Source organism: Mchenga conophoros, linkage group LG14 (genome assembly GCF_057382185.1).
Source record: "Mchenga conophoros isolate Kocher_MC1m ecotype Shallow Benthic linkage group LG14, M_conophoros_male_GT1.1, whole genome shotgun sequence".
Lineage (NCBI taxonomy): Eukaryota > Metazoa > Chordata > Actinopteri > Cichliformes > Cichlidae > Mchenga > Mchenga conophoros.
The window spans coordinates 19,833,455-19,905,543 of NC_140539.1; the positions used below are offsets into that span (position 1 = coordinate 19,833,455).

Here is a 72,089-nt window from a genome sequence, read left to right on the forward strand (position 1 = left end):
TTGCGACAGAACCGCTCCAACCCCTGAGTCGGACGCGTCGACCTCGACCACAAATGGCTGCGTGAGGTCGGGTTGGATCAGGATGGGGGCTGAGGCGAATCGTTTCTTCAGTTCTTGGAAAGCTGCCTGAGCTTCTTTGTTCAACTGAAAAGGAAGCTTGGGAGAGGTTAGCTGGGTCAGCGGCAAGGCAACTCGGCTGAAGTCCCGAATGAACCGCCGGTAAAAGTTGGCAAATCCAAGGAAACGTTGCAGTTGGTGCCTATTAGGAGGTTCCGGCCACTCAACAACGGCTTTTACCTTCACAGGGTCCGGGCGGAGGTTTCCTTGGTCGATTATGTACCCCAGGAATGCAACGGTGGAGACGTGGAACTCACACTTTTCTCCTTTGATGAACAATCGGTTTTCGAGGAGTCGTTGCAGGACCTGTCTGACATGGGTCTCGTGCTCGGATTGGTTTCTGGAAAAGATCAGGATGTCATCTAGATAGACAAAAACAAAACGGTTAATGAAGTCTCTGAGCACGTCGTTCACCAGGGCTTGGAACACCGCAGGGGCGTTAGTGAGACCAAAGGGCATGACAAGGTACTCGAAGTGGCCGAGGTGGGTGTTGAAGGCGGTCTTCCACTCATCGCCCTCACGGATGCGAACCAGATGGTATGCGTTTCGCAAATCCAGTTTGGTGAAAACAGTAACCCCCTGGAGGAGCTCGAAGGCAGAACTGAGGAGCGGCAGAGGGTATTTATTTTTTACTGTGATGTTGTTTAATCCGCGATAGTCAATGCATGGCCGGAGGGTTTTATCCTTCTTTTCGACAAAGAAGAAGCCTGCCGCGACTGGAGAGGTGGAGGCCCGAATGAGGCCGGCAGCCAGGGATTCCGTGATGTACTTGTCCATAGCGTCTCGTTCTGGAAGTGAGATGCTATATAGCCGACTGGTGGGTAAAGGAGCTCCCGGGAGCAGTTCGATAGCACAGTCATAGGGTGTATGCGGAGGGAGTGACTGGGCGCGGGCCTTTTGAAACACCTCAGCTAGGTCGTGATAAACAGAGGGCACATTAGTTAAATCAGCTGATTCCAATACCCCAGAAGAGGGCGTTTCAACGCTTGGAGGCGAGGCTGCTTTAAGGCAGGTCATGTGGCAGTCCTCCCCCCACCCAGTGACACGCCCCTTTAGCCAATCTATGTGAGGGTTGTGCTGTTGTAGCCAAGGATGGCCGAGAACTAGTGGAGTGCGAGTTGCTTTAAACACCAAAAAACAGATTTCTTCAGAATGATTGCCAGAGAGGGTGAGCTCGACAGGCTCCGTCACCAGAGTGATGTCTGGAAGGCGTTGACCTGACAATGCCGTAACACGTAATGCATGAGGCAGGGGCTCCAATAGTAACCCAAGTTGCCGGGCTAACTGACAGTCAATAAAGTTTTGTTCCGCCCCAGAGTCGATTAACACCGATAGGGAGCGGCTCTTAGAGTGAATGGAAAGCGTGGCCGGTAGTGTTAAACGGGGAGGAGCTTCTTCCTGGCTCAGCTCGCCCACCAGTACTCCTACCATCACTGGCGGGCGCGCCCTTTTGCCCGCGAAGGGCAGGTAGCCACAACATGTCCCCTGTGACCACAATAGAGGCACTCACCGGCGGTAATCCGGCGCTGACGCTCCGCCGCGGTGAGATGGGAGCCGCCCAGCTGCATGGGTTCCTCTCCGTCCCCGCTCTCGTGAGTCCGGGAGGGGCCGGCATCCGCCATGGCGCCGGTGCCAGAGACTCCCGCAGCCTCATGGAAGTTGTAGTTCCGCTGCGACCGGCGAGCCCGTAACCGCTCATCCACCTTAATGCACAGGGACATTAGCTCATTAAAGGAGGCAGGGAGATCACGCATGATTAGCTCGTCCCTTAATTCTTCTCTGACATTGTTCAGCAACGTGCTCCGTAGCGCCTCCTGATTCCACCCTGCCTCTTCTGCCAGAATCCAGAAGTCGATAGCGTAATCAGACATGCTTCTCCTACCTTGTTTGAAGTTGAGGAGACGGAGAGCAGCGGCCTCTGCCCCGGTGCCTGGGTTAAACACATTCTTAAACTTGGAGAGAAAGTCAGCGTAGGTGATGACAGGATCAGAGTTCAACACAACCTGGGCCCACTTTAGTGCACGGCCCCTCAGAAGTTGAACTAAATAAGTGATCTTCGCCCCATCGTTGCCATGAAAACGCTGCAGCTCGCGAAACGTCAGAGACACCTGAGCCAAAAATCCGGCGCATTTGTCAGACTCACCCGAGAATGGTTCCGGTGTGGGTAAAGGTCCGTCAGACGGCGTACCGACCCGCGGTGAGCTACCTGACGCTACGGCGGGCGGTGCCGCCTGGGGAGCCGGGCTGGGCGGCTGGGGATTCCCTGGTTGCGCATTTCCCTCCAGCGGTATTAACTGCGCCACTGCCAGGGTCAATGCGGCGACATCCTGCCGTAGCTGCCCGAGCATTTGTTCATGGCGGACCAGCGCGGCTTCCTGGGTGGCCAGAGCCCGGCCCACGGGGTCCTGTCCTGCTGAGTCCATAATGGCTGGATCGTTCTGTTAGGGGTTCCGAAAGAGACTCAGGCGCAGGCCAGGGTTTCCCTTTAAGCGAAGAACAGTGCGTTTATTCACAGTGAACACAATCACCAAGTGGCTATGTACAACGTGCAGGGGAAAAGGGTCCGGGTCGCCAGGGTCCGTGGGAAACAGGGTTAGGGGAAAAGGTGCTCCACACTTTCTGTACAAAAGCTCCTCCTCAGTCACTCCTCTCAGAATCCGGTTCCAAAAACGATCTAAACACAAAAGGTCGGGTTAGCGGGATAATAACAAAGGGCTTTCAAGATACAGGTTGGCAGATACACAAGTTTGACTGACGCTGATAGTTCAACGATCCAGCGAAGACTAGTGCAGACTCGCCATCTAAGTAGTGCAGTAATCAGCTGGGATCAGCGGCCGGTGTGGTGATGAGCAGGTGTGTGGACCAGCAGCGGGAGCCCGCAGTGAGCATCGCCGTGGCGAGAGAGAGAGAGTGAGAGAGAGAGGGCGAGAGAGCAAACAAACCACAAACATATTGCCCAATAGAGGATTGACCAGCAGGGCACAGGGACCATGACAATAATACTCTCACCTCATCTTTCTCTCTTGACAAGAGAGACAGGTGTTGGTCACCCTTACATGGACAGCATGTCTCAAACCGATGCCAAAAGTGTTCAGTGGGATTGAGGTCAAGACTACAGGCAGCACATTCCATCCACTCCACTCCCAAATTCTGGAGGTAGTCTCCGATAAACCCCACTCTGTGGGGGTGAGCGGTATCAACTTAGATAATAGATGTTAAGTCTAATTGTTGAATGTTGTCATTATGTTCTTAAATTTGAAAAGTCTCAGTTCAATCTATAGGATCTCTGAGCACCTCTCCAGCCACTCTGTGCTGGGGGAGGTTTTATTGCAGATACATCCTATCTGAAAGATCTGTTTCTTGTGATATTGCTTCCTGCTTTTATGATCCTTTTGGTCAGCAGGAGGTCACACAAACGCACCCCCATGACACACACACACACACACACACACACACACACACACACACACACACACACACACACACACACACACACGTTGTTGCACATGCATACAGGTGCTTGCACATACACACAAATAGTGCCCTGTCTTTGTAACCAAGGGGGGTCTTACGAGGGGAGGTGCTTTTGCTGTGAAAAAAAAGCAGCTACCCTATCAGTGCAGCAATCAGCATAGCATTCTCTGTGTGTTCGCCACACTTCCACTCTATGATCCAATGGCAGTAGGCAGAATCTAGACTTACTGTTAAACATAACATTTCCTCCTTCAGATTCCAGTGAACATGTTGCCAGCACCAGTGCAAACTGACCTGATGGTGAAGGACAGTCACAGTCCCTAGTGGAAGACCTCTGATTGGCTGTGTGTAGTCTGTTCAGGATTGTCTGGGGATAGAGCCGTTGACCATATAAAACCTTGACTGCAGACTGCTTACACTTCCTAAGGGTTTACAGGGTTAGGGCTAGGTCTTCTTGTGGTGTTGTCTTCTTGGGATGCCCACTTCACAGCCTGTCTCTGAGACTCCCGATTTTATCAAACATGACCTTTAATTTGAAAATGGCACTAGGCCTAACTAGGAATTATACCCCAACTGGTTTTGCAGAACACCAGCTTAAAGTTGCCCTATAGCACGGGCACTATCCAGTTCAGTCAACAATGGCTTGCTTGGAGCAGACACCATTTAGGATCTAGACTATAGGTGGCTAAAGTGCATTTTCCTTCAAATGTGGCACAATAAAGGGGAAATAAGCAGGCTTTCCAACAGTTAAGATTTACTGTGAGGAACCATTGTTAAAGAAACAAAAAAGAAATCAAAGAAATAACTGACCAAACACAGATTTCCTTACATATTGTCCTAAGTTTAGTTAAATCCAAATGGAATATAAATTGTTAGCCTTAATATCCCGTTTTTCCATTTTCTATAAAACAGCTTTGTTCCATTTGCAGTGCCCCAGTTGCTTCACATTTGGTGTTCACACTCATCCAGTCTAATTGTGGCACAAGAGGAGCTTGGTCTTTTATAGCATAGTAGACTAAGGAAGATGAAACTGGTGATCAAGGAGCCCAAAGAGTTCAATTTGACGACTGAGTTTGTTTCCATGGTACCTGATAAATAGAAAGCTAATGCCATCATTTTGCCAGCGCTTAACATAAAATTACTTTATCTACAGTACGACTTGCTTATACTTATTACAAGCATAACTGTCTTAGTTTCCTGGAAGCATTCAGAGCATGTTATTTCTGCGCAGGAAGCTCTATGTAAAAACCAGGGAGATAATAGGTTTGTGCAAAGTCTACCAAATGTATTTTCTTTGGTTCATGATGAAAAATTTAGTTTGTGACTCACTAGTATTATCAGCAACTCTCTTTCAAATAAACCAGGGAACTAAGAAGGTATTTACTGATATTATTAAAATGTAAAACCAGGATTTGAACTCAGAAATTTATTACAAGACTGACGCTGATAACAGCTTTTACACTCAAATGAGACTTTTGCCAATTACTTCTCAATAAAGCTATGTACTACATTGGTGAGGCCTGGAAGTTTTGGAAGAGAATAATCTTCTTCTTTTTATTTAGCTATAGGAGATATTATTCATTATGACAAACTGCTTTGCCTCTGGCCAGATGAATTAAATTCTTAAGTAACAGAATTGTGAGGTATTTGCCTTTAACTGAAGCTACTTAAGCTCCAGTTTGCTATTTATCTTCACTCAGCTCGCTCAGCCTCTCTCCTGGGCTCTCTGCGGCTGCTGTCAGGTTATACAGTAAATCGTGACTGTAGTTTTAAATCCTCGCAATGGTCCCTGCAGCAAACAGCGGAGTGAAACAAGCAGACTGCAGTGTATGTGGAATCCACATCAACTTCCCCTCAAAACCTGTGTGATGGAGCGGAAGCAGCTTTGTTCAGCAATCGCTACCCTTATCAGAGCAGCAAAATCAACAAAAAGCAATCCGCACTGCACAGAATTACGGTCTCGAATTTTCACGCGGCCACTAGAGGCTGCTTAATGTCAAAATGTAACTGTTGGTTGTAATAGCAGCGTCCACAAATGACAAATCCATCTGTAACTGAAACACATGCCACTGAGCGTTCCTTGTTTGTGTTCTCTTTAAGTGGCTTTGACTCTAGCTGTCCCCATTAAACTGTTATACTGTGTACTAAATGTATGATTAATGGTAATGACTATTCTAGTTATGAGGATTTGGTCTTGTATAACCATAATAAAGTGCTTGTTCAAGCCAAGTCATTCCATTACTGTAGCAGTCAACCCCAGGGCTCAGTCCTCCCACCTAATTCAGAGGTTTTGGAGGCCATATTTAAAATAGAGACCCTTAAAATGTGGCTGAAAAATGCAAGCCCTTCCCTTGAATTTAGAAACAGATGTGTTCTGCAATGACTCCTGTGTTTTGCTACTTGCATTTGTTTTTTTTCCTCTTTCAAGCATCTATGTTTTTTCTTTCTAAATGTGCTGTTAAATTGTTTACGCTGTTTTCTCAGTTCACCCTTGCTTTATCTTTTTATGTGTGCTTTTATAAGGTAAGACTGGAATAGCCTCTCAGGAGCTCATTACTATACTCTCAGGATCCACCAAATTACTATGCACGCGCTGTAGTTCAGACAATGTTTTGATCTTTCGTGTTGTAAAACATCAATCTCTGCAAAATGTTTACCTTCAAGTGGCCACCGGTCACAAGTAAATACTGTAACGATGGTTAAGTGTTATTGTACAGTGACATGTTGGTGATCTCTGCACACTGTTGTTGTTCCTTTAAGATTCATGTTTGGTTGTGGTACAGGAAGGGGAGGGGGGACCTGGTTGTTTTTGTGTGTGTGTGCCAGGCTGGAGAGAGGGGTTGTACGAGGGCGCTCTCCCCGGAGTTAGCAACCCGCTTGCTTATGTGCCGAATAAACGGACAAACTGAGACCCAACCGTCTGGTTCTTGTGAATGTTACATTGGTGTCAGAAGTGAAGAAAGAAAAAAGAACCCCAGAACGCCCGACACCCTGTTGCTGGCGACGCTTGCCGTTACGAGACGAGGATCATTGAAAAAAAAAGTGTAAGTTAAATAACAGAAACCAGCCGTAAACCCTTCTGATTTTTTTGAACGACTTTCCATTAGCTTGGTAAACAATTTGCCCGAGCTGTCTTTCATGTGTGAACAAAGTGGCTGATCTCTTACGTATAGAACTTCCTTGACTTTTAAGCTGATATTTCCAAATTTGTCTGCACTTTGAAAATAACTTCCTGCTAATAAAGTCAGACTTGACAAAGGCCGCAGAAACATGCAGTTTGATTTGGTTTTATCTTAGATGTAAGTCATCCGAGGACAAGGCAGAGGTCTGGCCTTCAGGGGCTCTGAAAGATATTTACACATTACAACGTGACACATAAATATCTGGGTGTTCGGTGAAGAATGAGTAAGAGGTGAAACACGAACGATTCATTATTTAAAAACTCATGGATAATTATAGCTTGTGAAAAACTTGCAGTCATTACTTACATTTTCTCAATATACATGTAGTATTAATGAATACTAGACATCTCCCTGTCTGCTCCGTGGTAAGTCGTCATCAGTTCACATCCTTATTATTTTGGATTTCTTTATTTCGTTGGCATTATTGTGCATGGTACTATGAAGTCTCACCTACTTGTATTCTATCACCTGAATAATGGATTCCCTGAATCTGAATCTGGCTTGAGCAGAGCTGTCAGTGCATATCGAATGAAAAAGAAAATCTTTTACTTTATCTTTATCTCCATACTCTTTCATTTCTAGGTATTTGTACATAGCGTGTCACTGATAAATGCAACTTTTGAACATCACCGTTTTTCAAAGTGTGCAGCAGCAGTCACCTACAGCAGTCCTGGACAGCCGAACGTATGACAAACAACTCTTATTCAAACAGACACAAGAGGAGGTGTCATGCATTTAGAGTTTCTCCTTCGAGGTACAAACTCACAGCCTCTGGATTAATAACACAAACTGCCAAACATGCAGTTTGGCACAAACGGGTGTCTGGTGAGTAAGGAGCGTGTAGCTGCATATACACCCAGACTTACAGTGGCATTTCATCTAGATAACACATGCTTCTGATATACAACATATGGAACATGGGCCTTAGAATTTCAGGGAAACCATAGCAACCACTGATTAAAGAAACTGTGTGCTTAACTGAGCAGCTGTTTTCCTGCAATCCAGTGCCCTGTCAAATATTGAATATGATAAGCCATTGACTTTCCAGCCCAAAAATATGGTAATGTGGCAAAAAATAAATAAATAAATCAAATTAATTAATTAATTTTTCTTACTGGTGTGCCGCCCATCTGCAAGGACATATCTTCAGACTATCTTCCTCCAGACCAAGCTGTTGTGGTATTAAATTAGTTTTATTTTATTTTTCTGCAGTGTTGAATTTATGATCAGATGGGGAGTCCGATTTGATTCATAGATTCGCAAAAAGAAAACAATATAAATTATCTTTGACATGGAGCTTAGATGATATAAATTGTCTTTTATGCAGATGCACAGACAAAACTAAGCATATGTGGCAGGAGAACGGGTTATGGAAATGAATCCAAAGTAATCTAAGCAATGTGGCAGCCTCCCAGCTATGGTTTGAATTGAGTCTATCTGTCATATTTTAAGGACACTCATTGCTAGAAATGCAGATTTATTTAAAGCTTTTATTTTTTGTAAATGACTACATGTGTAGAATATTTAATAAAGTTTTTAAGCTATGAAGTAATTTCAGGATTTCTTCCTAGCAGCGGGTGCAGGCTGTTGGAAGCCATTAAGAAACCACATTAGATCACACAGATTTTTAACAGGCAATCAGGAGTGACAGCGAGGGTGCTGCCCTTAGAGGTGGTGTATTGACATCGTGGCTGTTTTTACTGCTGTTATAGTGGCTTCATATAACTTGAATTCTCTTTTTCTTTCTGCTGTATTTTATGTTATGCAGGAGCATAATGCTTATCATTCACGTTCTTCTTTTTTTCTTGTTTTTTTTTCTATTGTAATTATGTCTTGATCCATGCTCAATCATCCATATGAGGAACTCCAAAAAGTTGATTCTGTCCATCTGGACGCAGATAAACAGAATCAACTTCTTGGGATATTCTATTGATGAATTTTAAACAGCCTACACAAAACTATTCAAGGACCGCAAGACGTAGTTTGGAATATATTATAAGGTGTGCTAAATCACAATACCAACTCAATGCATTTGGTTAGAATGATCAATAAAATCTTAATTTAGATTTTTGTTTCTACAGCTCTGAGATAAGGAAGGATTAAAACAGAAAATATATATAGTTGCTGGTCATTCTGTGGGGACTAATCTCTGTGTTTGTGCCTTCTAAATCTGTCTGTATTGACTAAATACAGGATGTGCTGACAAAGCAATGAATTTTGGCTTTGCTTTCTTGTCTCGGGGAGATGATATCATGGTGATATATGGTAGAAGTAAGATTGAAGCAAACTGCAACCTCTGGCTGTTCACCAGTATTTGTTTTAGGAAGCCAACAAATGAGGATCTCTTTTAAAAAGGCATTTTTAATATGCTTTAATCTTTATGTTAGGTAAACTTTGGAATCTTAGCAGTAATGTTCAGGTGTTTGTGACATTTCACTTAAAGTCAGGTTGTTTGTTATACATAAATAAATGCATAAATAAAGAGCTGTGTAAAATCATAAAACCTGATGTTCTGCATAGTATTAGAAGCATTTGTTTATTACTCATGTTATATATCATTGGTAATTAATTTTATTCCAAATATAAAAAAAGCAGTGCAAATATTTTGGTCTAATAATAGTAATAGTAATAAGAAGAAACATGACTCTACTGTGCAAACTTTGTGTGTGAGATTTTGCTGTCTAGAGAAGCTTACAGCATCTTTTAATTTCTGGATGAAATTGCAAATAATTCACCAGGAATATCGTAGTAAAAGTGCACAATTCTCCTGCGACCTCTTGAGTAATCATGTGGAAAGGAAAGCGCTATAAAATACCCTAGAAAAAAAATGCTCAAAGAGAGATATAGGGGATATTTTTTGTTGAGATAAAATCAGTGTACACGGAGGGTTCCAATTCAGTGGGGAGACGGGACGTGCAGCAGTTCAGAGATGAGTTTTTAAACCCCCAAACTAAAGATGCAGAGCTGCTGCACTGACTACAGAATGAGAGAGACTCTGAAAATTAGTTTTTTTCAAGGTGGAGAAATGTTGCATAAACGCATTTGATGCAACCCCCCACCCCCCCCACACACACACACACACATGCACACAAAAAAAAGAAAAAAACAATTTGAAAATGCACAAAATTGCCCATTTGCTGTTCTATAGCGAAGACACATCATTTACATGAAGTACAATGCAAATGTTGATATACACTTTGACAACCCTATGTTCTGGCAGCTTGTGGGACCTGGTTATTGAAACAAAGTAAACCGTGGTGCACAGCCTTTTTCAGATTTGAAGGATGCTTTGAAGGGGTTTTCTTTTTTTGGTGAGATTAAAATGTTGAATAATTACACATAATGTGTGGGCTACCTTTTCTAATGAAGTCCTACATAATATTAGGGAAAGCAAAATAGCTAATTAGGTATTTTGTGCTGAAGGAAGTGAAACTATGTTCTCATTTAATTACATGCAGGAAGTAAATTATTTTGGTTGCACCAAAACACGTGTGCTTTTTTGAGTACTTGTTGCTTTAATACTTTTCACCACCATCACAGTAGTCACATTGCCTCAGTATGATGTTTAAAAACATCTTGACAGCACAACCACAGAATGGAACGATAATCTGCACACTGGGAGCAATGTACAATGCAAGCGCAGAGTGGTTAAACCATTAAGCTCGGAGGTATGGAAAACAGGGTAGCATGATGTTTTGATACTAACTTAGTCCCAACAGTGATTTCAAATGTGTGCTGAAATATGAAAGTGGCAATTAATGTACTAAATAAATGAAAGCAGAACTCCAGAGATTTTACACATCAGGGTTTGTTTTGATTTTGGGGGAGCGGTACCAATGCATGTGAACACAGCTGCCTAAAGCTGTGTTCACATGCAAAAATTTGCAAAAATTTTGTGTATTTCCAACTGTTTGGTGAATGGTTGCTGTAGGTTACTCACTGTTGCAAAGAAGTTACTGCACCAAATACCTCCTTGTGATTATTTTGGTCACTAGAAGATTGCAGCGGTTGCTTGTAGGTTGCATGGAAGGTGACAATTTGTTTGCAAACACTCGCTAGCTGCACACATGTTACACAAATGGGAAATGTAGAATGTACAGTTTACATTGCATTCTCACAGTTTCACTGTGCAGACAAGTCGTGCCTGGTGTCAATCAACACAAACTTCCTAACTGGTTGCTGAAATCGCATTCTTCAGATGGTTGTCCCCGACTTGACTCTAGGCCAGTATAACCGGGGCCTTAACCAGTACAAGCAAAACACATCATCAACCAAAATTTTAAATGTGTTGCAATATGCAACTTAAAAGGTTTGTAATAAGCTCAAAGTAACCAAAAACAAAGAGCAACCAAACAGATAGACAGGTATATATAGCAAAGTAATAAATAAGCAACTCACTTTTTCTGCTGAAAAGACATCTGTCGCTAAGCTCAAAGTAGATTCCTGGTAGGAATATAAAGTAGTTACATAAACATTTAATCACAGTGAGTATAGATGTCATCGACTCTTTCATCACTGAAAAAAAAGAGCTACAATACTTTTTTTTTGCTATGTATGCATCCAAATGAGGAGTATCTTCAAGGAGTGGTGGGCGATGTCATTTTTCCCTAGTTGAAAGGTGAGATTAAGAAAAGCTTTTTACATATTTAAAGATAATTATAATGAGAAGAGTTACTATGGAGATGTACCTGCTTAAAACAGAACTAGCATTGGGGTTAAGCCTAAAGTTAGTTCACTAACTCATTAATTCTGCCTCGTGAGACTCTTGATGAATGTAATTTTGAAACCTTTACTCTGAGGATCTGCTATAAAAAAGCTAAATAAATATTATTTTAAAAACAATTCAGTCTCTCTTTTTTACATTTATGTTGTCAAGTACATCATGGCAGAATTGCTGTAAGTAAGTAGATTATTATTATGCTTGGAATCAAACCCAAATCCATATTACTCATGATCAGATAACAGTTAGCAGATTCACCTCCTTAGTTGATTACATATTATTACTATGCATTAACACAATACAGTTATACCCATTAGTTATACTGCAGACTGCCTAAATGTCCAGAAGGATAATGCATGAGATTAAAAATAAAAAAGTAGTTTAGATTCATAAACCTAACCAGCAGCATCTGAATTACATCCGTCCACCCATGCATTATCTTGTGTTTATCCATTTCAGCTTTGTGATAGAGCTGGAGCTTAAAGTCCTCACTCAAAACCCAATTTACAAAAATAGAAAACAGAAAATGAACTGCAATTTTTGGAATAAATGCCCAGCAAAATGCTACTACCAACTCCATCGCAGTCAAATGGAGACACTCTCATTAGTTATTCAAACATATCAAAAACATTTAATGTTATGATTAAGGGGTGGCTGTAGCTCAGGTGGCAGAGCAGGTCAGCCACTAATCAGAAGGTCGGTGGTTCGATCCCAGGCTGCATCCTGGCTGCATGCCAAATATCCTTGGGCAAGATACTAACCCCGTGTTTGCCTACTGGTGGTGGTCAGAGGGCCCGGTGGCACCAGTGTCCGGCAGCCTCGCCTCTGTCAGTGCGCCCCAGGGCAGCTGTGGCTACAATGTAGCTTGCTATCGCCAATGGGTGAATGACTGAATGTAGTGTAAAGCGCTTTGGGGTCCTATGGACTAGAAAAGCGCTATACAAATGCAGGCCATGATCATTTAATAATTGGGGCTATAATTCATCACGAACAGCTGCTATTTTTTTTCGCCTTCTTCTTTATGCTAATATTGACAAAGTAGATGTTCTAACGAAATCAGCTTACCAGTCAAATATTTTGTTTGTGTTATGAAGGGGCTTGTTACCCCCCGCCCCAGTCAACACTTCATTTTTAAGTGGGGCGTAACTATGCAGTTAATTGAATGTTTGTGCTGCGGGATTTATCACACCGGACATTTACTTTATGCTCAGCTTCAAAGACAAGATGAATTTTCCCTGGAGTGGCAAACAGATTTTTAATATCACATAGCTGACAATTACATCCTGTGTTTTTTTGTTTGTGTGTGTATTTTGTTCTTCATGTTATCCTTATACTTAAGTTTTGCAGTCTAATTGGTAACACACCCTGAAAGTTAGAAAGCCACATACAAATTATCCAACTGCCAACCAAGGTTGCTAATGTCTACTAGTTGGTAAACGATATATTTCTATACATTTGTATTTATTTTGGTTTTTGTTTTGCTGGCAGTTCTTCTCATTGCCAGAAATCAGCAGTTGTTCAGTTGGGAATACTGAGAAGGTAGTAAAATGTTTTGTGCTGCTTCAGATCAACAAACTCATCTGTCATAGCTAATTGTTTTGACACGTCTCTGCAGATTTCCAGGAAAAACAGGATATTAAATGCAATGTTTTCCTTCCAACTTGTTTTATCTGATCAGCATCTCGAAACATGATGAACAAAATGGAAAAAGAAAATGAGGCAAATCGAAAGACAAAGAACCAAGTGGCTGAAGAGATTTGAGTGAAACAGAAAAGTTTATCTATTTTTTGCAACATGTGTGTGTTTTTTAAACACATTTTTTCATCTTGAAAGATTTTGTCCCTGAATGAAAAGCAATATTGCAGTCTTGGTTCAAACTAAAAATACAAGAACATTTAGTCAAATAAAGACAAACAGCTTCACCAAACTCTGTAATATAAGAGATACAACCCTGCATCATGTTATGATTTATAAATTATACAGAATGCATGTCAGTGCTTCAATTAAAAATGTTCACCCATCCATTATTGTAAGGATCAGACACATAGAAGGCACAGACATCTTTTTTGCCAGTACAATGTAAGTGTAAACAAACAGAGTCTGTGTGCTGACATTTAACAAATGGCCTGACATGAAGTCTTAATGATATTTTTTCATCTGTTCTTGGGTCAGTATGTAAACTCTTCCCTGTACAGACAGCCAGCTAACCAGGCAAACAGACAAACAGCAACTATCAAAGAGACCTAAAGACAACAGAAAGCTTTCAAGGACCATTTGAAGCCAGACCACTTCCAGACCTTTCGATACTACACCAATGCATGGATTTTTTGAACAGGTGAATTATGTGATAAATTGCTTTTTCTTTATGCCACAAGCTGGATATGTAATGAATTGTGAGAATTGAGCAAACTTTATTTAAGTCTTAGATTTTCTTTCTAATGAATATATTCAGCTTGAATCAGTTAAACAGAACATGAGCAGAGAAAAAAAGAAAAGAAAAAAGAAAAGGCGTGGAGGGTGACTTTGCCTCTAAACAGGAAAACGAGTAGGAAAGGGGTTAAAGTAGGGGAACCCTAGAATCAGTTGTAGTGGCTCAAGGTGGGTAAAGAATCATAACTCACAATAATTTTTATTATGAGTGGCACATTTTCTTAATATACATGCAGTGATCTGTGCTGCTATGCTGCTGTGAGGTTTACTGATACTGATTCTGGATTTACCCAACTGAATTCAACAAGAGGTCATGGGATGTCCTGACTGGTTTCCATCCTCTGCACTGACAGGATATTGTTTATACTGTCTATACTACAAGGTATAAAGTCTGTATGAAGGTGGGATTCAGTGAACGAATCTCATCAGGTTAAACTGATGTCTGTTATACTTGATTAACCTAACTCTGACCATGAGCACCACAGCCACCTTGCACCAGTCAGACACTATTCTTTACTTTAAATCCACAGTACAGCAGAGTGTTTTCATGCAACCTTTAAATAACACAGTTAGTCTACCTCAGTTTACTTTTCACGGTATGATAAAACATAATGTCACATGTAAAGACCAAACTTATCAAATACCTGGCTGTGGTTCTGACCTGAATTGGGGCTTTGGTAGATCTTGGGTGTTTTTTCTGCATGCTCACTGCTCCTTGGTAGTTACGGGGCTAGCTTGGGGGCTTGGCGTTATGAGGGTGCTGCACCTGGGGTTCTGGCTGGCCCTGGGCCGCTCGGGTCATGGCTGCTGTTTTGCCAGGGTTGTGGGTTGGCACATGCACTGGTGCTTGGCCCTGGCTTAGGGGCTTTCAGTGCATTGATTGAAGGTGGGGGGGGGGGGGGGGGGTCCTTTCCTCCCCATCCCTAATTATATGTACTTCTCCTTGCCAAACTCCCTGCCAGTGGTTGAACACTAGAGTGTGTGCTAGGCTTGTTCCTGTCGTCCCCCTGGCTTTGTCCCCCTGCTGGAGGATGGGGTGTCCCAAGGTTTTTAGTCTCTGGGCCCGGAGCTTAGTCTGCTCTGGTATTGCCGGCTGCCGCTGGAGCCTGTGTGCTCATTGCTACAGCCCCCTGGGGCTTCTGCACTGTGGCTGCTGGGTGGCTGGGCCGCAGTTGTCCCTGCGGTGGTCCTCCTGGTGCTCTCGTGACTTGAGTGCCCACTGGATGATTGAGGCCCAGGTCTCCACCATGGCTGCTTCATATCCTGGGGGGTGGGGCTGTGGCTCCCCATACCCACTATTCGACACTGCATGCAAAAACCTTATGAACACAAGTGCACTCATGCACACATGTCTGGAGGCAGGTACCCACAGACACGCACTATCTTGGGCTGCTGTCTCCAAAAATGTTGTTATTGTAAATTTAGTACTGTGTGATGTTCAGTAACATTGTCATTGTTATTTTTGCACATGTTGGTTGATCTTACCCATATGGAAAAGATATATATAAATCTTATAAAGTTTGTATCTGTCTTGTGTGAAACTTGTATGAAAAGCATACAAGAGTTAAAACAGATATAAGATCCCTTGAAAAATTATATAATGAAACTTGTATGTTTTGGATACTTACTAAAACAATATATGAAAGTAATGAGAAAGTGGCCACTTTCATGAGTAAATCATATAAGTTTTTACTATTCCTTTTCCATGGGTAACCTCTGACTATGACACATGGTTTCGCTTCTTTTTATGTGACATTGCCAAGTGATTGATACACAAACAATATGGGAATAAACTATGAGCAAAAAACCCTAAAACTTTTACAGTTCCGCCTCTGTAAAACACCACAATGGATTTTACATCAAACCACCAAGATGTGATTAAATTCACACTTTCAACTTTAATTCATGGAGTTTTTTTTAATTAACTGTTCACGAATTACATTCATTTTTATAGTTTTCAGAGGCTCAAAAGAAATTGGAGAATTGACCAACAAGCGGTTTCATGGCCACCAGCACCCACTAACTCATAAACCCAAAACAAATTAAGCAGACAGAAGATGATTCAAGTGTTGAATTCGCATTTGGTAGCTGTTCAGTAGAACTCTCAATGTAATGTAGTTCCAACGAGATGTCAGTGTGTAAGTGAGGGAGACCATCGTTAGTTTGAAAAATTTTCAGACTAACTAGTTGGTACAATCTGGTACATTCTTAAAATAAGAAACAATCGGGCCTGCTCAGTCACATCCCAAGGCCTGAAAGACCATGGAAGTGCTGTCATGAACTTAATCAAGAGGCTCCTTTATAAATGGAAATACAGAGGGTGTACAACAAGATCCAGCAAGGCCAAAATAAACTTTGTCATTAAACATCTAAAAGATGCTGCACAGCTCTAGAGAAAAAATATCTTTGGACAGAAAAAAAAAACAAGATTAAATTATACTGGAATGATGGGTAAAGAGAAGGAATGAAAGAAGCTCTGCACACCACATAATCTATGCTATGTCATGGACATGTGTGGCTGTTTTTTGATGACTGTTGATAGAAGTAGCAAGGCAGAACTGTACAGGGCTATACTCTGCTCAGATTCAGACAAATAGTAAGAAACTGTGTGGTGCTTCACGGTGCAAGAAAACAAACAAAACTGTTTTATTGTCCAAAACGTATTGACCTACATGTATATACTTTATTGAAATGTCTTTCTTCTTTGTCCTTCTGGTAAATTTTCCCTACAGTTTTGTTCTTTTTGCCCTCTGTACAGTGTGCTGTTCTTACACATTCACAACACAGTGTCTGTGGATCTCTCTGGTGTCTCACCCACACATATCAATTTGCCTCTGTGCCTTGCTCCTTTCTGTTGTCTCTCATCCCTTCTCACTCAGACTTCCCTCTGGTGGCGGCTTGGTTTTCATTCAGTCATCTTGTGCTCCTGGCATTTGTTGTGTCAAAGTGTTGTGAACTTGAGGCCTCTGGCTCTCTTTTCCCCACGTCCACTCCTTGTGCAACCCTTTTGATTCTGTTATTCTCACCCTGAATTTTCTCTGCTCTCACTTGTTGTATCATCTCATATCAGCTTTGCTTTTTCTAGTATTGCTCTGTCCTGGATCCATTCCTCTCAACGTAACTCCTGTCTCCTTGATCTTCTTTTCTCTGCTTCACAACACGAAATATAAGAAGCATAGCTCAAACACAGATTGTCGTGTCAAGGGACTACAGAGTTTAAATGTATGTTTTTGTGTGTGTAGGTGTCAGCGGCAGAGTATTTTTAGTTATTTATTGCTGATACATGTAGTAAACAAGTCTGGAAATAGCACTTGTCAGATATGAGGCAGTATCACATGCCATTACATTGAGTGTAATATTTCAAAATAAATAAAAAGACATTTAAGGAAGCACAAATTAAAAATAAGTTGATTTTGATTTATTACTGGGAACTATTGGCACTTTTTCTCCCTGGCAAAATCTTTGTAGTTAGAAGATGTTATGTTGGAAGCCTAATAATACACAGCTGTCTCTGTCTTAGAAGTCAAACTTCATCTGTTTATGGCACAAATAATAATAATAATAATAATAATAAATTTTATTTATGAGCGCCTTTCAAGTCACCCAAGGACACTTTACAATAGGATAAAACACTTAGTAAAACAATGGCAGAATAAGAACAATAAAATAAAGCACAAGATAAAATGAACAAACAGTGGATTCACAGTGAATATGCAGATTTGAACAGATGAGTTTTGAGTTGGGATTTAAACTGGGGGAGAGAACCAATATTTCTTATTTCAGGGGGCAGAGAGTTCCACAGCCTGGGAGCAGAGCAGCTGAAAGCTCTGCTTCCCATGGTGGTGAGGCGGAAGGAAGGTACAGTAAGCTGGACAGAAGAAGAAGAACGAAGTGAACGGGCAGAACAAGTGGTGGTTAACAGGTCAGAAAGGTAAGAAGGAGCGAGGTTATGAATGGCCTTGAAGGTGAGCAGAAGAAGAACAGGTCAGTTTTATACCGTGCAGTAACAGAATACACTGGCATACATGTATTTTTTGTAGTGCTAAAAAAGATAATATAATTCACACTGTGTGCAAACAAAGGTAGTACATGAAGCTACAGGTGAAAGTAGAAAAGTGTCATTGTATGAACAAAAACTTGGACATGTCCAGATATGTCGGGGTTCTGGGGACAGCAGTTTAAAGAAACATTTCCAGACTTCCCTTTCCCCAGTCACCACCTTTAGCTCCTTTGGGGGAAATCCAAGGCCTTCCAAGGAAAGCCAAGAGAAATAATATCCTCAGTAGGGCTGCCACAAACGATTATTTTGATAGTCGACTAGTCACCAATTATTTTTGCGATTAGTCGACTAATCAGATCATGCATCCATTGGACGTAAAACGTACAGCTTATTGCACCAGCAGCATCTGCTCTTATATAACTATCATTAGCTTACAGCTTTAAGTGTTTCAGGTATGTGCTAACTAAAAATAAAGACAAGATGATAGTTTATTAAATTTTATTGAAATTTGCAGATTGTTTCGGTGAAGTTTAATAAACTCCTTGCTTTCTAAAATATAACAGGACACCGGAGTATATTCTCCAGCATCTCACACTTCTGATAATCAGCTGTCTGCTTGACGTTTATTCAGCTGTGTAAAAACTATAACTTTAATCTCAGCCAAACCGATTTACTCAGGAACAAATAAAACACTAAAAAAAGCCAAACAATAACAGTTATCTAAGTGACTTATATATCATGTTTAACCTGAGTAGCGAAAGACGGCGGTGGGTTTGAAAACGATTAGCCGGGAGTCCGGTGTTCTCACGGCTCTAGTGAGCGTTAAACCCCGGCTAGCTATCGAGACATCTCCGAAAACGTCGGAGCGCTTTTGAAAATATGCGGTGTCTTGATAAACTGAGCAGATATTTGAGGTTTACACAGCTACATTCTCGCCTGAAAATATGTTAAGCGTTTATTTTGTGACCCAGAAAGAATAATAAGAGTAACATTAAAACTAACTAGCTGCCGCCATTGTTGGAAACTGAGCTGGGCTGCGCTATGAATTCTGGGACACAGCTTCTTCTTCTTCGGGGTTTAACGGCAGCTGGCATCCTTGTACATGCAGTGCTGCCATCTTCTGTTTCAGTCCGTTATTACACTCTTAAATCCTACTACTTATTCCTGCGTCTTTTGTGATCTTACAAAGCTTCAAACGACGCGTCGAATATTAAATCAGTCGTCGACGATTTTGATAGTCGACATAATCATGACTAGTCGACTAATCGTGGCAGCCCTAATCCTCAGCATGCCCCGGTGTGCCTTTGGGTCGCCTCCCAGTTTGATGTGGTCGAAACACCTATTCAAGGAGTCATCCACGAGGCATCCAAGCCAAACATTTGAACAACCTCAACTATAGCTCTTTTAATTTAATCTGAAGCTATCCCAGATGACTCAGGTCTGCACCTTATTTTTAAGAGGAAAGCCAGGCACCCTTCAAAGAAATTGAATTTCTTCCATTTGAATCCACAATGTTATACTTTCTGTCACTACCCACAGCTCTAGGATATAGGATATATATATATATATATAGGATATAGGATATAGGTTTGGTACAACATCTGTATCACTGCAGAAAATACCCCAATCTGTCTGTAAATTTCCATCCCTGCCCCACTTGTGAATAAGACCACCTCAGCTCAGCATCTCCACTTACGGCAGAAGTTCATTTACAACCCAGAGTGGGCACTACACACCTTCTCAGTTTATAAATTAGGCACAAAATGCTGTCTATTGCTTGTGTTCCTGAATATACTACTAACGTAATCACTTGTTCATGTTAGCAATCACAAATGTTTAAGTAATGCATTTAAATTACTTATCAAAGCATGTATGTTTGTCTTGAAAAAGTGGAAGTTCAGTGTGGCAAACATTGTTTTTAAACTTAAACCATGATTCTTTTGTAAACCTAACTTGAAGTGCCTAACACCAACAAGCCCTCTGTAGTGCCTAAACCTAACCAAGTTGTTTCCAAGGTGTAAACTTAATCAAGTTATTGTTAATGCCTAAACTTAAACACACAACATATTAGGTAATTAATAATGTGAGAAGTAGTTATAACATCTATAACATGCAAATGATGCATGAGTTAAACTTGGGTTTCTAGCATGAGAAGCAAGCTGACTCTATAAAAGTTAAGTACAGAGTCAGCAATGAAGGTCAAAACCCACTGGGAATGGCTCTAACTTATTTCCAGTATAGTGAACCAAGCTCCCACATCAACAATACAAAATACTCTGAATGTAGCCCCCATAGTTTAGCCTAAAGGATGAAGTTCATGAAACACTTGGTTGGACAAACTCCAACACACCTTTGAATATCTGTGAAAGGGTAAGGAGCTGTGCAGTGCTCAGTTTAAGATTCAGTTAAGGAGTGGACTGGCCTCTCCTCTACCCAGGTGTAGACTGTCACAGTGAGTTTGTTGCTCTTAAAGTTGGAACACATCTATTTCCACCTCCTTGTAAAGAGCCTAAAGCCAGTTTCAGTAGCCAGGAACTATCAAAGCCTCTTACATTATATGTTGTAGGGGGTATTCTGACCTTCATAGGGTTTGTCAAGCCAAATTGGTCCTTTCTGAAGATCCAGACTGTGATTCCAAATTATGTTAGTAATAAGGATTCAGGAAATCGACCCTGGAGTCATGGAGTCGGGCCTGAGGGAAGGGCTTGTCATTTTGAGGATCACCATAAGCAGCAAGATTTGACACTCTTCATGTAGTCTTATCATGGTCACACTGTATTCTTCATAAATCCATCCATTAATCAACAAACTCTCCTTTCTTGTTTTACTAGGTCTGGTGGAAAACGTATCACTCATACGACATGCATTACAAACTTTTATTGATTACTTTTAGGTGACTCAGGATTCCTGCCTGTTTGCACTACATTTTTTCAGGGTCTTGGCAAATGGGTTTGTTTAGATACAATACATAGGACACTAAAGTATTATTACAATTACATGTTAAGGACCTATGTACTTAAATAGAAAACGTTTATCATTTAAAATTACTGATCGCTTACATTTTTAGTCAATTCAGCAGCACTTGTGTGTTCACTATAACCATCAACACAAGAAGCTACTTTTCAGCTGCTCCCTTATTCACAAGAGGTCGCCACAGCAGGGAGCTTCGCATTCTTGATTCGGCAGAGTTTTTACACCGGATGGCCTTCCTGACGCAACCCTAAAGGGATTTGTTTCTCCTCCTGGGATCAAACTATGGAGCCACTCGCAACCATCAACACAAGAAAACAATTTTTCTGTGTCTGAAGAGGATGTGCCTTCCCAGTACAATCATTTCTGTTTTGGCTGATGGTGTGGGTCAAACCCTCCTCGCCTGTGTTCAATTGCTTTATCTGGAACTGAGTGTAAGAGGGAGAGGTGGTACCACACTACTCTGCCGACCGTTTCCGTCACCGTGATGATTCTTAAGGGCTTTACACGTTTTTTGCACATTATATTTCATGTGCCGTTCACATAGAACAGATTCAGTTTTTCCAGATCAAGCTCAGTTTTTATGATTTTTCACATGTGAATGAACAGATTGGTCAAAGACACACAGCTCGCTGACATTATTCCGCTGCCTCCTCAGATGTGGTTCTGCCAACAGGAGGAGCTCTGCCAACAAAAGCTTAAACTGCCCCACGGACATCCTGAAATATGTACGAAAGCAGCCGCAATACAGCTTCAACTCCTGGATTAAACCATAAATTTCTCTTTTCTTGAGAATTGGATGAACCCAGACTCTCAATCTCCTCCTTTTCTCGTTAAGAAACATCAGGACAAGTTTCATTTTTTTCATGTTTTGCAAAAACCCAACACTTTGTGGGCTTGAACATAAGACAGTTCAAGAATCCTCTTACCCACAATCTGGTCATAAATCAAGCTTCCTTGCTTCTCCTCCTCATCACTACCTGGACCTCCAGACATCTGCGACTCACACTTAGCCCGCCTGCCCGCTCTCCACCTGGTTCCCGTGGATACCCACCTGCTGACCCAGTACACCTTCCATGTTCTGCCTCGCCACATTCTCAAGTAAGACTCAATTTGTTTCAGGTTATGCACCAACTAACTATATTCATTCCCTGGGCAACAAATTAACTCTCATTCTTTCCTCTGGCAGAGCTCCTGTGATCCCTCACGCGTTGAAGTGGTTTTGGTTCCCCAGCTGTAAACCCTTATTTGGTCATTTTCTTTCCAATAAATCTCTCTTAGTTAAAAGACTCTGCATTTCGAATGTATCCAAACAGCCCAGCATTATGACAGCACAAGCACAAAATTTCAATAGTAGAAGACAGTTACTGTTGTCTATCAGTTAAAATCAACACCAAATAAACAAGGTAAATATGTTAAAAGAAAATCTTCTAAAGTGAGCATGCAAAGCAGTCAATTCACCCTGTAATACTACTGTAGCCCAGATCAAAATTATGAGTTAAAGAATAAGCACAACGTCAGTTCCAAATCAGTTAGCGTACTGTGTAAAATGTGCACAAAGAGTGCATTGATTGACAAATCCCATATCCTATTCAAAGAAGAACATAGAAAACCAGAGACATTTAACAATTTCTTATATATTTTAGTATGACATGAAAAAAATAGCATATTTTGAATTTATTGGCGGCAACAGGTTTTTTAAAAAAAATTGAGAGGGGCAACAAAAAGCTGGAAAAGTAAGTGGCAATAAAAAGAAACAACTGGAGGAACATTTTGTAACTAATTAGGTTATGTAGAAATAGGTAATTAAAGGCGGAGTTTTTAGAACTAAAGATCAGCAGAGGTTTACCAATCTACAAAAAAATGCATCTATTTCTGAGCATAAAATGGTGAAGATTTTGAATATCTCATCATTCACAGTACATAATATCAAAAAAAAAAACCCATTCTTAGAATCTGGAGAAAACTCTGTGCACAAAGAATAATTCTGACAATCAGTATAGGATGCCCTCAGGCAGTACCGTGTTAAGAACAAGCATGTTTCTGTCATGGTAATCCCTGCATGTAGGAACACATCCAAAAGTGGTCACTGTGTGACCACAAATGCAGTTTAAAGCTCTATCATGCAAAGAAGAAGCCATGCATGAACATTTCCCTGGAAAACTGCCATCTTCTCTGGGCCAAAGCTCATTTAAAATAGATTGGGACAAAATGGAAAACTGTTCTGTGGTCAGACAAATCAAAATTTAAAATTCTTTTTTGGAAAACATATACACAGCATCCTCTGGACTGAAGAGGAATTGCTACTTGCACATTGGGAAAGGCACCATCGGTGCTGAAAGGACTGATGGTGAGCAACATATACGCCCATTCAGCCGACGTCTTTTTCAGGGAAGGCATGTCATATTCCATCAAGACGATGCTAAACCACATTTTGCATCTACAGCACGGCTTTGTAGTTAAAGAGTCCATGTGCTGAACTTGCCTGCCTACAATACAGATCTTTCAGTTACTGAAAACATTTGGCTCGTCATTACAAAAACAACAACAACCAAAAAAAAAAAAGTCCAGCCGCTGGTTTCCACATTTCCCAGATGTTTTGGGGCTGTTCTTAAAAGAAGAGAGGATGCTTCACAGTGGAAAACATGTTCCTGTCACATGCTGCTGCCGTCAAATGCCAAAATAACCTACGTTTTTTCATAAGATGGTACATTTACTAAAAACAACATGGATTTTTAAAAATTGAAATTTTTGTAAATCTGCATTCTGTTTTTATTTTTATTTTACACAGTGTGCGAACTGTATAAGAACCGGGTTTGTAGAAGACGTGCTGGCTAGACTGCGCATTTTTCTTTTATGCAGTCTGTTATTAAAACCGGAAGGTCTTGGTCAGTCACCACTGGAGAGCAGGATTAACCAGACAGTACGCCAGCTGGGGTTCATTTCTAGCCTCGCATGGATTCCTGGCTTCTTGCCATGCTTCCTTAAACACTTACATTTTCAAATAGCACACTCTAAATAACATGTGAAATTCCAGTAGTTTTTGCAAATATTATATCATCTAATCATAACTTCTTTTTTTGTTTTTTTTAATGCAGTTATACTATTGATAGGAATGCAGCCTTCTGTAACTATGTGTAATGCTGCTATTTTGAGAAGGTCTAGCAACTAATCAGTAGCTGAGTTTGTGTAACTTGGCTCCATGAATTAAAGGTTTTACCTTTTGTTCTGTCCTTCCTTACACCCTATTGTTTCTCTGACTCTTACAGAAGCACTCTTCTGTTGTCCTTCTTTTTGTGTGTGTCTCAGGCCTTAGTTTATTATCATTATCTCTCTTCATCACTCTTTTTTTCTTTCTTATTGGTGTCTACTTCTGTTTCTCTCTCTCCGTTTACCCCCTTTAGCTAAATCCCGATGCCAGAAAGTATTTGTGTGGTCTGATTTGTGTGTAAGTATGCAAGTGAAAGCGTACTTGCGTACTGACACACAAGTACGCTTAGTATGCGTGCTTGCATACTATGCGTACTTGTGTGTCAGTAAGCAAGTACGCATAGTATGCAAGTACGCAAGTACGCATAGTATGCAAGTACATAGTATGCGTACTTGCATACTATGTAGTTTACATACTTATAACGCAGGGTCTGACCCGATTCAACCAAACACATCAGAGCCTCTTTATAAATTCCCACAGGTGTATATGAGCATTATGTACATTACTATGCTTGGGGGCTTGCAAGTTAGTGTCCATGCTAACATGCACATTTGTCCTTTTGTATTCAAGCATAACAACCATCATAATCACAGGTGTGTGTCTTTGTGTGTGTGTGTGTGTGTATCTGTCAGTGTGTGTGCACTTAAGCCAGCAGGTCACCTGCAGGTGCAGTCTATTCAATTTAGCAGGTTTAGGCGAAAACCAGGTTACCAGTCAGACATTGTTTAGTCAACACACATCACATAGCAAAAAATGCACACACCATGATGCTAACAGTAGCTGGAGGAAAATGACATTGTTATGAGGCGTTAGCGCAATATTTTGCCATTTGAATCAATGGCAATTTGAATCAGTTCCTTCTATCAAAAACCTTTTTTGCAGCTGCAATGGTGGCTCATGATTTTTTTTCCCACAATGTCCTCTAGTCTGGCATTTTAACCAGTCATCAAGCAGCCATAATGGCTGCAACTGTTTGTCCATTGTTAGCACACCCAAGGTTTTTCAAACCAGATGAAGTCAGTTATTCTGCTTTGATTTTGTTCAGGTGTTTGTCTGACAAGTCAGAGCATAAAAAAACAACAAAAGCACGAAATATAAATATGAAACAGGTTAATTCTGTGGACAGTTTTTGGACTTGAAAAATGCATCTCAGTAGGCTCTTCTTTTAGATCCCACTGCCTCTATGGATTTCTTAAAAGGCTGCTTTAAGTGACTCCCCCTCCCCAGTTGAGCCGAGCTCGGAACAAATGCCAAGCAAAATATGCTTATGATTGGATTTGTATGTTTGCAACTGTGCTTTTCGTGTACAAGAAGGTGATGTAATCCGAGGAAGTTGTGGGTGTCTGTGTGTGTAGGCATCCACTACTTCAGCAAAGCAACACAAAAAAGTGTGTTCACACTGTTTATGTTTGGAACCGTTTAGTCAAGCTCTTGAGCCCTTTCTCTTTGAGTTTGGTTCAATTGGAGGGTGAGAGAAAAACCCACAGGAACACTGAACACCCACTGCAGAGGCCACATGAAAATGTGAGGCTCAATCCTTTATAAGGTGAACTCACTTTGATTTATGACACACATCTGAGGTCCACCTGTGGGATGAAATGCAATTTACATTTCTTTTTCTTGCACAAACTGAACAGAATAAAGTCATGATACAAGAAGCTCATTACATGTTCATGCAAATTGAATCTGTGTTTATTCTCTTCTAAGCCATAATAGTTTACATTATCTCACAAATTAGTATAGAAAGTTCTGGTAGCTCGGCAACCAAACAAAAATTCATTCTTTCTTTTTTGTATATAAAATATTCTTTATTCAAACCATACACAGCTGCACTACAATACGATAGATAAGTCAGCAGGTTTCTCATTACTAATGCATATCAGACATTAGTAGTTGAAATTTTAAAGATACGTGGTTCTAAAAGTCTAAAAGTGAACTTGTCAAAACAATTCATGTTTTTTTATTTTAGAGTTAAATTTTTTAGTCACGTTCATCAGTATTTTATGGCAGAGAGAGGAAAAATAGTACCAGAGTGACTGGGTGGGGCTATAAACGGACAGCAAAATCAAATATGCAAAGAAATGGATAGAAACGAGTAGTAGAGGAAGAGAAAAATGTTAAGTGTAGCTTCTCTCTTTCACGTGTTGCACTGTTTTCTCCAGAAAATCTAGAGAGAGGGCATATAGCTTGCTTTTAGATTAATGAATCAGCATCCAAATCCCCCGGGAAAAGCGCTACAAAAACAATTTGACAATTATTTTTCTCCTCCCCTGTACCTTTTAATAGAAGCAAACGCACACACACATATTTTTGACTATATTTTTAAAGGAAGAATTGTTCTTCATACTTTCATATTTTTGACATACTGTCATATGTCTGTTAAATCCACATAAGCAGGTTACTGTGAGGAGTAATACAGGATGTTGGAAAATATGTAGACACTGAAATAACATTATATAACATTATAACATTAGTATTTCTCTCTGCCAATTCTCTTATAAATTCCATTTCCTCTTATTTAACTTAGAATAAGCAATGAGAGTTTCTCACCGTAAATACTGTCATAGGTGCTGCAAAGTATTTTTAATTGGCTGCACCGATCCTTCATGCGCAAACAATTTGACATTCTTTTTCACCTTTCCTGCTAACTCTCTTGTTTTTCAATAGCGTCCCCTATTGTAATCGTGGGAGTGCAAGCAATGCACAAGACAAAGTAGGAGATTAAACAAATATCAAACCTCTTATATTTTCTTTTTTTCTTTAATGCTAACATTGATCTCAAGTACCTGTATCTTTTTCTTTGTATCGCTATCTCTCGTTCACTTTTTCTCCAAACTCTCAGTATAATCGGAAAAGTTGAAGCACGCAATCCAAGAGAAAGTAAAAATGTATTCTGTTCCCAGTGGTTCTGTGAAGCTGCCGGGATGCCTTTCACATGTTAAAAAGGAGTCCTGATTTTGAGCTGCTTTTGCACACATCAGTTGCAGTCTCATCATCATCTCACTGTCTTCTCTTTTGTTTTGTTTTCAATTTGGTTTTATTCATCTCATTATTAAATACAGTAAATGATGTTCTCTATAAGTCAGTTTGATTGGCACCATGCAAAAATAACTGTCAGTCAAGAGCTGGTTGTCTTGGTAGTGGTTCTTAAACTCAACTCTTCTATAAAGAAAATGAGCTGCAAATAGAGAACTCCAAATCACATGTTTAGAGCGAATTACTTCAGACCAGATGTAAACTTTCACCTTCTTCTTTCTTTTCTTCTCTGTAAGCATCTGCTTTGTTTCTTCATTTTATCTCCTGCTATTTAAACATGCAGTTAATTACTTGCAAAACTGCAAAATGGATGCAGGCTAAACATGTGCTTCATATTTTTTCATATTTTTTTAGCATATTCTGAACTTTTACTTCAGTAAGCACTGCTTTTTGGCATTGGTGGCTGCTATTAGTCAGGGTTAGCAAAGCTTTAAAGCAGATCTATTATTGTGCGACTCAGACATAAATAAACAGACATAAATAAACTCTCATTCAATGTAGAATGTAATCAAAAAATAGGAAAGTCTGATTTTTAGGCCACTCAAGCCTACTATCAGCATAATGCTAGGCTAAATATTGTATAATGTTAGCTTATAGCTGTTGTTGCTGTTTAGCTGGCTTGTTGTCAACTGTCTGCAGGTGGGAAGTCTAATTTGCTGACAGTAAGTGTTTGTATCCAGGATAAATAAGCATGTTTATGCAGGTTTTCGTGTGTTAGAGCCTTCACTTCAGTTCAGGAGTCGCAGCTTAGGGTGAGGAGGAAGAGAATGAGATTTTATCCAGATACCTGTCACGTTCACTTTTTGGTGAAGAGGACCCCTTCTCATAAAATAAAAAAAAGGCATGATCCATCATATCTTGAGTCTGAAGGTGCAGACACAAATCAAAATTTGCCTCCTCAGTAAGGAAGATCACTATTGGCTGTCCTAAAAGTCACTAGAAGTGGCTACATGATGTCATCGCCTAATTTGCATAATTGGTCATGCTTATGTAATTGTAGCCTACGCTGTAGGAGAGAGAAATAACATCGTGGAAGAGACATAAAGTGAGTAAAAACATCTTAAATGCATTTAGAATATAAATATATATAAATATAAATTTCTTTTAGCAATTATTTTTTTCAACGTCACAATTCCAACCCTCCTCCTTCATCCAGGCTTGGCACCGACAAAAGTGCCTCGAATAGGCACTCTGGCTGAGTTACTTTTTTGTGTGTGTGTTTTTAAGTAGTTTTAAACCTTGTGATCCACAAAAAGTATCAGTAAAAAAAGAACTGACTGCGTTACAGTCAGGGTGGGAGCAGCGGCTTTGCTCATGCACGATTCATTTGCAATTTGGATGCATAGAGGTCAACATTTCCTTCTCTGACAGCAGCTGGGGGCGACTGCTGTGTGAAGACTATCCGCACCTCGCCCATGTGTGCCCATGGCAGCAACTGCTTGTTGAGAGTAAGAGTGAAACGTGCTTTCATGTCAAAAAGTCATCATAAGTCTCCAATAACACCAGCAAAAGTTGCCAGATTTGTCGCTAGTCACTTTTTAGAAAAAAAAAGTTGCTAAGGGGGTCTGAAAACCCGCTAAATATAGCGACAAAGTTGCTAAGTTGGCAACACTGGTCTCTAGCCACATACATAAAACGCAATTAGAAACAGATATCGCTGTCACATTATTAACAATGGTGGGATAACACGGCAGCTTCAACAAACTGGAACCTACTCTAGGTTTATAAAAAATGTGTTGGAAAATTACACAGTGATTATTGTATATTTATGAGAATTCATGTTAACGCCTTATTTTGAGACACCAATTGCAAGTGTCCTAGTTTGTAAGTTGACCACTGATCATTGGTTAATAGTTAAATGTTTCAAAATAATAAAAAAAAGTTGTTTTTTTTGCTATAATAGATTTGATAAAATGCTAACAAACTGCATGGGGAAAGAATGTGTGATTGGTATTGTAGATGCAAGGTGAAGTAGTACATTTTTAGGTACTTTACCACCTCTGTGATGTTATTATATAGTCGGTTATTTAATGGACCCCCTGCAGAGTCATTTGTAATTCTTTTGTTGAGGATAATGCATGCACTGCTGATATTTGACTGTTGTCTTCTGACATCCTCTGATATTTTTGTTATATTGTCTTCACACTTGAGGTGAGTACAGATAAGCTTAGAATGCAAGCGTTTATACACCTACACATGCTGGGTTGAATGTGTTCTCTGTTTTCAGTCGATTTAGTGAGGCTTATGTGTCTCTGCAAATGGAAATGGACGTCAGTATGTGGTAAAATTCATTTTAGAGGATCTTACCCATGTGGCAAGATGAATACAGCTGGCAGCTGGCTCAGGCAATGGGATTATCAACAGTGAAAACATCTTGTTGTACGTAATGGGCTATAAGGGATAAGCATCATGAAAAAATAAAAAAGCACAAGCAAACCTCTAATGACCAAGAAGATTTTTTTGTTCTTCTTTACGTAAAATGCTGATGAAGGCATTAGAATATAATTTGCTATATATACACATCTGTACACCACATTGTAATTTAACTGGACCACATGCAACAGTCACCAACATGTTCAAAACTAGAATAAAACGAAACTATTAGATGAGTGAATAATCGCTGTTGGTGTGTTATTTTAGAGAACACAGACAAAGAAAATGTGAGTTACAGTGAAACTAACTACTCTGTTCGCTCCATGGGTAAACTCCTATACAGTTTAGTTCCAACCAACTCTGATTATTTATATCTTGGTTATAAAGGAGAAACAAACAGAATAATCACAGCAGTCTATTATATCCAAAACAAACCTACACTGCTACTAATAACTGTTGCCATGAATCAACGCGTGTGTGACACAATGATACAAAAAAGGTCCACGAGCAGCATACGTCTCCCATAACACAGGTGTGCACCAGTTAGTGACCATCTGGGAACCACAAAGTCACTAAGGGAAAATGTACACTGTCCAACCACTTACAAGTGCTGTGAAATTGATTGCTAAAGTCGCAGTCAGGCTGGCCAAGAGATCGGTAACTGACCCCCCCCTCTGGTAAACTGCTGGTCATTACACATAATTTGTGTATTCCACTACCAGTTGGGGAGACGTTTCTGACATTTCTGAATGCTGCTGGCAGTCACTAGAGTAGCACTCTGAAAACCTTCTTGTGATTGCTTTGGTTGCTAACAGGTTCCTGTGGTTGTCTGTAATTTGCATAGCTGCAAACATTAGAAGAGAGTTTTGGTACAGCATCCTCTTTGTGACTAACCTGACATCAACCAGCAGCCACCTGCAAATAGTCAGCAAATACGTATTTGCCTCCTGACCATTACTAACTCATCTGTCTGCTTGTTTGATTGCCACTTTACACAGCATTAACAGGGTGCTTCAAAATAAATGATGATCCCAATAATAAACATCAAAATTTAAACATCAAAATTTACCCATAAGGCTTTGTGAATCTTTTCATGGAAGGCAGAAATGACATGAAAGGCAGTCTAACTTAGCTTGCTGCTGATATTTTAACATCACACACACTGACTCAAAGCCAGGTCTCAGACAGACGAATAAAACTCCTTGCATGCATAAACATAGCTGCTGAGCTATAGAAACATATTGTGAAGATGCCATTTTACTTCTGGCATCTACTTAACACATTATTGCATTTGCACATTCTGTCACTACATCCTCTCTGCATGTCTATGCATATTTATTGCATTATTATTTTAAGCAACTCTGGCACAAACTGCTGATGAAGCTGTGTGTGTTTCTGCTTGTGTTACAGCTCCATACTGTGTGTTCCTTCCCAGCAAACTCATGAGAATAGCCTCTATACCCCGAGCAGTGATGTCACTGTCTCAATGGATCCTTTGGGTCTCTTACGCAACATGTACACATGCAGGCTGTGTTTGCTTTTTTGGTAGCTGAAACCTTTTTAAGTGATTTGTTAAAATTTCAGGATCAGGGCATTGTGTCAGATGTTACTACTATTACTGTAGTCATGTGGAACTTTAAAATTCAAATTTTGAATAAAAGGAAAAAAGTAAAATAAAGAGAATGAAACTATACATACAAATTAAAAGTAAATCTTTATGTTTTGATCTGGAGCAATAGTTCTTCAGGCTTTTTCACTAAATTTCTCTCCAGTCCTTGTATCTGGCCATTTTCTGAGCAATATCTTTTTGGTTAAATCATTTAACACTTATCTATAAATCATTGAGGCGTAAAGTTTCTTTAGTGTAAGCGCCTAAAAAACTATCTACAGCAAAACTTCAGCAAAGACCTGATACAAATTTTTGGTTCAAATCACCATATGTACAGAGGAGGTCAGGAAAGAGCTACAATAGTGAGTGTCTACAGTCGAGTGGCATGTATGTCCAACATCACCTTGGCAGTTTTTCAACTGGGTCTGATGAGCAACTAAAGACTACGTCAACTTCTTTCACACCAATAATTCATGCAGAGCACTATGTCAAATACTGTTCTAGGCAGTAAATAACTTTGACAGTAAGTTTCTCTGGTTGAATCTGAAAAAGTAGGAGGAAAATCTATAACTTAACAAACATTGTACAGTTTCCACACCTGCTGTGATAATACCACTGCTGCCCATAGCAAGCAATACTATAAGTAAACCTAAATCTTTTTCATATACAGTTTCTTTTCTATAAACTACTCATTTTATTTAAAACTGTGTCTGTCCCAAACTTCAGATGTTTATTTTACTCTTGTCTGACGTATGTCTTTGTTATTTTACTTTATCTTGCTGTCTTTACACTGTACCTCCCTCCCTCTCTCTGTTGCTGATGACCTAGATTTTCACCGTGTTCTAGCGCAGTCCCTCTCTCCTGACACACACTGCCGTACCTACTGTATGTTTTATTAATGACTGAGCTGAAGAAAATGTTGGTGCAAAACAATAAGGGGACCCTATGAACACAAAATATTATGCACATGTCTTGCCTATACATGTGCATTCACACCCCCTGCCTCAGGTCCATGATACATGTACATGTACATTTCAGTGGAAAACCTTTGAACCTTGTTGTGGACGTTATCCTCAGTTAATGTGATAAAAGTCAGACTGTCAAAACAACCATACAAAACAAAAATACATATATTTATATTGATTACTATACACGAAAAGTAAATAAATAAATAAACCCACCAGTTCACGAGTTGAAGAAATATCAAAACAAAATCTTATCTCATTCTTTGTTTAGAGAAAAAAAATTCAAATGACCCAAGACTTGAAAATTAAAGGTTGTTGTATGCTGGGCAAAGTTTTGATGCCACTGTAGCGCTATCACTACACATGAGCAGAAATCATATAGGCACTGTTTTGAATGATGGACCACAAAAGCAAAACCATTGTAATTCTATGATGCATCCTTGGTTGAAACGGTGAAGTTTGAATTCCTCCAAGGGAAAAATCAAGGTTGGGAGGCAGTACATGAAATCGGACCAAGGAAAGAATATGAAATGACCTAAAAACACATAATTGCAGGTGCAAGTCCTTACATTAGGTCTCAGTCACACAGACCTCGAGATTGGTTAGCGACCATCTGGTAACCACAGGTCATGAGGGAAAATGTGTTTTCCTTGAGTGGTTGTGACTGGCTGTTGCTGGCAGTCATAGTGAAATTGTTTGCCAAAGCTTCGGTTATACAGGCCTAGAGACTGGTCGCTGGCCCCCTGGGAAAAGCCAGTGTATTCCAGAATTGTATGGGGAGTGGTTTCTGTATCCGGTCTTTAAGTCTGACGTCATTAGCTGTTTCTAGTTCCAAACTTCGCTTCAGGTCCCGAAGTCAAACGTACACTAAGGCATCACTGTGTAATGCCTTACACAACTGTGTAAATTCTTTCATCTTCAATAAAATGATCAGTGTGGCTGCTCTACCAGGTGTAATAATTACCTTTAAAAACTAGGCATCCATGAAAACTGAATTTATGTCATTTAACTGAGTTAGAAGTTAGCAGGAAGTTAGCTCGCTAGCTTCCACCTAAACATAATATGCCATGTTCTGACTGAGGGATTTGTAAAAAAAAAATTAAAATAAAAACCTACAGCTCTGCTATCACTTCCGACATAAATGAAGGCAGAAAACTAAACAGCAGTGGCGTTTGTAGGGTTACTGAAGTTGGCTAGCATGATGTGCTAGCGACATAGCTATGTTAAGCGTAATATAAACACAGTGAAGCGGAAGGATGAATGCTAACTTTTTTCCACTCGATAAAAGTTAAAGTGAGGGTTCCCAATGGTTAGGGACAAACGCAGTTGCATTGCAGGATGCTGTAAACGGACCAAACTTCAGTTAGGAGAACAACTGAGATTATCCAATTCAATTCAATTTTATTTATATAGCACCAAATCACATCAACAGTCGCATAAAGGCGCTTTATATTGTGGGGTAGACCCTACAATAATACATACAGAGAAAAACCCAACAATCAAATGACCCCCTATGAGCAAGCACTTTGGCAACAGTGGGAAGGAAAAACTCCCTGTGAGAGACAGTGAGAGAAGGAAGACACAGATCCATCCACAATACGAGGTTAGGTTAAATTACTACTGCATGGGCTGAGCTGTAGTTACATTGTAAGGTTTAAAAACTGAGCTTTAAAATTAATAGTGGTAATAAAAAACCAAGAGACATTGTCAGTGATCACTGCCTATTTTAGGGGCTTCCTGAGCACTTGGCAACAACGGGAAGGAAAAACTCCCTTTTAACTGGAAGAAACCTCCAGCAGAATGTGAAATTATGGAAGAGAGAGCTGAAGTTTAATGATTGCTAATGATTAAATACAGTAGAAGTGTATGAATGCACAGACAGTTGAAAGGGATGGTTAAAGAAGAAACACTCATCACAGAAAGCTCCCAGTAGCCTACTTCAGAAATGACTAAGTGATGTCTTGTATTTCAAAAAGTCTTTACACAAAGTAAAAGTTGTGACCTTTGAAGTGTATTGGTTACAGCAGTAAGGCAAAACTTTTACTTTGATGGCAAAAATTCAGTTTCCTGTTTGTGTTGCACTTTTTCTAATTTCACTACTGATGCAGCACCTTATATCGCTTTGGGATCAAATCGTGATAGGAGCCTACAGAAACCACTCACCAACCCATCAGGAATGAAATACACATTTTTGGCTGGTGACTTGAGGTTGCCATGGGGCCAGCAATTGGTCACTAGGCCCAAGGGACTTAGGTCTCAGAAGCAAGGTGGGAAGAGACAGCAGCTCAGTAACAACAGCACACGAAGAGGAGCTCAAACACAGAAAAGTAGTCTATACTGGACACAATGTTTGGATCAAACTCAGAGCAGAGTCATAAGTTATTCAGTGACAAAAGTACAGATCCTCTGCTGTGGTGGAAAGCAAATGAGGCAAGGTTTCCCTCTCTGGCTGTTCTATCAAAGTCTTATTTATGTGTACTTTCCACATCAACACCTTTCAAGCATCTCCTCTCCACAGGTGGACAACGTCTCCTTGGAAAGATTTTCAGAGCAGGTGGACATGTTTGACATTGTAATACATTCTAACATACATCTGTGTTAGTAGACCATGTACCATGATTTTACTGCCTTACTTTTTTCTTTAATGTTAGACTAGAGACCTTTGTTCACCTTTACCTTTATGGGTTAGGGTGAGTTAGTATGGAATGACACTTCATAGGATTTTCATAACTGATCCAGCAGTACCTTGTCAGGCACTGTGTGTCCAACAAAGGCCCGCAATTCACTCCCATCATTGTAATCGCTCAAATCATCACTTCAGTTCACTCAGCTGCACTCGTGTCCTGATCCATTAGGCACTACAAGCATATTATGTTAAAAAGGTCAAGTATCCCAACTCCTTTTAATCATTTTACCCGTTTTGCACGAATCGTTCTAAAATCCTCTTAACATCATGGTGCTTGCATTCACCATAATAGCTGGTGAGTGTGGGAGTGGCAGGGCATTGCACATCATGCCAAGTAAAGTAAAATACACCGTGGCCAGTTTATACACTTTGTATATTGCAACGTCTTCAAATAACATTACTGCTGTTTATGTTGATATAGTTTGGTGCCACATCATATAAGCTGTTTCTTGAAAGTCTGTGGCAGTGCTTGCATAAGTAGTCTGTCACACTGATGATTGCAACTTCCAACACTAAATATTATGCTGTAGTTTGAAAGTACACATTACTATGAGGTTGAAATTACATATAGCAGTGGTTGACTTGTAGAGACAGCTCACTGGAGCACAGTGGTTTGGTAGTAACCACTAAGAAGGTGCTGCGTTTGAATCCACGAGTTGGCTTGAGTCTTTCTGTGTGGAGTTTGTTCTCCTTGTGCCTCTGTGGGTTCTCTATTGTTGTTCTGGCTTCCTCCCACAATCAGTAGACATGTATGTTAGTTTAACTGGTGATTTTATATTGCTGTAAGTGTGAATAAATGTCTGTCTCTCTGTGTTACCGGTGACAGACCGGTGACCTGATGGGATGTGCGCTGTCTCTCACATCTTAACAGCTGAGTAAGATTCCAGCCCAACAGTAACTCTGAGCTTGATAAGTAAAAGGATGGATCGATGGATACATTTCACTACGAAATAGTAGAAAAAAAAAAAGAAATAGTAAAAACAGCAATTTTAATGTGTAAAACAGAGGAGTTGCTTGACTACTCCTTTGTGCTTAAAGGCTTCATAAAATTCATGGTAACACAGCATTTATAAGAGCATGAAAAATGAAAAAAAAAAAAAAGATATTAAAAGTCTTATATCCATTATGTATAGTAGGCTTAGTTTTTTCTTCCCTTTACAGTAAAAATTCCAGATTGTGATTCATGGTGAGAACAAGCCCCAAGTTAATTAAAGGGCAAAACTCAAATACATTTTTATGAAAAAACAAAAACCTTTAATTAAGTTATTTTAGAGATAGTCAGTAAAATCATATTTTTCTTTTTCAAGACATAAAGCAACATCATAAGACAATATAAAACATCATTATATTAAGAAAACATGAATCGTAATTCCATATAGCCTTGTATTAGAATTATGAGACAATATTAATATCATATCTATTTGAAAGATTCAGAAATCAATTCAATGTTATTTTGTGCACCGACCTCAGTAATCATCTTTATTACTTTTCAAATATGACACTACTGACAGCATGAGACTATTGTACACCAAGTTCTGAAAGTCCCTCACCATCAGGTCCTACCCGCTGACAATATTTTTTTGTACTTAAAGCTGAAAATGATCAAGACACAATAAACATTTTTCACCTTTGGGTGATTGAAAAAACAACAACACTTTTACTTAAAGCAGATCTTTTGCTTAGAAATATTGATTTCAGCATGTTTCTTAGCTGACATTCTGTTGGATCTTAGAGTGGTAAGTGTTAGTTTTTAGACCGTGTTAAACTCTTTGAACTTGAAAGGCTCTGCAGTGGAAGCAACAAGAAGCCGAAGATCTGTCTCTGGTGGACAATGCAGCCTCAGTCCCAGAGGAGCCCTTTGACACCTGTGCTGCAGCTGTAAAACATTGTGTCATCTCTACACTGCCAAAATGGATGCCAAGATGAAATATCAAGCAGTGATCAAAGCAGAGATCCTGTCAGCTCTGCAGTCTCAAAGGTCACATCAGTACATAATAGAATAATATGTCTTTGAGGAAGGGTGTGAGATGAGGATACGGACAACAGCGGTGGAAAGACTAATTGTGAAATAAAAGTTTGAGGGGTTACAGAGGAGCTTGGTTCAGATAAGAGGAGTGAGTATGGCAAGGACAAGGTATCTATCAGAAATCATGACACTGCCAAGACTGTGAACACACTCTGTTAGTTTTTAAACACAAAATGAGAGTAAAAAAGTTGCAGACCAGTCAGACTTTGGTTGATTTAACTGTTGTCTTTTCAAACTGACAAAGCAAATACTTATTTTACACAACAAAAGATGAGTATTTTTACTTAAGTGAACAACAGGGCTGTGTTCATCAAATGCTGACAGATCTGGAGATTTGTTCAAGTATGAAACTGTCTATTTTGCAGCTCACAGATGGTACGGTGTCTAGCAAAAACAGACTAACAAAAAAAGGACTGGCATCATGTCCAGCTGCCTCACTGAGCCTTTGGACACATCAGCGCTGGATACAATCACTGCTTGTCAGCTCTCACACACGCAAATCTAAATGCCAGGTCAGACTGACATTGGCCTGTAATTTCCCCTGCTAACTGAGCTGAGCTCTTCCTTTCTTATCATTCTGACTGGAAATATAACAGCATGCTTAAGAGATTATTGGCTAATCCTGGTGAAAATGTAATATTCAGGGGAAACAGAAAACACCTTAAGAAGTTTTTGCTCAGTATGTCACAAGAGTTCTTCTTCAGTGTAAATGATCAAGGACAGATAAAAGATGGCAGCCAGACCAAGGTATCAACATTAGCATCTTTCCAGATCTCCACAATGTAAAAGCCTAACAGGGCTGAGCATTTTATGCTGTGACATAATAAAGGACAGAGTCAAGAGACAGACAATTAAGGGACATGTACAACTTTTAAAAAGTAGAAAGGAAAATTTAAAGGAAAGCAAGGACTCTACTTGTAAAACTAGATTTCACTAAATTAATATCTTCCTCCATCCTAGTTATTAATTATATTAATAATTGGTGGTAGTTAATGGACCAGTACTGTTCATTAATTAAAAGAATAGTTTCTGCCTCTCTAATAAATTCATGCTAATAGCCTACAAAACTAATTCATGGTCTTTGGTTCAGAGCACACAATACACATTCTCTGCTTTTCTATCATTATCTATATTAGGCGAAAAAAATACTCGCCACAATCATTTCACATCTTGATTACTAGATGAAAAAAGACAGAAGGAAGAGGTCAAATGAACAGACCACACAGCTTTTTCTTTTCTTTTACTCCACTAGACTTTCAGGTTTCAGGACTTTTATTACAGACAGTAAAATTTCAACTCACTGGTAGGAAACATAATAATAATAGCTGATACAGATAAGAGCCTCTAGGTGTTTTAGCTCCTCCAAATTTGGTGGCTTAGTTCCTGATCTCGTAATGGTCTACCAGAGTTCATGCACAAGACACAAATAAATACAGAGATTTTTTTTCCTTATAATAAAATTACTGTTACTTTTCATGTACACTAGATATACATGAATAAAATAAACTGGGTAACCCAAGGCTAAAATAATCTGTTTAGTTTTACACTATTATGTATTAAGACCTATACTTTCAGTGATCGGAGGTTGAACTATCACTATACTGTAATGTTTGACCTTAAATATTTTATGTTTAAATATTTATTTTTATTCATTGCTTAGTTTATTTATTTATATTTTCCATATTAAAGCAAATACATTTCTGGGTCACATAGGATTAAAAAAATGCTTCTTTAGCAGTGCAAGAGGTGGAAGGACTGAGATTGTGAAAGGACCCAATCAACAAGCACTTAAAAATAAGAGAAGAGTTTATGCCTTGAGGCAGGAGTGGCAGAGGGATCCTTTAGACAAAAAGAAACATCCAAATAAATGAGCTTTTACTCTGGAAGAATTGATCAGAGGGTGATATGTTTACTTTATTAGGTTACACTGATATTTAGCAATATTGATCATGATGTTGGTGTTTTTAGTATTTTATTCTGATGAGTCATTTAGAAAGCCAGAATCTATAATGCAAACTGTTTTTTTTCCTGTTTTTCTTATATGTTAGGACAAAATAATGATGACTAACCAACTGGATATAGTCGTCGTAGACTATGTCTATGACATATTGTTCCCTTGCTACTCAGAGAACCCCTTGGATTCTATCTATCTATCTATCTATCTATCTATCTATCTATCTATCTATCTATCTATCTATCTATCTATCTATCTATCTATCTATCTATCTATCTATCTATCTATCTATCTATCTATCTATCTATCTATCTGGTATACACTACCAGTCAAAAGTTTGCACACCTTCTCATTCATTGTTTTTTCTTAATTTTTACTACTTTCTACATTGTAGATAGGGGAGACCGGGGATAGTTGTAACGTGGGTCAGTTGTAACACTTCCAATTTCTCCATTCAGGGCTAAGTTTCAAATGATGTGACTCATCCTGTGCATGCCCAATTCAGTTCTGCTATCACATGTGAATCTGTGCCATCAGAAACTGAATTTGAATAAGTTAAATTTGAATTTGAATTGCTCTGATTGAATCTGAATTGTAACTTGAATAAATGCTTTTGAAAACTGAATTTGAATTAGTCTAATTTGAAATTGAATTTATGGTTTGAAAATGATCATCACTAAATTGAAATTGAATTTTATATTTTGAAAATGAATTGATTTGCTTTGAAACTGCATTTTATCCTTTAAATATTCAGCTCTCGAATAATTTCAGTTTCACTTCTCACCATTCAGTTTCAGTTCTACAATTCAATTTCAGTTCCAAAATTCAGTTTTTGGAACTTACATCCAGTTCCGGTTCAAGCGCAGATTAATAGAACTACGTTTTACTAGCGGACCGAAAGTGTTACTGACGGGAATCTACAGCGTCTTGAGCTGAATTAAGACTTCAGAAGTCATTCGTCATGTCGAATGACCAGCGGATAAACTCTCAGGTTGGTAATAAATGTATTACATGTATAAGAACAAGCGTCATGTTAACAAATGATAGCCGTAAGGTAACTTTTATGCTTATTGTAGCTGCTAGCTAAAAACGCTAATTTAGCGTAGTTTGCCCTGAATTCAGCTTTGGCAACAAATATGATCGACTGTTTCTAGTAGAATTCCAAAGTTGTCATCTTTGACCCTCTCAGAGCACCCCCTCTGTATGCTTGCAGAGACCCCTACAGTAGGGAAACATGCTAAACGGTGCCCAAACCTTTGTATTTTAGCTCTATTTATGTCTTACACAGCATCCCAACTCTTTAGCTAACTTCATAACTTTAGCTAAAGTGAATAGTTAGTCTAATTCATTAGTGCAGCATTACTGGATCATCTCTGTTTGAAGTGATATAATGTGATATACAACTATCACTGTGCTTAACTACCATAATAATTCTTAGGGTACTGAGTGCATGCTTAATTAGATTTTTTTTTTTTAAACATACTGCTCCATTACTATGTTTGACAGGCTGAAGTTGTCGGGTCACCTCATAAATCGACCATCTGTTACAGGTGTTTTGTGCCAGAAATGGAGTGTCCACTGAAGACTGAAGATACTGAATCTCTACGCCTTGCCATTGATCCCTCTTGTGCCTTCATCTAGAAAAGAGACAAACTTAACCACTCTCATATGCTCTGTACCTACATCACCTTCCCTGACAGTTGTAGCTTGGCTCATCTGAGGGTGAAATTATAAGAATGTGTTATTTTGCAAAGTGCTCTCTAGGGTTCCTAAATAAAATATGGCATTGAGGTAATTTCTTTTGAATTAATCCCTTATTCTGAAATATAAGAACCTCTCCTGGTTTTAATGGCACTTTGGATTTCCTTACTTTCTGTTCCACTTCCAAACCCAAATAAATGGTAAATGGCCTGTATTTATATAGCGCTTTACTAGTCCCTAAGGACTCCAAAGCGCTTTACATATCCAGCCATCCACCCATTCACACACTGGTGATGGCAGCTACATTGTAGCCACAGCCACCCTGGGGCGCACTTACAGAGGCGAGGCTGCCGGACACTGGCGCCACCAGGCCCTCTGACCACCACCAGTAGGCAACGGGTGAAGTGTCTTGCCCAAGGACACAACGACCGAGACTGTCCAAGCCAGGGCTCGAACCGGCAACCTTCCGATTACAAGGCGAACTCCCAACTCTTGAGCCACGATCGCCCCACATCATAGATGCTGACAAGCTGACACAGTGACATGGAAGAGGGAAAGAAGTAGGAAAAGGACTACTACAAATAAACCCAATGCCTAACAATGAAAAATGTAAAATAAGAACAATAATAATAATAAAGATAAAAGATGAAGTAACAAGTTTTTAGTATTTTGTTTATTCCAAATGATCATCCAGATGTCTGTGACATGTGATGACAAACACCATAATGGAAGGCCTTAGTCATCACATGCTGAAACTCATCATATATTTTTTGCATATGCTGAACAGGCAGTCAGACATGCTGTAACTGTGGGGTAGAAAACAGCATGAACACCATACGGCAGGGGTCTCAAACTTCAGTCCTCGAGGCCATGGAAAAGTTGCATGACACTTTGACCCTTGAGGACTGGAGTTTGAGACCCCTGTCATATGGAATATGACAGGTGTGGTTGAACTGCATGAAGACTGAAGTTTCTCTTCTCTTCTGGCAGGACAGGAATGTGGCCTTGTCCTGTGAGCCACTGTAAGGATGTACTTAGAGTAGAACTGGACTGTCACCGGCCTCAGGCTCTTCACCCTTTTCAAAGACAAAGCAGTCATTTAGATAAAATATTAGATATTGTTTACCTGTAAATGCACAAAGTAAATTTTGAAATGTAATTATTGTCAAGAGTGAACAAGCACTGATAGTGTAATCTACAGCTTTGGCCAAACGTTTAGAGAATGAGAAGTGTTGTTTGCTTATTTACAAAGTTTGCTGTTTCAGTGATAGTTGAATATCACATTATATCACTTCAAACAGAGGTGATCCAGTAATGCTGCACTAATGAATTAGACTAACTATTCACTTTAGCTAAAGTTATTAAGTTGGCTAAAGAGTTAGGATGCTGTGTAAGACATAAATAGAGCTAAAATACAAAGGTTTGGACAGCGTTTTGCATGTTTCCCTACTGTAGGGGTCTCTGTAAGCATACAGAGGGGGTACTCTGAGAGGGTCCAAGATGACAACTTTGTAATTCTACTAGAAACAGTCGATCATATTTGTTGTCAAAGCTGAATTCAGGGCAAACTACGCTAAATTAGCGTTTTTAGCTAACAGCTACAATAAGCATAAAAGTTACCTTACGGCTATCATTTGTTAACATGACGCTTGTTCTTATACATGTAATATATTTATTACCAACCTGAGAGTTCATCCGCTGGTCATTCGACATGACGAATGACTTCTGAAGTCTTAATTCAGCTCAAGACGCTGTAGATTCCCGTCAGTAACACTTTCGGTCCGCTAGTAAAACGTAGTTCTATTAATCTGCGCTTGAACCGGAACCGGATGTAAGTTCCAAAACCTGAATTTTGGAACTGAAATTGAATTGTAGAACTGAAACTGAATGGTGAGAAGTGAAACTGAAATTATTCGAGAGCTGAATTTTTAAAGGATAAAATGCAGTTTCAAAGCAAATCAATTCATTTTCAAAATATAAAATTCAATTTCATTTTAGTGATGATCATTTTCAAACCATAAATTCAATTTCAAATTAGACTAATTCAAATTCAGTTTTCAAAAGCATTTATTCAAGTTACAATTCAGATTCAATCAGAGCAATTCAAATTCAAATTTAACTTATTCAAATTCAGTTTCTGATGGCACAGATTTCTGCCCATATTGTTGTCCCAGCCTCTCTTTCTCTCTCTGCTTTGTCTCTAGGGGCCACCGTATATTTTTATATATAAACGTATATAAATAAAACCATGGGTTTGTTTCACATTAGTAATTCCTTTTGTGCATGATTTTATATTGTTGTTGATAATGTTGGGCAGGGATACCTCAGTAGGTAAAGTGGTCGCCCCATGATCGGAAGGTCGGCGGTTCGAATCCACTTAACGGCTACCCTGAGGTACCCCTGAGCAAGGTACCGTCCCTACACACTGCTCCCCGGGCGCCTGCTTAGTGGGCTGCCCACTGCTTCACTGAGTGAATGGGTCAAATGCAGAGAAAAACAAGTAATTTCCCCATGGGGATCAATAAAGTATCCGTTATTATTATTATAATAAATTAATTAAAGCAACAAAACAACCTGAAGAGCTGGTTGGGAGCAGAAAGAGACGGCTCTTTTTAGTGAGCCGAGCCGAAAGAGCCAGTTCTCTAGAAAGAGCCGGAATTCCCATCACTAACATCATGAACATCTGGATGTTCTGAAGGTATTTTTCTTTAGCACAATCATTTAAAGTCTACCTTGAAATTATTGTTTTTCTCTAAAGAAAAATATCTTTATTGTTTAAAGATCATCCACTACTGCCTTTTTATTTTTATTTGGCTGCTCTTAAAATTCCTGTTTGTTTTGTTTTTGCAACCAAATGCCTACCAGTTGATATTAGGGATAGGATATTAGAGAAGGTGCATGTTCACAAATTTAAAAAAAGTGATGATACATATGACATGCCAGTTTACTGAAAGTATTGACACCTGTCATAATAACTTGTTAGTTAACACAGACATAGGCATTGCTACTTGCAAGACTACAAGCAGATATATTAGGGATTACTTCTTTATTTCATGTCACTTAATTCTAATGATTTGCTGAAACTGTAAGTAAGTCATAAAATTTGGTAATGAAAGAGTTAACCACCCACACTTACAATAAATCATTGCAGTAACAACCAAGCTCAAACTAATGAGTCCGCTAATAGTAGCATATTGCATTTGCATCAAAAGAGGTAACTAGGATGACTGAGCGACCCCAACAGGGATTACCTCAATGATTTTTTAATGGATTGGCCTATTGGCAAGTCAGACATTGTGAAGTACTCCTCATGTCTCTGCAAAACTAAAATGAGGTCATTCATCATCTAGATTTAAAGAATGATCTCATTCACGTATTGCAAATCAAATGAATTTGGGTTGAGGATATTTTGCACCCACAGTCAGAGGCTCCAACTCTTTTCTGGTTACTTCATTAATCCATTTGTACACCTAGAGAAATTAGCCCTTTTTAATTGTGGCTATATTTTTATATGAGAGAGCTGCGTAACTATAATTACCCACATGCTGTTTCATTGTGTTGTTTAAACGAAATGGTTTTTACCTGGATTTTTTTTGTCAAACTAGTAAAGAGGTAAAGTGTATAGGATTATTAATTCCCTGGAATTGCAGCCTTCAGAGCACAAATGAAAGCAACAACAATTAAGTTCTCGTAGCTCATTTTCTTTTCATGTTTTTAGCAACAGTATTTTATTATTTTACAGTGTGTTTCAAACACAGTCGTTGGGGAAAATTGTTCTTCTTCCTTTTTGCAATACCTCGTTTTCTGTTTCGTTTAATATCTTTTCTAGTTAATTCTGCCACTGCTGTTATCCCTCTTCTAAAGGGTCTGTGTCTCCACTGAAATAAAAGTGACTTGGAGGCTTAGAGAGGCTATGTTGTCAGCAACCTTTCTACAGGTCATTTCACTGCAGCACAAGACTATACCTTTAATAGCTTAGGTATTTACCACGAGAGTGAGCAAGACTAACCTTTGAAAGCAGAGATCAAAAGTTCATGTGGACATAAAAAATACATGTCCATGAAAACCTTTTGCACCTTTTACATTTATGTAATGTCATGAGTGTGTTAGGGAAAAATGGCCTGACTTTTTGTGGTGCATGGGGAGTATACCCGATTTGGGACTTTAAATGTCCAACTTGTTACTGTAGCAACGTAATACTGGTGCAAAGAGTTGTGCTGTGCTAACCTAAAAACACTGAACAAATGTTTAAATCATGGGTCGCCTTTACGACTGCGCAGATACCTGTTACATGTATACTGTGGACTGAGAGCATTCGGAGCCTTTGACCTTTTGCATTGTTTTTATGCTTTTAAGCGGCTTAAATTAAATGAAAACACAGTAAATGTATTCAGCAGGTTTGCATGTTGCCTTGCATGCAAGCACACAGTAAATTGAATCTTTGAAGCATTTTAATTTAATATTAATTAAGGGCACCAGAACTAGTTCTGCAATATGGCTAAAAGCTCCCCCAGCTTTATTATGGACCACTGGAACTCTGTGTCTGTCACGCTAGATTAGGTAAGTTAAAATGGTGAATAACATTTAAAATTTAAAGAGGGCATTTTCATACTAAAAGTGTCCAAGAGCCAAGTGTCTCAGTGCAGACAGAGTTTGCTGTTATCATTGTGCACCTGTCACAAGCAACTCCCCCAGTATCAGTGCTTTGATGTGAAATAATGTGAGTGAATTTAAATTTAAAGAAGATCTTTTAGGTCTATTAGATTTTGGGTAGAATCTAATCTCATGCTACAAAAGAAAGAAAATGAGAGAAATCAGAGGTGTTGGTGTGGTTCCGGACTTCTGTGATTGGCTCTGGGGACTAACTTTACTTTTTTGTTTGTTAAAAAAAAAAAAAACACCACATTTTTAGATATGTGTTCATACATCACCTAGAGTGCCCCCCCCCCCCCCGCCTTTATTTGGAATATGTGACAACTTCTTGGAATAATGTTGTTACAAGACTTCCAGCAAAACTAGTGGACTGGACTTCACCAAGAATCACCAACTAAAACCAAAACCAGTCTGAATCTGGCAAAAGCTGTGGGGGTTGCTAGACATTCTCTTCTCTGGCAGTGATGGCAGGAAATATAATCCTGGTCAAAGCATTAGCAGCTCTCCTGCTGATAACATTATCCACCTGTCTGGGACAGGCCCAATCCGTGGGTGGGCCACTGTGCCCACACCACCACCCGTCAAATAAAAAAAAAAGTGAAAAATGACACCAGCTACACTAAAATGATGCCCAGCTTGGTCCAGGGGCAACATCTTTTGTGGAAATTGAATCAGATATTGCATGAAGTGTTGCTGAATTATGTTTTTTGTGAAACATCTCGCCAAACAAGCTGAATTATAATAATTTGGTCTCATTCAAAGGTAGCAAAATACTGAAAATACTAGGCTGTTTAGTGGAGGGTATAGTGATGTGTTTGCATTATTGTGAAAGTTTATAGTGATCCTCTATCTTTGAGAGGTACAATATATCAAGATTAGCAGCCATCAATTTATATTCAAGGTGATAAAGCTGATTATTTTCACTCACAAAATTCTAACTTTTATACTAGCTTTATAGTGTCTAGGGTTTGGTAATCAGCTTGTGAATCACCTAAATATATATCTAATCAAATTCAGTTGGCTAAATCCACAAAGAGCAGTAAATGCTGGAGTAGCACAGGTCAGCTGACCACAGTCTGGACCAGTGTTGGTCAAGTTACTTGAAAAAAGTAATCAGTGACTAATTACTGATTACTTCCCCAAAAAGTAATCCCGTTACTTTACTGATTACTTATTTTCAAAACTAATTAATTACTTAGTTACTTAGTTACTTTTAAAAACACGATTTACAACCTGAATGGGTGATAAAGTGATAGATCTTTCGCCCAATTCTACTTTTTCTGCATAATCCATCATACAAAATGTAATCAAATGGAAAGGTCTCTTTTTAAAACTTGTTTTATTAGTTTTAATCTTTTAACTTTATGCATCAAGCAAAAATGTAATTATATGCAACATTCTCTGACTGGAAGAAATTAGTTTAATATTTAAACCTATTTTCTACACATTCCAGCACATGAAATATATATTTTTTGTGTGTTTACACTCACTCTTTCAAATAGATGCAAGTAAAACACAGCAGAAAATAAATAAAGTCAAAGACTCAGCGGCCCTTTTGCTCTATTTTCACCTGTAAAGCAGGAGTAGGGTAGGCGGAGGTTTACCCTGGTGCAGGTGTGCCGCAGCGGTCAGTTGAAGAATCCGCGAGTTTCTCTGTGAGTTTCCCATTACGTCGTAGCTACTCGGTGTTTGCTCGGAAGTTTAGGGGTTTTTTTCGCTGTAAAACGAAGTTTTCTTCCCACGCACAACGGACACTAATGTTTTTGTCACTTTTTATGGAATCAAACTCCAAATAAGGTCAGTACTTCCACGCTTTAAACGCTGCACGCTCATACTCTCTCTCGCACTCGATATGTTATCCATTGTTGATCTGCACACAGCTGTTGTCACGAACGTCGCACTTGCTTATGTCACTGTCATGAGACATTCTTGCAAAAAATCACGGTTTTAGTAACGCAGTAATGCAGCGTTCCTACGGAAAGTAACGGTAATCTAATTACCGTTTTTGCAATAGTAATCCCTTACTTTACTCGTTACTTGAAAAAAGTAATCGGATTACAGTAACTACAGTAATTACTGCCCATCTCTGGTCTGGACACAAAAAAAATCAGCTAGAGCTCATGAAACGAGTTGTTATGCGAAGTATTTCTATTCAATTTCTTTCCCCATGCTGCACCACTACACTCAGTCGTAAGGTTCCCCCACCTGCCAAATCTCATTTTAACCCCTGCTCAAGGCACACTTCAAAAGGAGCCCAAGAGTTTCTCAAAGGAAAGAAACTGGGTATTCTTCAATCGCCATGTCAGTCACCTGATCAACCCAACAGATTATGCTTTTCAGATGTTAAATGCAACATTGACTGCAGAAAGACCCACAGACAACAACTGAAGACGACTGCAGCAAATGTCTGGCAGAGCATCATGTCCACGGGTTCTACACCTGCAAAGGATTTAAATCCAAGTATTACAAAAAATCATTGTTAAAATTATGTTAGATTGTCCTTTTACTTTTAAGCCTCTGAAAGGCTGCATAAAATGGTTCTAAATCTTGAATAGTAATAAACATCGATTAAACATCTAGAATCAAAGCTGAAAGTCTATACTTCAATCAAATCTTGATTACTTGATTTAAAATCCTCTGTGGTGTGGAGAGGCGACACTACAAAAACAAATGTGTCATAGTCCAAATACTTATGGACCTAACTGTAAGCCTATCATCCTTGGGCCAGGAGTGTGTTACACTCAAAGAAGACCAATTCATCATATTTACTGTGATGTGTGGCTGAGCACTCTGTGCAGCTATGAGTGAAAGTCAATAAGTGCGAGCACGCTAGCAACAGTAACAACATAAACATAACGTTTTTGTTTGTATGGCTAAATGGGTTTTGACTTAGTTTCTACAGTTAGAGAGGTGCACTTGTTTCAAGTCATGTTAATTGCCTTGGGACAGGATACAGCACAGCCACAAATTTACACAACGACACAGAAAGAGTGCAGATGGGAATGTAATATTACCACCCTCTGCATTTTGTCAAGTCCTCGTGTAAGTGAACAAGCCTTTATTTTGTTAGATTGTCCCGGGTTCGATATTTTTTCTGAATTAGCAAGTCAGCGGGGTCTCTGTGGAGCTTCATTGCCACCATGCTGTGACATGTTCGGCGGCGCTGTTTTGTTTGTTATTTTTGCCAGAGGACTTAGAATGTGTTGAATAGGTCAAACAGTCACTCAGCGAGGCTGCGTTGCTTCTCCTTCCATGTGTGTATATGTCATTGTGCTCGGTCGGTGTACCAGAACAGACTCACCACATTGTTCATTAGACTGATGATCCATTATTCAGTTCAGCGTTTTATACAAAGCAATTTTGTCATCTGTATATATTTTGATAAGTGAGTCTCAAAGGTTCAAAACACATTTTCGTCCGACTGTTTTGGCACACGCGGAGAAAAATCATCCTAAAACGCATTTCAGCTGGGGACAGTTTGTCACTGACATTGCATAATATAAAGTATGAAAGGATGTCTCTTATAATTGCCGTGGCATTTAGGCGAGAAACCTTATTATCTAACCAATCATGTTCAGTAAAGTTCAAGCTATTCTTTCAGCAAGCTGAGCTCGTGGTTTTTATCTTCTAGCATGCATACAGTAACATTGTGAGATAAAGTTGGATTATTGGAGTCAGATTTAAGAGAGTCAGTGACCACGTGAGGTATATGAGGTGAACCTTGACTTCTCTGCTTTATTCTTAAAACGTCATTATAGTTCTTTTATTCGTAGCCAGCATTTGTCTGGAATTTCACCTGCCTGATCATCTAACTTTCAAAGCATTTTGCATCTGTCATTGTTTAGTCATTACTCTTTTAGCTCATGCATCTGTCTGCTTTCTGCTCTGTCTGTCTTTCTATCTGACTGTCCAGTTTTGCGTTTAATTTTCTCCCTGCCTGTCTGAAAGTTCCCATCTCGATGAATAAATTATCGGATGTCAGGCATGACAGGTTAGAGGTCTCAGGGTTAAGCTCGCTGTAACGGCGGATATGTAAAGCTAGCGCATATTCACGTAATATAACATTTGTGCTTTTATTCTGGTAACTTCCTGTGTGACCGGAAGTGAATGATGTAACGGTAAAAATTGGATGTACAAAAAAGACGGAAGAAAACGGAAAACTAATACTAACGGAGAAAAGGGAGAGAAGATTATGGTTAAATTGTACGAAGACAAATGGTTCTAGCTACAGTCGACAGGGGAACAAGGTTTGTAATGTATAAGATTTAATTTGAGCAAGTTGAAATGCATAATATGTATTATAGTTTAATAGATAACGGTTAGACCAGCGTAATGAGCAGTTAAGATGCTGTACATGAATAATATGGTAATTGTTTCATTTGTTTGTCTAGCTCTTACGTTGGTTCGTTGTCTGATACACGGCAAGGAATAATAAAGGTCATTCAACAACCATCAGTTCTGGCCTTCTCAGTTCGACTGGATGCTACAGTAAGAGCTTGACCGCCGCCATTTTGCTACACCAGAGGGCTCAAGGTTTAACGGCAATTCCCACAACGTCCAGCAGATGGCAGAAGCAGGTCAGAGAACAAAACGGCGAAAGGCATAAGGAAAATAAAGTTAAAATGGAGGATTCAGAAGAAGACATTAATGAACAGTTTGCAAACAAAGAACAAATATTAAATGAGCCACAAGATAAAGCTCAAAGTAACTCTGCGATACCAAGGCGTTCAGAAAGAGCCAAGGTGCCAACCGAAAAAATGCTAACTTATCAGAAAGAAGAGATAAGTAAAAAAGAAAAAAGACTATTAACTCTTTATGAACAATGGAAAATACGAGTGCGAGAAACAAGAGAAAGATTAAAGTTGGACATTTCAGAGAAAGAAATGGCAGATCTTGCAGATGATGTAGAGCAAAGAAAAGACGAACTGCTAAAGTTGTACACTGAAATGAGAAGTCACATTGCACCTTCATCAGACATACGAAGAAAAACCGATGCATGTGAAGCAGTTACTCATGACATCGTGAAAGTCATCCTGGAAAGAATAAGCGGTGTAGATGGAGATTGTGATGGAGAATATGAAAGAAAACGTCTACGCAGACTATTAGAACATGATTATGCCCAATCCATCTATGGTTCAACTGCAGCATCGAAACGTAGCCAACTGTCTTCAGCCTCACATCTTGCTTCAAAACGAGCAGAGGCAGCAGCAGAACTAGCAGCAAAGGAGGCAGAGTACAAGATTGTACAAGAGGAACAAAGACAGAAGGAAAAGATAAAGGCTCTAGAAGAGGAGCATAAGAAACAAATGGCAGTTCAAACATCAGAGTTGGAACGCCTGAAAGCCGAAAGGGAGGTGGAAGCCGCTCGCGCCAGGTTGGACGCCTACAACAGAGAGTTGTCGCAACTTGATGATGCATATTCAGTTAAGATGGAAAAGGTGAACCCAGAGCACACACCCAAACACACTGTACCATCATACTCCATACCGGCGCCAACAACCCCTCCTAGTGTCAGCCAGCTTGCACAGGCGGTACAAGACAGCATAAGAATAAATAGACTCCCCACGCCAGAACCAACGATGTTTAGTGGTGAGCCAATAAAATTTATTGAATGGAAATCCACTTTCATGTCACTTATTGAACAAACTGGCATGTCAGCAGCAGATAAACTGTACTATCTGAAAAGGTATGTAACTGGCTCAGCTCGCAAGTGCCTTGAAGGGACTTTCTTCAGAAATGATGAAGAAGCGTATAACGATGCTTGGGCAAAGTTAAACCAAAGGTATGGCCAGCCTTTCGTGCTACAAAGGGCATTTAGAGAGAAGTTATCTAGTTGGCCTAAAATACAGTCGAGAGATGCTGATGGGCTAAGGAACTTTGCTGATTTTGTGAATGCATGCACACTTGCTATGCCTCACGTGAAAGGACTGCAAATACTCAATGACTGTGAAGAAAATCAGAAACTGTTGCATAAATTGCCAGACTGGATAAACACAAGATGGAACAGGCATGTAACAACGATACTCATGGGCGGTGGTGAATTCCCCAGCTTTAGTGAATTTGCCTCCTTTCTCTCGCTTGAAGCAGAAGTAGCATGTAACCCAGTCACTTCCATACATGCACTTCGCTCCCCGGAAACAAATGATGACAAAAGAAACACAAAAGAAGTCAAAAGAAACAAGGCAAGTGTATTTAACATTAACACAACTGAAAGAGATGCAAAGACTAAAATATACAACAGTTCTTCATGCACACTGTGCCAAGAGTTGCATCCACTTATAAAGTGCCCAAACTTTCTGCAAATGACCCTGGAAATGAAAAAGAAACATGTAAAGGATAATAAACATTGTTATGGTTGTTTAAAGCAAGGTCATAGTGCCAAGGACTGCAAACGGCGTCTCACTTGTGAAACCTGCTCTAAGAGACACCCGACCTGTCTTCACGATGAGAACTACAGCATCAGTCTGCAAAGAGAAAAGCAAGCTCAAGTGAGTATAGACATCGCAACACAAGGGAACTCACCTGAAAGTGCAACAGCCATGGCGTTAAATGTCGCTAGAGCAGAACACACAGTCAGCACCTCCATGATAGTCCCAGTATGGGTCTCAACGGCTGCTAATCCACAAAGGGAAAAACTAGTCTATGCGCTACTAGACACGCAGAGTGACACTGTTTTTATAGATCAGGATGTAACACAGAAACTGCAAGCAAATGTGTGCCCTGTAAAACTCAGACTTACCACAATGATGGGTAAAAATGCAGTAGTAAGCAGCGGAAAGGTGTGTGATCTTCTAGTGAGAGGTTACAATTCAGCAACTGTGCTAAGGCTCCCAACTGCTTACACAAAGGACTACATACCTGTAAATAGAGAACACATACCAACATGTGACACAGCAAAACTGTGGAGTCATTTGTCGTCCATTGCAGATGAGATCCCACCGCTCCTCAGTTGTGAGGTGAGTCTCCTGATAGGTTATACTTGTCCCCAAGCTCTGGCGCCTAGACAAGTACTCTTAGGTAAAGACAATGAGCCATATGCCATCCAAACTGATTTAGGATGGAGCATAGTTGGCAACTCAGTGCCATGCAGTGCATCAGAGACAACAAGGAGTCTCTGTCACAGAATAACTGTTAAAGAAATGCCTCCATGTACTCCCGCAGATGCAATACGTGCACTAGAAAGGGACTTTAAAGAAAACGAAATAAACGAAAAGACGGTGTCTCAAGACGACCTTAGGTTTCTTGAGAAACTTGAACAAGGCATAACACAAGCAGAAAAGGGACATTATGAAATGCCATTGCCATTTAAAGAAAGGCTACAAATGCCAGATAACAGACAACTCGCCGAGAGCAGACTCAATCAGCTCAAATGTAAACCAATGCGTGATGAAAAATACAAAAGAGACTATGTCACATACATGAATGACATTATACAAAGGGGTGATGCCAAAGAGATTGATGATAATGGACCTGAAGGCGAGACACAAAACAATACTACACCACAGCAATGGTTCTATGTACCGACGAGTGAAAACCCCGCTGACATAACATCAAGGAGCACATCAGTAGCGGAACTGCTATCATCAAACTGGCTCACAGGCCCTCAGTTCTTATGGGAAAAGAAGTTAAACCTTCCAACTAAAGAGTCTATTGAACTTTTGGTGGGAGATCCAGAGGTGAGAAACGTGCAAACACTCAACAGCCAAACTACAGAACACAGAAGTCTCTGTGACCGTCTCACAAGGTTCTCATCCTGGTCACATGCTGTCAGTGCCATAGCACGTCTCAAGCGGTTCCTACTCAGAGACAAATCAAAGTCACTCAGCACTGTAACTGAAAGACAAAACGCTGAAATGGTGATTATCAAAAACCTACAAGGACTAACATTTTCAGATGAGATAAAGACATTAAGCAAAGGAAAGGCACTACATGAGAGCAACAAAATTTACAAGTTGGATCCTTTCTTGGACGAAGACAATGTGCTCAAGGTGGGAGGAAGGCTACAACACTCATCGCTTCCTAACACATTCAAACATCCAACTGTCATTCCAAGAGACCATCATACTACAAAACTCATAATCGCTCACTGTCACGAAAGAATAAATCATCAAGGAAAGAGCTTCACAATGAACGAAATACGGTCCAGCGGTTATTGGATTCCCAAGCTAAGTCAAACAGTATCAGACTACATCCGTCAGTGTGTGACATGTCGGAGACTAAGGAGAGCTGTGGAAGGACAAAAAATGAAAGATCTCCCCACAGAAAGAGTCGAACACTCTCCGCCTTTCACATATTGTGGTATGGATGTTTTCGGCCCGTTCCTAACCAAGCAAGCAAGAAAAGAAAACAAAAGGTACGCTCTCCTTTTCATTTGTTTCTATTTACGAGCAGTACACGTAGAAATGTTAGAAGACCTGACTACGGACGCTTTCATTAATGGACTAAGGTGCTTTATAGCTCTGAGAGGCTCTGTCAGACAAATAAAATGTGATCGAGGTACTAACTTTGTAGGTGCCAAAAATGAACTGTGTGCAGCACTGAATGAAATAGACACTGAAAAACTGACAACCTTTCTATCTGAAAAACAATGTGATTTTGTGTTTAACACACCCCATGCTAGCCACGCAGGTGGAGTATGGGAACGACAAATTCGGACTGTGAGAAACGTCCTCAACGCCACACTTGCTCTCGCAAAGAGACGACTCACCGATTCATCACTCAGAACCTTTCTCTATGAAGCAGCTGCAATAGTAAACAGCCGCCCGTTGACGACAGACAATCTCAATGATCCAAACTGTTTGAAACCAATAACTCCAAATCATCTCCTAACTATGAAAACCACAACAGCTTTGCCTCCTCCAGGACAGTTTGTTAAAGAGGATCTGTATGCTCGGAAGCAATGGCGTCAGGTACAATACCTAACGGAGCAATTTTGGAGCAGATGGAAGAGAGAGTATCTTCACAACATCAGGGTTCGGCAGAGATGGTATGCTGCTAAAAGGAATATGCAAGTAGGTGACATAGTGATGGACAAGAAAGAAATACTGCCACGATCCCAATGGAGACTTGGTAGGGTTGTGGACACCATAACAGACGAAGATGGACTTGTGAGAAAGGTCAAAGTAACCTTTGCAGACAGAAACCTTAGTAAAAAGGGTGAACGTTTGCAAAGGATGTCTACAGTGGAACGCCCAGTTCATAAGTTGATTCTACTGTTAGAAAGTTGTGAAAAGTAAGATGCATTAAGCAGTTAAAATGCAATGAAAATTTGTTGTTGCATATACAAAGGTATTATCATTGTTAAGTTACCTGTTTAGAAATTATTTGTGTTTTATTTTGTTTGTAACAGCAAATAATTTGGTGGGAGTGTAACGGCGGATATGTAAAGCTAGCGCATATTCACGTAATATAACATTTGTGCTTTTATTCTGGTAACTTCCTGTGTGACCGGAAGTGAATGATGTAACGGTAAAAATTGGATGTACAAAAAAGACGGAAGAAAACGGAAAACTAATACTAACGGAGAAAAGGGAGAGAAGATTATGGTTAAATTGTACGAAGACAAATGGTTCTAGCTACAGTCGACAGGGGAACAAGGTTTGTAATGTATAAGATTTAATTTGAGCAAGTTGAAATGCATAATATGTATTATATAGTTTAATAGATAACGGTTAGACCAGCGTAATGAGCGGTTAAGATGCTGTACATGAATAATATGGTAATTGTTTCATTTGTTTGTCTAGCTCTTACGTTGGTTCGTTGTCTGATACACGGCAAGGAATAATAAAGGTCATTCAACAACCATCAGTTCTGGCCTTCTCAGTTCGACTGGATGCTACACTCGCTAATAATATTCCCTCACGGAAGATTCACTTTACTTCAAGGAGTCTGAATCAATCAATATTCAAGATAGATGATGTACTCTGCTCTATGTGCCACCACTTCCTTGAAGACGTCCATACTATTTTGTTTCCACATTTACCAAGGTGTATTGTGCCAGATTATTTGGTACAACTCCAAACTTAAAGCAGATGTCTAAAATAACCGAGCTGAAATAAACATATTTATTGAATTTTGGTCTCACTGGGTTTTCCTCAAACTTGAAAACTAATTACTTTGCCACTTTTCAGTGTTTTCAAATTACATTAGCACTCTTGTGAATATCAGGAGGTCCTGTGTGAACAGCAAAGTAAACATAAACCTTTAAGTCATAATAATAATACAGTACATTTGCTTGCCTTTATGTCACGTTGACATGCACATAAATTAGAGAAGTAACCAAAAAAGTGTGTCCCAGTGTGTGTCCTAAACTCTAGCAAGTCACTGCCTAAGAAGGAAAAACTGATGAGAAAATACCAGCTTTGCCAATGAGGTTCTACTGCCTCTACTTCATGGACAGTCGGCCCCACCTATGTGAATGCATCCAGACTTTTCTGACACTGAGTTTGTTTCATTATCAAACATCCACATGTTTATAGTTAATTTATGGTTAAGTTAGGTTTGATATTACAGTAAAACTACAGTTCAAGGACTGAGGGAAAGAGAGAGAGTTGGTGGTGAGAAGGTCCTTTTTGGTCTTTGATCTTTTACTTTTCACTATGAGCACATTGAGCCATGTACAGTATATATTGGCAATAAACACTACAATAGTATAAGCATGATATGCTGCAGAACAATCCATAATAAGGGTAACTTCTGAGACCTGTACCACAAAGAAAGTTCCATATACCAGGTTTTTTCTCCATTCATCTGCATTCCTTTATCCTAACATTGTCAATCAGGATAAACGGTCAAATGAAGCTGGTCATCAACTTACTAAGTGATGTATAACAAAAAAGCCAATAAAAACCTTAAAAGGTCACATAAAAGAGGTGGTACTGACATGATCTAACCTATCAGAAGTGCTAGTAAGCGTATTGCCAACAGAGCAGCTGACATTTCAAAAAAGATAAAACTATACTATGGAAAAAAATAGAGGTTAAAAAAACATAATACAGACTAAAATCCACACAGCAATGTGTGTGAGAGGAAAAGCCCTGTTTTAACATATTTGAAGCTTAGGAAAAAATCTAACAAAAATACAGACTGTGTGAGTTAACAGACTTATCAATATCACAACCTTACCATAAAGACACGGGAAACACTTATCTTATGTTAATCTGAACATTTAAGTGTGACAAATATATAAAAAAGTAAGAAATCCAGAAGTAAACAAATACTCTTTTACAGCACTGTGGGTTTGCAGAATAAGTTACCTGTCTACTGGTAAGAAGTAAGAAGTGATCAGCAGTAAGAGTTCATCTACTTTCATAGTACTGAAAACCCAAGGTTGTCATGAAGTTACCTGGATAATCCTGGTCATACTGTACTTTGTTGCGGAGCACTTTCAAACTCTGAGTGAAAGCAGTGGCTCGCTATTTTCACTGTTCAAAACACCGGGGAACTAGTGAAGCCTGCACAGAAACTTTAAACATGCTTCTTTAACCATGTAAACCAACTGACAGAGCATACATATTGTTGTTTTTGTTATCCCAAGTGTCTTAACAGGAATCAGAATCACAATACTTTAATAATCCCTGAGGAAATTATGTGGCCACAGTTGCTTCAAGACAATGAGAACGATAACCGACGAGTTAAAGTACCAAAATTAGACAATATATTACGAAATATTACAAAAATATTGGAAAAATATAAACAAATAGCTCTAATATATTAATATCCCAATATACTACTCAAAACAGAATGGCTCTTGTGTTTTGTTCAAGCTGTACCGTGCCAATAAACTTGACCCAGAGCGTATATTTACACTTCATATCTATTACCCTGCATCTTATGTGCATAATTATAGTGAGTGTAATGTAATGTCTCTGAGTGCTTCCAAAGCACAGGTGACCCCCCAGCTCAGCTCACACACGACCAGAGTACTAGAACTGTTGCCCTCTGACATGCAGCTCATTCTGTGCTTTCTACAGACAAAGTGTGTAACTACAGCTCTGAGTAGCAAATGAATCAAATATTCAGCTTTAAAAGAACAAAATGTAGAGTAGGAATGAAAATTTAGAAAGAAAGATATTTTGTTTACAATTTGAGTTAAATGCACTGGATGTGAGAACTAAGCAGAAGATTATACATCCCAACAGGGTTACGTGATAAATGTGCAGTATTGCTGATGCTTTGAATCCTAACTGCAGCGTCACCATTTTCCCCCTTTTTTCATTCCTCACACGGAAACTCCACTCCCACTGAATCACTCATCTCAGCGTACTCCTTACAGCCTCATACATGTTGCCTTCTGTGTTTCTTCTGTGTGCCAATATGACTGCCCTACATTTGAAAATGCCACATCAACTTTTTTGTTGTTTGTCAGATCCATTTGAAATTCAGTGTAAGCTAGCCCACCCACAGCCCACACCCACTTCTTTAAGCTCAGGGCTCTGTCACTGTGAGTGTTATAACACACACTCTTTTAGAAGAAAGGATGGCGTGTTTCTGATTTTCTGTCTACTTCTGTTCGTTTGTAGTGAACCTGATTGACAGCTTGAATGCTGTTCACACTGCATGCCTCGGTTAAACCCAGCTATAGACCACCAGTACACACAGCGTGTTTCATTGTGCTCATACAGGGAAAACAACCCCTTTGTATACAGCCATTTCACCTAATGCACACTCCAGTACACAAGGAGACACACATACTATAGAAGTGCAGACATGCAATTTTGAAGCATATTCTAAAAATTCCCTAAGATGCAGTTTTGCTTTATGAGTTACACCAGTGCTACAGTATGAATGTAGCTCAGCACCATAATTCAATAAAGATGGCACTAAAGAAATAAAACACAATGAATAAAAATCATTTTTCTTGAATGAATGATAGTTAACAGCTTGTTAATGCAACACAGCATGAAGTCATGAAGTAGTTTTCTTGTTTCTGGCTCAGTTTTAAGGTAACAACAACAGCACATCTAAGCAGTTACTAGTAAATATGTAGCTAAGTGGATATTTTTCTTTAAAACAAAACCAGCCTCTGAGTGTGTGTTTCTGTATTTGCGCTTCTTGTTTAAATGGTATCGCAGAGGATGCGTCCAGTTTACAGTACACAAAAAGCAAGCACATCCACTCTTTCTTAGCACGCTTGCACACTCAGTAGCCTTTAAGTGCAAGTCTTAAAAGGCTTGTCAAACCTTATTACAACTCCCTTGAATTGCCTTCATCGCTTTCTCCTGCTCCCTTTTTCTGTCTTCTTTCTTTCACAAACTCTGTCCTCCTCCCCCGTCACTCCGCTCTCTTTCACAAACTGTCTTACTCTACATGCACCCAATCACATGCAGCAACATTCAGATTTATTCAAACGCTGAATTATTAAGGGTGCCAATTTTGAAGAGGTCTGCTCTGCATTGCTGTGAAAACACAATCTTCATTTCAACTGCAAATGTGAGGATAGACGCAGCCGAGTGAGCCAGAAAAAGAAAAGAAGGGAGAAAAGAAATTAGGGCAGTGATTTGAAATTCTATTTATGAATAAAAAAGAAGTTTAGAAAGTTGTTCACAGGAATTAAACATTTTAAGTGTGTGGGTTTTCTGGCAGTGCTGTATTGCTGAGTAAGTATTTCACCATGTGTGGATGTACTTCGCTGTGTTTGTGTTGGTCTCTGTAGGTGTGGCTGTCTGTTGTATATGCAGTTGTGTGAGGATGTCTCACAGTGTACAGTATGTGTCACTGTACACCACATGTCCATTCCCTAATCTTTACTAATTTAAAGCGTCGTGCTGACCTACTGCACTTTTTTGTCTTTGGGACAGATTTTCAAACTTATTTATTTATTTCGTCGTGTCTGCAGATGGATTTGCTGTGTTTATATTTCAAGCAGAAGTCCAAATAGTGCCAGGAGAGTGCTGCAAGTGCTGGGCTTTGATAGTAAGCTGTTTTTGCAGGACAATGGACTTTTCCTAATGGAGACATCTGCTGCCCTGCTCTTCCTACCTGCTTACATTCTTGTAGATTCTGTCAGCATAATGCACACTTGTATATTTGTTGTTCTTGTTTTTGTTTTTTCAGTAAGTGTTGCAGCAGCATCAATGGCACACTTCATATTTTAATTGTTTTAGGTGACTCACACATCTTTGTGCATTTGTGAATAAAATACACTCAGTGTACATAATTACTAGGGCTGGGTATCGTCACTGATTTCTAGAATCGATTCAATTCCGATTCACAAGGTCCCGAATCGATTCGATCCACGATTCGATTTAAATCTGGGAAATTTTGACAGTCAGAAATATTATAATTCAGATCAGTACATTTACATATTTTTGTATCAATAAAAAGGAAGCTGACACACGCAAGACTTTATCAAAGGTGTGAGCGTCACAGCAGATACCTTTGTGTCAAAGTAGCTGAAGATAAAACACAGAAAAACATGAAGGTGATTTTCCTGGCCTGGGATTTTATAAAAATATTCTGCAGTACATCAAAAACGAAAGAAAACCATTAATCAACATATGAACATTACCTCTGAAGTTACAGCGGTTTTATTAGAGACACGGCTAAGCGTTTTGCATTTTGAATAATTTTAAAAAGTTTACATTTGTTCAGTATTGAACGGCAGAAATGAGGTTTTCTTTTCGGAAGAATGTAAAAGGGAAAAAAAATGCGGCTGACAGCGTTGTAAACAACAGTAAACTTGTGCGTAACAAGCAAGCAAATAATGAAGAAAGGGAAACTGTTCTTGAAGTACAGAGAGAGAGAGGGAGAGAGAGAGAGGGAGAGAGAGAGCTGTGCATCGCGGTGGAAGCAAAACAGTAAAAGTCAGAGTGAATTCATGACGATGTTTATGTGAAGCGTTTGGATCTTCTTTTGCTGCTGGTTCAGTCAATATTGTTTGGAGAGACATCAAACTAACAGCTTTAGAATCGGCTCATAATGGGCGTGAACACAAAGCGCGGACCCGCCGACAGATCAGAATCAGCGAGCTGTCGGCTTTCAGCCCCGACCGTGAGAAAGGCGACAGCTAACTGATTCTGATCCGCGGGTCGCGCTGTGTGTTTAAGTCTATGTGCAGAATCCGTGTACCTGCTCTCATTTACTGTCTTAACTGTTTGATGGTTCTTGAAATTTTGTGAGATGTCACCAGAGATTCTGGCATTTCGGGCAAAATAAATTTGTATTAAAAAAATCGATTCAGGATTTTAATGAATCGATTTTACGTTATCCAAGCCAGAATCGATGAATCGATTATAAAAACCCACCCCTAATAATTACTAGAGGTGGGAATCACCATACATCCCACGATACGATATTATCACAATACTTAACGCACGATACGATATTATTGCAATTTTTTTTTAAATATTTTGCGATATTCAGATTCTGTACATAAAGGTAAGCTTTATCAATATTCATTTTATCTAATTTCAAAGTCTCGCACTCAGTCTTTCTCTCATTTCAGTCAGTTTTATTGTTGACAAACTGGATGGTTTGTATTACAGTCTAGTCCAACTTAACTGAATGCAACCATCTGGTACAATTATAGCTATTCTGAACTATGCAATTTATGAAAACTATGCAGCCCCTTCAGCAACTGAAGAATTTGAAAGTAAATTAAAACAGAATATAATTTTACATTAAATAAAAAAGTTTTAACCTTAATTAAAACAAAACATGTCTTAAATTAAAATAAGTAAACTGTCATGTTTATTGCTGCCAAAAAAAGTTAAACACATTTGGACAGTGAAGGAATGTCAGGATTCTTGCTCAGAAAAAGGATCAACATGCTCTGAAGTCAGAGCATGTTCCAGTCCACAAAAACTTTTTTGTAACAAAATATCGATTTCTGCTGTCCCTGTATCGATACATTATTAGCAAACAAAATATCACGATACTACACAGTATCGATTTTTTCCCCCACCCCTAATAATTAAAAACTTGAAATATATAAGACATATAACATATTTTAAAGGATTATTTAACTTTATTTCAGGCATGTTTTTTGGTGGTTTTGGGGTAAATCAATACAGTACAAATATTACAGATATAAATGACAGGCTTGTGCACTTTAATCTTGTGTACTAGATAAGCTTTCATCTAACCAATGTCAAAAATCTGTTTGTCATCTCAACACAATCAGTTGCAATGCACGAATATTACATTCATATTATGTGTACAAACTTTTTTTTAATGTAAAACTTACCCAATCCACTTTGTTTTCCAGATACTCATCGATAATAGTTCTTCTGTGCAGCACAATATATCCAAAGAACTTATTGCTGCATATGTTTGTCTCTTTAATTGTTAATTCAAGATTCCACATCACTTGAGGTAACAAACTTGAACCCGAATGATTTCATTAAGTCTGACTAAATTACAAAATTCACAGTTGGACCAGTATTAAACACAAGGCAACCTAAAATCTCTCCCTTTTCTCCTATTTCACACACTTACCATACACTCACAGCCTAGAAAAGTACAATGAATCTGTGAATCATGGGCAAAGAAAACAGAGCTAAAACGGTTATCAAACAGAACAGGCATGTCTATCCCATTATCTTATCCCTTACAGCTCACCCATAACCCTGCTCACTGCCTCCTCAAAAACCTTTTTAGAAATGCGTAGATGCTTAGAAATGGCAGCATTGCCAGTAGGATAGCTTTCATGCAGGGATGGTGGGTTTAAGACACTGTGATCGCACAGATTGAAGAAACACCCATTAGAAGATATTTTGGCAGTTACAAAGGAAGCACTATAAATGAATTGAAAGCTTAGGGATATTTTGGATGTAGCCAGATTGTATCTTATTAATATATCTGTATCAGTGGCTGATATATGTACTGCACATACTGTACAATATTAACATAAGGTAGTTAAAAAATATTTACATCCCATGGACATTGATTAATAAAGATTGTTCTAGATTTAAACCAATATATTTTTTATAATTGCTAATGTAAGTGCACATTTGGTATTATGAGATTTTATTGCCTTGTATTTATCTATTATTTTTATAACCCACTGACCTCTGATGTCAATTTGATGAGTTTGATTTTATCAAACTGACATCAGAGATCAGTGGGTTATAAAAATAATAGATAAATACAAGGCAATAAAATCTCATAATACCAAATCTGTCGTTCCATTTTGTGGATTTGTTTACTGAAATGTATTAAATAGTCATTATACATTATAAAGGTCTACATATATGATAACTTAAATTGTTGTACAAGTGGAATTGAATTATGTTTGATATGAAGCTTAATCTATTGCTTAAACAATCATTACAAGCTTCAGCGTTGAGGCGGTGAAGCAACCACAAACTATGATATTTGGAAGCGCGATGCTTCACAGTTGGTTTAAGGGTTTACCCCAAAAGCTTATTTGGTCTGTGCCAAACATTCCTTCAGTTATGAAGCAAAACAACTGCATGTTTGATTTGTCTGTCCAAAGTAAAATCTAGTCTGGACTGAAAAGTCTTGTCTTTGCCTTCTCAGCAATCTCTGTCTGGTTTCCTAACATCAACAGTTGCAAGACTTATGTAGATTCAGTCATAAAATCTGGGGAATGGGCTTAACTTTGGCATTTTATTTTCTTCCAAATTTACTCGTGTGGCCAGTTCTGGAAAGCAGTATTTGAAAGATGAATTTTTTTGTAGATCTTCCCTGGAACTGTCCCTGTAAACCCGAGAGACCCGTGAGTGTTGGGTGGCGAAGTGTGTGGTAGCATGATTGTCAGAACCAGAATCAGAATCAGAATCGTGTTTATTGGCCAAGTATATGTGCAGACACATACAAGGAATTTGGTTCCAGTAGATGGTGGCTCTCAAGCACAGCAATGTAAATCACACACACACACACGTGTCTATATATACACATTACACATACATACACATACATACACAACACTGTGTAAACCAACTATAAATAACTAATCTAAACTTATATACATAAAATACAGAAATGAAATGAGGTGGAATGAATACTACAGAATGGACATAAGGTGCAGTTGCAGTCTGGCAGTGTGACAGGTCAACTGTTAAGAAGGGAGATGGCGAGGGGAAAGAAACTGTTCCTGTGTCGGGTGGTCCTGGTCTGCAGGCTTCTGTACCGTCTGCCAGAGGGCAGCAGATCAAAAAGTCTGTGTCCAGGGTGTGAGGGGTCTGTGATGATTTTCCCTGCCCGTTTCCTGGTTCTTGAGAGGTACAGATCCTGGATGGAGGCCAGGGGGGTGCCGATGATCCTTTCTGCTGCAGTCTGCTCCTGTCCTGTTTAGTGGCTGCACCATACCAGACTGTGATGGAGGAGCACAGGACAGACTCAATGACCGCAGTGTAGAACTGGATCAGCAGCTCCTGTGGGAGACTGTACTTCCCCAGTTGTCTCAGGAAGTACATCCTCTGCTGGGTCTTTTTGAGGATGGAGTTGATGTTGGTCTCCCACTTCAGGTCCTGGGAGATGGTTGTACCCAGGAACTTGAAGGTCTTCACAGTTGTCACAGGGCTGTCTGATATGGTGAGGGGGAGCAGAGTTGAGGGATGTCTCCTGAAGTCCACTGTCATCTCTACAGTCTTAAGAGTGTTCAGCTCCAGATTGTGCTGACTGCACCAGGGTACCAGCCACTCAACTTCCTGCCAGTATGCAGAGTCATCACCATCCTGAATGTGGCCAATGACAGTGGTGTCATCTGCAAACTTTAGGAGTTTAACAGCCGAGTTCTTGGAGGTGCAGTCGTTAGTGTAGAGGGAGAACAGTAGTGGTGAGAGGACACATCCTTGAGGGGCACCAATACTGAGGGACCGGGTTTCAGAGGTGATCTCCCCCAGCCTCACTTGTTGCTTTCTATCTGTCAGGAAGCTGGTGATCCACTGACAGGTAGCTGGTGACACGCTGAGCTGGGAGAGTTTGGAGGAGAGACGTTCAGGCACAATGGTGTTAAAAGCCGAACTAAAGTCCACAAACAGGACCCTGGCATAAGTTCCCGGGCGGTCGAGGTGTTGCAAGATGTAATGCAGCCCCATGTTTACTGCATCATCCACCGACCTGTTTGCCCGGTAGGCAAACTGCAGAAAGAGTAGAGCGGAATTTCGAGGAGAGTGGTGTGTGTGTGGACCTTTCCTTTTCCCCACTGACCCCGGAGCCCTGGACCCCTCCCTGCACATTGTACATATTTGCACTTGGTGTTTCACTCCAAATAACATCACTTCTTCTTTGCAAAGGATTCCTGGTCTGCACCTGAGTCCGTTTGAGAAATGTCACACAGGTATAAACAGCTATTTTTTCCCTAAAGGTATTAAGGACGCTTTACACAGAGACTCCAGATATCAGAGGTTTAAAGAAGACAGGTTTCACCTAAGGGATGTTTAATCACTTATAAAATAATTAAAATGGAATCCAACTATCAATCCATGAATTTCTTTAACTGCTTATCCAGTACGGTCCCTGAGGTTCTGGAGCTAACCCCAGCTGACACTGAGCAAGAGGCTGAGTACATCCTGAAAAAATTACCAGCTCATGACAGGGCAGAGAGACACGCAACCAATATGTATATCCTCAGAATAAGTAATATATTACACAGAACACTTTTTTAAAAGTAATGCAGTATGTTGGAAATACGTTTGTGTTTTTCCATAAAATGACGTGAAATGCATTGGCTCATAATTACCATTTAACAATATAAACCAATAACCTACAGTCCCACACACCACCCCAAATCCCTGTGCTAATGAAGACATACATATAGGCTTGCTCTAAGTATGAAGCCATGAACACAAAGCTGACGGCACAAAGCAAAGATGAAAACCAGCATAAAGAAACAGTGGAAACAGAGGTTGCAAGCCTGAATGCTCATCAGTTTGTTACCTGTTGAAGTTGAAGGTCAGGCTGCTGGACTGGGGTTGGCGTGTACTTAGCTAATGTCACTTTGGGCTAGCTTAGCGTCAGTGCAAATACTTGCAAAAAGCTGACGTTGTGTTTGCAGCATAATGCAGTTGTGTCTCCCCTGGATGTAGTCGGCGCTTTACCATTGTGCTCTCGTTCTTTATAAATAAAAGTAATGTCCATATCTACACTGTAGACTACACTGTTTTCCTCTTCCAGCACACAAACTAAAATCAGTTGATTGCAGCCATTATTGTTGCATCACTCTGTAAAATGACCTGAAATCCATTGTCACATAATTATCAGTTAATAATATAGGACTACTACTACTGCTACAGTTTCACATACCAACACAAATCCTATTCTAATGAGGACACAAACAGGATATTTGTGTTCAATTTGTGACTTCTGGGATTTTCATTGTATAGTACCTCAGCAAATTACATGAATGACTCCTAAACAGGCAGCAGGGTTCTTTTTGTGGATTTGCTTCTTTTTAAATTTTATTATATTATATAATGTATGTGGAACTTCCGCTTCCACACAGATTTACAGACAGATGGGTAACACAGGAAGAGTTTGAGCCCCCCCTACCACCACTTCCCCTGCCAGTGGCGGACTCCCTCAGGTGTCGGTGCGTTGGTGGTTCTTTGTGTCCGGGGATGGGCGTCCAGGTACACACCGGCTCACTCCTTGGCGGCCGCTTATCGGGGCCTGGAGCCTGGGGCTCGCTCGGGCCACTTCAAAGGTGGGGTGCCCCCGGCCTCTTGGCCTGGGGCTCGGTCACTCAGGCACGGCTGGCTGCCGACGGAGCTCACGGGCGCGTCACTGCAACTCCCCCTGGCTTCTGCTCCGCGGCTGTTGAGTGAGCCCTCATCTGGGACTCTCCTCAGCTCTTTCTTGGACAGTGGCGCGGCTGCCCCTCTGTTGGTCTTCCTTGGTCTCTTGTGTTCTGGGGGCCTCTGGATGTCTGGAGTTTTGATCTCCTCCATACCTGCTTCATACCCTGGAGGACGGGGCTGTGGCCCCCCCACACCCTCTAGCAGATCATTACATGAAGGAACCTTTTAAAAAAACAAGCGCGTCCATGCTCACAGGTGTACACACGGGTGATCACACCCACAAACTACACCCTTTTTGGCTCCTACCTCAAAGCACACTGTGTTCTGTTTATCTTGTGTGCTGCACAATAATGTTTAATATTTAGTATTTACTGTCATATTCCCATATATCATTGTGATGTTGTTTATTCTATTACTCTTGTTCTCTTCTGCTTGTTTTCTTTTTTCTTTCTCAGCAGGTGATCCAGGTGATATGCATTTTTTTTTCTTTTTTTTTTTCTGCCCGTTCTGTTGTTTTTTGTCTTTTGCCCTTCTCCCCCGTCCCTCTTCTCAGCTGTTTCTCTTTCCCTCTTTCTTTCTCCCCTTCTTTCCCCCAGTCAAGTCTGTCCCGTATTCAGTAAGTGAAAATAAAATAAACAATAAAAGGTGAATCAAATGGACCATTACGGCAAGGCTGGGATGGTCAGTTTGGTAAAGTAAATCCGTTGGGCATCTTTCTTTGCCTTTAGACAACAATTCTGATGGCAAAAGAGCCAAACGGGACAGGCAAAAAAAAAAAAAAAAAAAAAAAAAAAGGAAGAGTTTGAGCCCTTGACTCTACAGTGATAGCATCTGGTTATGTTGTGGAGAGCATTTCGCTGAAATTGTGCTCTGATTTTTAAGGTCATTGCACAGTTGATATAAATGATCATTCTATGACGACAGATTTCTAAGTGTCTCTGTTAACCTCTGTGAATAATTTTCTTCATTTCACTCATGCAACACAACACCCGTTTCCAGGATCACAATGCTTCCATCCACAGTGCATGGGCTGTCACTAATTGGTTTTAATGAGGATGAAAATGGTGTGAATCATATGCTACAGCCTTCACAGTCAACAGATCTCAACCTAGCTAAATACCTACGAGAGTTTTTGGACCAAAATGCTACCCACTCCCTTCCATGATCATCAAAACACCAAATTAGAGAATATTTTTATGGGGTGTGAAGTTCCACCAATCCAACAGACCTTCATATACTTAGAGAATCATAGACATTGCATTACAAAACCGTTGTAGTGGCAACCCAGCACGTTACTAACAGCCACGATGTTTGTCTGTCTTTGTAATTTGCAATTTTGCCAAACATTCAGGGAAAGATTTCTTTGCTTTCACTGCCATTGAGTTTTGTCACCAAATGTGAGATGTACTATTATCTACTATTATTGCTTGCTCAGTAAAACAGATTGTTATTTTCAGAGGAATGTGTCATCAGCTGTCGTTAGTCATATGCTAACTCACTGGTGGCTGGGTTACTGTGGAATTTGCTTTTTAAACTAAAGGAATGGGAAACATTTTAAACTTGCACATCTCATGTAGCTTTCAACAGGGTTTGCACACACTTAATCACCCACATTTATGAATTCAAACGTGTTACAGTGTATGCATATACATCACATTAACACACATTGATGTGCAAACGTGGTCACATTTGGCATTGGGCTACCTCCCTTTGGCCCATAAACATTTCAGCAATGTGTCAAGAGACAAAATCAGCCTTATAAAACATTCATTTTCGTATGGCAGCATGCCCATCTCCTCATGTGTAATTAGAAGCATTACCTTTTACCCTTTGAGGAGAAGAGATGTGGAAAATGCTCATTTCCAACACGTGATCTGAAGTCATGTCATACTGTAGTGCAAGACAACATATTTCAATTTATGTATACAGGATATGTGAGTGTTTTGGATTGAATTTATATTATCTGGCCGCATATTAGACTGTATCAAGGTAGCATATAAACACAAGGCGCAGAATTAATGACCTGTACAACTGATAGATGCAGGGATGCATGTCACGTTTAGGTAATTTATTTACCTCAACAATCTATCTATGCCCTCTCTTTGCACTCTACGTGTTCATTGTCCAGTTTAGACATCTTGTAGGAATTTTTTTCTTTGTTTGAGCTCTAATATAAAACATGAAGTTCCTAGAATACTGCAGAAAATGGGATGAGGAAAGAAAAGGGAGCAAATACTGGATAGGAAGAGAGGAGTTCAAATTGGAGAGAGACAGAAAATATGACAGGGCAAGTCAAAGGGTAACCGTGGAAGAAAAAGGAAGACGAAAGAGAAGAGAACAATCAGGGTATAAAGCTGAGAAAAGGTGAGGTGAAAAGGAAGTGAAGTGGGTAACAACAGTGTAAATGTTTGCTTCATTCCAACAGCGGTCCTTATCTAACACTCTGCAAATACGCAAACAAACACATTTTCGGTCTTTAGTGTTAGATAATACAACAGAATAATCAGCAGGTATCTGCCTCCTCTCACTGGCCTCTGGATGAGAATAAAACAATGCATGACATACTGTTCCTCCTCCATGCTTCCCACTGTTGTTCCCCCCCTCCCTCTTCCTTTCTCTCTATACTCCCACCATCATTCCTACATCGCTCCCTCCATTTTCCCTGCATCCCACCCACCCTCCTTCCTCACTCCTACCTATTGCCCATCATCCATCCATCATTCACGCAGCCTCCCAGTTACACTCTGCTCCTCAGCTCCGTCGCTTCACTCTCCTTTGTTCGCCTCATACGCAACCCTATCTATCTCCATATTTCTCCGTGATATTTACTGAGCTCTATTTTTTTCTGATTTCAAATATCACTAAACCCTTTCGCACACATACACACTCCCGGTGCAACAGAGCCGAAGAGAAAACAAAACATCGTCCCACAGATGATTTCATGTTATATAAATGTGATGTTTATTTTTATTATTGTTTCACACTGATTCTGTGATGCACAAAGCAGCACATAATCATTAACTGTCTGGCTTTGTCTTTTTTTCATAAAATCTGTATTAAATCTGTATGATATAAAAAAGAATGAGAAGATACTAAGTGATGCTCATGTTTATAATGCTGAAAAAAGGCAGGGAATCTATTAGATGGAACCATGATAAGAAATCGACCATCAACAAAAAACAATTAAATAGTTAAAGAATATATCTGTTTGTCTTACAGGAGGAGTATTTTTTTAACTGTTAACATACTACAATTGTGCAGAAACAGAGCAGAAACCACATTTGCATGTGGTTCTTCACAGTTGTTTAAATTATGTTTTATTTAACACTGTTTTGGTTTGTTTGGCTGCTTTTTGCAAAACAGTAGACAGGTGCATGGAGAGGATGAAAGAATTCACAAAGCAGGAACTCCAGCAACACTTGAGGGAAGATGAACAACTTTAAGAATTGACCAACGCGTTTCAGCTTGTAGCCTTCATCAGGGTCATAGTAAAACATTGTAAAAATTGCTTAAATACAAGACAGGAAACAGAAAAAAAAATTCAAATTAACCAGTCAAAACTTCATAGATAGTTCAGCTGACATATAATAGGTAGGTATTGGTTAATTGGCTAAGTCACGCCCAAGTAGACAGGGACAAGGAGAAACAAAAGAAATACATTCATACAAGACAAGACAAACAAATAATACTTGTTTAGATCTTGTTCAGCAGGCTTTCAGATCTTGGGCAAACTGAGAAAACTCATAAAATATCTGTCTTTGAAAAATTTCCATCTGTCATGGAGTCACAGATCGGAAAAGTTTGGAAATCTGACACTAAATCACTGTTGCCTGTAATCTAAAAAGTTAACCACAATAGATAAAAGATAGCTAATTAAAATGGTATTGTTGAAGTGATAAATCACTCAGTAATTTGTTTTGTGGGGATTGTGGAACTAATTGAGCTGTCGGTTGAACTCTGGCACAGAATCATTTGCTAAACCCACACTCTGCTGTGCTTTATTTGTGAGTAGATAGTTCTGGTCGCTCCACAAAGCAGTCTGTTTCAGCCCACTTTAACAGGTTTTTATCCATACCAGATATTATGATTTCATCATGTTGCCTAGCAACAATCTACCAATAACTCAATAATAATTTGTAGGCTTTATGCACCTGTAACAATGTATTATAGCATTTTTATTTTATGACGGCAACAATAATATAACTTGTTTAATACACTTTTATTTGATATCTTCAAACTGAAGATATGAACCGATGAAGCCAACTTTACTGTGTTTAGGGACTATCAGAAGATTAATGTTAGAAAACGAATTGTTTAAATTAGCTATTTGAATTAGTTATATGTGTTGTTGTCAGAAGGATATTATTCTACAGGTAAAACCATGTTTTACTATGAGGGTGTATATTTGATTGAACAAAATCTGGAGGTGGAAAGAGTCTGGCTGATGAGTGTAGTAGTACAATCATTTATTTAGATAATGAAAGATTGATGTGGTCCTGTAATCATACACAGATGTAAATGCATTTTACTGTATATACAGATGTAGTGTTGAACACCTAAATAGCAACAAAACTAAGTGGTTATGGGGACTGGAGCCCCTGTGAAAGAGGAGCAGTAGGTCAGCGTCGGTTAATCCACTGACAAGATTTCCACAGAACTGTTCCTTGTCTGTGCAGGAAGGTGAGTTGTTTCAGTGAGTTTTCTGATGAGGAATCTAAAAGGAGTGGACCACCTCGACAGGGACAGGTAGGTGTTACTGGAGAGGAGGAGCTGCTCTTCAGCCACAGAGGATAGCAAGGAAAACAGAGACATTAAGGCTTCATGGATGAGCCTGGTTACTATGAGGAAGAAAATCTGACAGAGTGGATGCTGGAGTTGGTTCTTAAATATCAGCAGTAAACTGACGGACAGCAGGTGTGATAAACCAACCCGACCTTGGAAAAAGCAAAAGTGCAAGACCATGACTCCCATATCTATCTACTTCTTTATAAAAACAACATCTACCACCCCGATTTATTTATTTTCATTTTCTTAATGTCATATTACTTGGATAACAGAAACAGAACCTATGAACCACTGGGGAAAAAATGTTTTTAAAATGACACCCATTTTTACAGATGATGGCTGCAGCTAGTGTTTGCTGATAGAACCACCACCTACTCATGGTGGATTTCTTTTAACAGAATTGCCTGGGCCAAAAAGTACTATTTTTGGGATGAGTGCAATGATTTAGGGAAAATTCAGTGACTCATTCTTTTAGAAGTATTTTTTGGGGAGTGAAGACACAAAGTTATTCGGGCGGATGCTGCTTTATGAAATGAAAGTAGAGCTGCAAATGTGAACCCTCTAAGCTAAGCCCAATGTGACTTGGCTGAGAGGTTTACAGTTGGGTCACTGTTTTAGCCTCTTTATCCACTACCCTGCTGGTGACTGGGTCACTACACCCACCCACAGACACACAAACACATGCATGTACACACATTCATCATCATCCGTCGGTCTGCCTGGTGCTCGGCTCCTCTGAGCCCTGGCAGATTACCTTCTGTAGCTGTACACTTTCTTTTTATACCTATTCTGCCACTGTCCTATAGCTGTTCCATAGCTAAGAGGACATGGCAACAGTATGTTTTATTTTATTTTATTTTTTTAACCTGCTGTTAGAGGAGATCACCTAACAGATCATTTACTCGCTACATAAAATTACCTCTTAGCACCACAGTGAAAATAGGACCTAATGTAACCTGCTGTAACACGAACATCACGTTGTCGCTACACTAACAGTGCTGACTTTAGACAGACAGTTTGCTTACACGTAGAAAATGATAAGGCTGCACTTCAGCAGAGTTTTTATCCTTATTTACTATCTGCTGCAAATCTCCTCGACATCCAGCTACTTCATTAAAACAGGGTCCCAGTAATCTATGGCCCTGGATTGTCAGAGTCCAGTGCACAGTGTTCATCCCGCAGCAACGCACCGGAAAAAAAATAAGCTCGTACTGCAATAACTGAAACGGGCTTGTTATATATGTGAAATAAAATGTTGACACAACAAATTAAAGGCCCATTGACCTCCCACTGAGTAAACCATCTGTTATATTCACTTGAGACAACAAATAGTTGTATTAAGATCACCACAAATAGGACTGCTGTTTACCTATGGTGGTATGATGACTGCTTAAAGCACTGTTGCCATATTTGTGGAAACAACCTCAGATAAAGTCCCTCAGAGTTAATTAAATGTAATTGTTAAAGTGTCTGTACAGCTCAGTGTCTGCGA

The 72,089-nt window shown here is 39.6% G+C and overlaps 1 protein-coding gene and 1 long non-coding RNA gene across 2 annotated transcripts; both read left to right on the forward strand.

The window, feature by feature from the left end:
• The first annotated feature begins 49,166 nt into the window (after positions 1-49,166).
• Positions 49,167-51,975, forward strand: LOC146559633 (uncharacterized). The gene is made up of 3 exons (XM_085244341.1): positions 49,167-49,354; positions 49,499-51,908; positions 51,956-51,975. Exons 2-3 carry the CDS (start codon positions 49,730-49,732, stop codon positions 51,973-51,975), a joined length of 2,199 nt encoding a protein of 732 aa, XP_085100467.1. The 5' UTR covers positions 49,167-49,354; positions 49,499-49,729.
• Positions 51,976-52,007: 32 nt separating this feature from the next.
• LOC146559634 (uncharacterized) lies at positions 52,008-54,910 on the forward strand. The gene is made up of 2 exons (XR_014888280.1): positions 52,008-54,704; positions 54,851-54,910. It is a non-coding gene; the product is annotated as an uncharacterized LOC146559634 (long non-coding RNA).
• The last annotated feature ends 17,179 nt before the right edge of the window (positions 54,911-72,089 follow it).

Excerpts from the sequence above, each read along its gene's own strand:
- LOC146559633 (XM_085244341.1), top strand. The coding sequence starts at position 49,730 with ATGGAGGATTCAGAAGAAGACATTAATGAACAGTTTGCAAACAAAGAA. Across the intron at positions 51,909-51,955 it reads GTGTGATCTTCTAGTGAGAG|GACTACATACCTGTAAATAG; the intron begins GTTACAATTCAG and ends GCTTACACAAAG.